Source organism: Theropithecus gelada, chromosome 5, assembly GCF_003255815.1.
Source record: "Theropithecus gelada isolate Dixy chromosome 5, Tgel_1.0, whole genome shotgun sequence".
NCBI classification, from domain to species: domain Eukaryota; kingdom Metazoa; phylum Chordata; class Mammalia; order Primates; family Cercopithecidae; genus Theropithecus; species Theropithecus gelada.
This window is the reverse complement of record NC_037672.1, coordinates 135,333,211-135,405,299: the sequence shown is the minus strand read 5'-3', so window position 1 is coordinate 135,405,299 and position 72,089 is coordinate 135,333,211. Positions and strand designations below refer to the sequence as shown.

General features: G+C 38.4%; 1 long non-coding RNA gene across 1 annotated transcript; it reads right to left on the bottom strand.

Moving 5' to 3' along the window:
- Positions 1–33,730: 33,730 nt before the first annotated feature.
- On the bottom strand, positions 33,731–69,393 carry LOC112625244. The gene is made up of 4 exons (XR_003119548.1): positions 69,349–69,393; positions 63,678–63,773; positions 41,142–41,307; positions 33,731–34,259 (listed from the first exon to the last, which is right to left on the bottom strand). It is a non-coding gene; the product is annotated as an uncharacterized LOC112625244 (long non-coding RNA).
- Between the last annotated feature and the right edge of the window lie 2,696 nt (positions 69,394–72,089).

Here is a 72,089-nt window from a genome sequence, read left to right as displayed (position 1 = left end):
GCTTCAATCCCCCATCACAGAAAGTTCAGCAAACAACTATTCACAGATTAGAACATCCTTTTGAAAACCCCAACACTTAGAAACAAGCTTTTGACACCTATGTGGTCCATAGAATTGAATGAAATCTGAATTAGAAGGATAAGAAGAATGGTCTCACTCTGACTGTGCTGCCCTTTTTCCTCCCCAAGTTAGCTCGATGCCAGAGGGAGAGGATTTCCCTGAGCTCACAGTTTTTACAGGGGGAAAAAAGAACTAGAGGTAGTCATCCAGCTTTCCCAGCATTCTGAGTTGTTTCCTACAAGTCCACTCTAGTCTCACAGGGAACACTAGGGAAAATGGCATGGACAGAATGCCTAGGGTCAGGTAGAAATAAAGAAAGGAGGCAGAAGTCATAGTAACCAGCACATGGATATTGGTAATGTCTCTATGCTGTTGTCAGCTATGGAGCCAGATCAGAGACATCAGTCAACCTTATAGTCCATCCACAAAGCTGAGCTGGTTGTCTTACGATGCATGGTGGGAAGTTCAAGCTAGTTTGAGTTTCTAGACTGTTATTCTCCTTGCCTGCCTCAGAGCCTACTCCAATGGTCCCACCCAATCAGGGAGATGCTTGCCTCCTCCCATTTTAGAGAAGCAAAGGGACTAGACTGTCTTGATCCAGAATATCAAGCAGCAGCTCCATCTAGCCATAAAAACCACCCAGAGACCCTGCCTGCATAGACAAAAAGACTTCAGCCTCAGTGGATTTCAGAGAAGTGAAGGAACTAGACTGGCTTGACCTTGGAAGTCAAGTATCAACTCCACTCTGCTTCAATTTCACTCAATGACCTTACCCAGGCAGGGAGACTCCCATTTTCATGTATTTTAATGAAACACAGAGACTAGTTCTACTTGACCTAGGAAGTTAGGCAGAGCTCCATTCAACCAAAAAAAAAAAAAAAAAAAAAAAAAAAAAACTACACAATCACCTTTCCCAAGCAGGGAGATTCTCACCTCAATGGTTTAAGAAAAGCAAAGGAGCTAAATGGGCTTGACCTGGGAGTGGTCAGCTACTCAGCTCATAGAAAAGCCCACCCCATGGCTCCACCCAGACAGGGAGGCAATCCTTAGTCACACATTTGTAAGGGGCATAGCCTCTGGTCCAACCTGTCCTGAGTAGAACTGACACCTAACCCTGAAGCCCATCCTGCAGACCCACTCAAATATAGATCCCGAATAACTGAATTGCCTCTCCAGGGAATATATCTTGTAACTTGCCTGACCAAAAGCCACTGTAGTACCCAGTCAGTAGCTTTGCCTCATCGCAGAGCCCTGGGAGTGGTCTCACCGGATAGCAGCAGTCCCATCCAACATTAGAGTGAAGGCAGCATCCCAGTCAGCTAAAGAACTCAAAACAAGCTCTACCTGCCTGGGATTGTTACAGCTGGCCCTTCCAGAATCAGAGACTAGACTAAATCATGAAAGTCTATGCCTGCCAAAGAACACCTGAAAGGGCCAGAAGGGGAAGCTGTCTCTTCAAATGCACAGACAACAGCACAAGAATGCAAGAGTTACCAAGAATCATGTAATCATGACACTTTCAAAAGAAACTGATAGAGCTTCAATAATAGCTGGGTACGGTGGCTCATGCCTGTAATCCCAGCACTTGGGAGGCTGAGGCAGGTGGATCATTTAAAGTTGGGAGATTGAGACCAGCATGGCCAGCATGGTGAAACCCTGTCTCTACTAAAAATACAAAAATTAGCCAGGTGTGGTGGTGGGAGCCTGTAGTCCTAGCTACTTGGGAGACTGAGGCAGGAGAATTGCTTGAATCTGAGAGGCAGAGGTTGCAGTGAGTCAAGATCGCACCACTGCACTCTTGCCTGGGTGACAGAGCAAGACTCTACCTCTTAATAAATAAATAAATAATGGACTGCAACAAAATGGAGATCTATGAAATGATTGGCAAAGAATTCAGAACAATACTTATAAAGAAGTTCAGTGAACTATAAGAATATATGAAGAGAAAATTTAATGAAATTTAGAAAACAAATAATGAAAACAGCAACAAGATTGACAAAGAAATAGAGACAATAAAAAAGAACCAGATAGAAATTCTAGAGATGAAGAATTCAATGACTGAACCAAAAAAATTAACAGAAAACTTCAATAGCAGATTCAAACAAGCAGAAGAAAAAAAATCAGTGAGCTGAAAGACAGAACATCTGAAATTATTCATTTAGAAGAGCAAACAGACAAAAGAATGAAAAATAATGGAGAAAGCCTACAGGAATTATGGGACAATCAAGAGACCAAACCTTTGCATAAGGAGAAGAAAGAGAACAAAGGCCAGAAACCATATTTAAATAAATAATGACTTTCCTAATATGGGGATGTGTGCCAACACCCAGGTACAGGAAGCAGAGAGCTCCAATTAAATTCACCTCAAATTGAGTACATTAAAACACATAATAATCAAACTATCAAAAATTAAACACATATAAAAATTGTGGGAGCAGTAAGATGTAAGAGATATATCAAATATAAAAGTGCCAATATGACTATCAGTGGATCAGTGGATTTCTCTGCAGAAATCCTGAAGGTCAGGAGAGAATGGAATGATATAGTCAAAGTGTTGAAGGAGTGGGGGAAACTGCTAACCAAAAATACTTTATCCAGTAAAACTATTTTGCCATATTGAGACAATAATAAAAATTTTCTTATACAAACACCCAAGCTTAGAGAGTTCATCATCACTATACTTGCCTTATAGGAATTGCTAAAGGGAGTTCTTTAAACCGAAGCAAAAGGCTGCTAATTAATAACATGAAGTATAATAAATCACAAAACTCTATAGTATATGTAGAGCAGAGCCATATTCAAAATACTATAGTTCTGTTATGATGGTGTGTAAAACTATTAATAAAAATTGTAGCTAAGATAGATTGCCAAGATATATACATTATAAAATGATGTAAATTTTGACATCAAAAACATAAAATATGTATGTGGAGGGTGGAGAGTGTAGCGTGCTTATAACTTTCTGTTGCCTTAACACCCATTTTTGAATGTGAGTTTAACTTTTTATTACCAGAAATAGGGCCCAGTCACCCTTGGCACAGTTTCCTATATTATTCTCACCTAAATGGTTTCAGCCAGTGATAAAAACTTACAGGCATCTCTCCCATGTAATAGGCTGGGCTCCCAGCTTTTCTGTCACTTATTTTAAATAGACCCCTCAGACATTTCCCTGTGAATTCTGAGTGTCTACCTCTCAGTCACTACATGACCTCCTGGAAATAATGACTGCTTGCTTTAAAACCACCAGTTACAGCTCCCCACAGGAAAACTGTTTGGATGATGGCCTGGACCCAATAAAGGCATTGACACATGGGTCCCTTTTATTTCTCTCTGCCAGAGTCCCCTGACCTCTATGTGGGTAAGGCTTCCTGACATGCCATATACCCTCCAGGGTCTGTGAGTACTAAAATCTCTTAAACTATTATATGGTAGTTGTGTCACTGAAGCCTCATCTGCAATCTGACCCCTGACTGTGAAGCCACCCAAAGGAGACTCATGCAGGTGAACCCCTGGGTGATGTTCTTCTGTCTGGATATCTGGTAGCTGCTGAAAACAATAGCTATCAGCTAAGCTCATAGAGAAACTCAGAGTTTTATCCAAAACAATTGATGTAGAAGGTATGATTATAGTCAAAGCTTGAATACAATTTCATTGTCTGCTCACTGGGAATGGGTGACTTATTTTCCATATCAGATGGTCCAGTTGGTATCTGATGGCACTACTACTTGCCAGTATCCAATCAGGCTATTTCGTACTGCTGCCTACATCTGCTCTCAGGTGTTGCCTTGGGGATTTGCTTGAAATTGTGGTGGCTGTAGACAGCTCTATGATCCATTAAGTTCTTCTGAAGCTGTCAGAGAGCAAGTCCCAGTATAAGCAGGGTGCGTTTCCCTTTGTGACATCATCAGCTTTTCTTGGGATCTCGAAGGACCCTATGCAGCAGGTCCCTATCTGAATGTGTGTTGCTCCCCGTGGCAGGTACACTGTTTCAGTGCCCTGGGATCTCTGTAGTGGTCAGTAATGTATTGACTATAAATGGTGAAGTCCTAGTATCTTGCTAGAGTGAGCTGGCTAGGGTGGTGGAGCTCTACCACCATTTCCCAGGTTATAGACAGGGGCCACGAGGTTCCAGGGAAGCAGCAATGACCCCTCAGTAATAGTTGGAAAGTGTAATATGACACTGGGCCTCACTGTGTTGGTGAAGAAGAGCTGGGGTAAAAGGATAAAATTGCCTAACCGTCACATGGGTCAGAGGTAACTTCACCTGAATCCTCAGGGTGCCTAGCAAGACTGAGTGCTGTGAAGGCAGGTGCCTCCTTTGTTACGCATTCCTTGCTGCTGTCAGTCCTTGTTCCCTAAGCCCCTCAGAGCTTGATTTGGACACCCAGGAAATGGAAGTGGCTGCCTGTGTGACTGGTACACATGGAGGATAACCCCAGTTTTTTCTGGTAAAAACCTGTAAGGTCAAAACACAGAAGACTATTTGATACCACGAGGAGTTTGTCTGGTAAATATTCAAAGCAAGACAAGAAAGAAAGAAAAAAATTTAAGCCACCTAGAGATACAAGCTGTTCTAAAGATCACCTCAGTGTACAGGGTTTTCCCAAGAGATAGGTTACTGCCTAGTGACCATGGCCCCTTTCCTGCTCTCTCTTTTTCTCTTGTCAACCACAGATACTCAGACCCTCAGTTCCAAGTAGTGAAAAACCAAAAAAAAAAAAAAAAAAAAAAAAAAAAAACCAAGAAGGAAAAACAGCAAAAAAGACACTACTGCTTTGGGTGGGCCACAAATCTATCACCACCACCACCACCACCACCAACAGCAACAATAAAAGAACTTTAAACTTTAAGTGCTGAGCAAACCCCAGGTCTAGCAAACAAAATGCTAACTCTAGATTGCTTATCAATTTATGGGCAAACCTTTAGTTAAAAGAGGAAAATAAAGGGTAATTAAATTAATTACCTTTATGTGTAGAATTTGAATACATATATGTGCAAACACACAATATTTCAATATAAATATATAATAAATAAATTACATATATATTTTTCATAATTTGATTTCATTGGAAAGTCAAACTTCATATACTAAGGAATTTTTGTTAGTAACAAAAATGATAAAGGGCACTGATTGGCTTTTGTGCCTCTACAAAAGAGATTTTAGCTAACTTTTAACATTTGCTAAAATGCACTAATTGATCAAAATGAATGGGTTTAATTAATACCAGGACTCAAATTATAGTTACCTTTGGGGGTCCCACTAAATTTAAATATTCTACTTCTATATTTTGTATAAAATACAAAAATGAGTATTCCTCAATTTAACTATGGCCATGCCTACATTTCCCATAATCATCCACCCCACTGCTATAACATATTCTATGTTGGACTTAGATTATATGATACAGTAAGTAATAAATTTAAATTAAAGTAAGTTTTTGGCACTTACAAATTGGATTGAAAAAATGGGACCCCATAAACCCCCCAGTTAATAGTTAATACGGCCCTACATAAGTTGAAATGAGTTCCTTAAGGATTAAAACTAATTATATAAAACCTAATTATTAAAGGGATAATTCTCCCTACTGCTTTTCCATTTAGTGGCCAATCTTTCCCTGTTCCCAAATCTGAAAAAAATATATGTATATGTACACATACAAAAGGTGCCATACTATAGACTACTACAACCTTAATACTGTGATCCTATTCATTAGGACCTCTATACTCAGTAACTAATATTATTAACATTGTTGATTCAACCCAATCAACCTCTGGTTCATAGTCTGCTCTTACAGATTTGGCTAACCTGTTCCATTCAGTTTCTATTTCTACATCCTTTCACAGCTGCAGTTTGCCTCCGCCTCTGAAGAAACACAATGTGCCTTTCTGGGTTACCCGTGGGATACCTCCCAACAGCTTTGTCATCACATACAATATTTGCAAACAAGATCTTAATGGCATCCACTTTCTCCAGGAACACAGGTATGACATTACATTAATATCTTCCTCCAAGGAGATTCATTGTGTACAACCATTAAGGTCAGTTAAGTTCAATATTTCTTAGTACTTCTGAGTTCTGGTGGCAACATATTCCTCATTTACAAATTTTACTTCTAGATTAAAATCAATAGGCACTCCTGTGAGTGCCCTCAAAAAACTCCTTCACTGTAGAGTCTTTGAAAACCTTTTGGCCTCGTGAAGTGGCTCATGTCTGTAACTCCAGCACTTTGGGAGGCCGAGGTGGGTGGATCATTTGAGACCAACCTGGCCAACATGGTGAAACCCCATCTCTGCTAAATATACAAAAATTAGCCAGGTGTGGTGGCACATACCTATAGTCCCAGCTACTTGGGAGGCTGAGGCAGGAGAATCGCTTGAACCTGGGAGACAGAGGCTGCAGTGAGCCAAGATCACGCCACTGCACCCTAGCCTGGGAGACAGAGCAAAAATCCGTCTCAAAAAAGAAAAAATGAAAACCTGTTGTAATGCTTCCAGGAGTCTCTGGACAACTGATAACTGCCATTGGTTGCCCCAGGGCTTCTTATGCAAGACATCACCCCTCTTAGCTTTATGCTATACACTATTAAAACAACAAATTCCTGGCTCCCAACAGGGATCTCTTGAAAATAGAGACTTTCACAAACCCTAAATCTGTGAATCTCCATACCCAACTGCTCATTATGCTTTAAGTAACAGGAATGACACCCTACAAACCTGGCATAGCTACCAAGGTCTCTCTAAGAGGAGCCAAACCTGGGCCTTCTGGTGTATGCTACCGGAAGGAAGGGTGGCTACCCTGGTCCTCAGTCCCTTCAAAGATGCCAGGGTGCTGGAGGAGATCATCCTTACCCTATACCCCTTCTCTACCTGGGAAGCCCATTGGGAATAACTGAGTAAATGATAATGAGAGTTGGCAAACTATGTGGACAGCACTGCTAACCATCATACATCATGATGGTTAGAGTTGGCAAACTATGTGGACAGCACTGCTAACCATCATACATCATGATGGTTAGAGTTGGCAAACTATGTGGACAGCACTGCTAACCATCATACATCATACTTAGTGGAATGTTGCTTGTTTCCATCCCTTAGCCACAATGTCCCTGTGTTAGGCCATTTTTTTACATCGCTATAAAGACTGGGTAATTTATAAAGAAAAGAGATTTTATTTTGGCCTATAGTTCTGCAGGCTGTACACGAAGCATGGTGTTAGCACCTGCTTCTGCTGAAGCTCAGGAAGCTTACACTCATGGCAGAAAGCAATAGGGAACAAGCATGTCACATGGAAAGAGAGAGAAGGGGGAGGTCCTAGACTTTTTTAAAGAACCAGATCTTGCATGAACTCACTGAGGGAGTTCATGAACTCACTGAGGGAGAACTCAGTTATCACCAAGGGGATGATGCTAAGCTACTCATGAGGGATCCACCCCCATGATCCAGCCACCTTCCACCAGATCACACCTCCAACATTGGAAACCACATTTCAACATGAGATTTTGAGGGGACATGCATTCAAACCATGTCATTATGTCCCTGGCCCCCCAAATCTCATGTCCTTCTCACACTGCAAAATACAACCATCCCTTTTCAATAGTCTCCCAAGGCCTTACTTATTCCAACATTAACTCAATCAAAAGTCCAAAATCTTATCTAAGACTCAAGGCCAAGCTCTTTCCACCTCTGAGCCGATGAAATAAAAAACAAGTTATTTACTTCCCAAATGCAATGGTGGTACAGGTGTTGGTTATACATATCTATTTTGAAGGGGAAAAATCAGCCAAAAAATAAAAAATGGGTGGCAGCAGGCTCCAAGTAAGTCCAAAACCCAGCAGGGCAGTCATTCAATCTTACAGTTTCAAAATAATCTCCTTGGACTCCATGTCCCACATCTGGGGCACACTGGTACAAAGGGTGGGCTCCCAAGTCCTTGGGCAACTCTGTATTGTAGGGTGCAGCCTCTATGGCTGCTCTCACAGGTTGGAATTAATGACCTATAGTTTTTCAAGGCTCAGGATGTAAGTTGCAAGTGGCTCTATTATTCTGGGGTCTACAGGATGGCAGCCCTCTTCCCACAGCTCCACCAAGCAGTGGCCCGGTGGGGACTCTACAGGGGCTCCAACCTCACATTTTCCTCTGGGAATTGCCATAGTAGGGGTTCTTTTTGGAGACTCTGCCCTGCAGCATGCTTCTGCGTGGGCACCCAGGCACTCCAAAACATCATCTGAAACCTAGAGGGAAGTTGCCACACCTCCTTCACACTTGCGTTCTGAGCACCTGCAGACTTAACACCATGTGGAAACAGCCAAGGCTTATGGCTTGCACCCTCTGGAGCTTTATTCTGAACTACACTTGGGATCTCTTGAGCCAAGGCTGGAGCTGGAGTGGCCAGGATGAGGTGAGCTGTGTCCTGGGGCTAAGCAGGGCAGCAGTACCCTGGGCCTAACCCCTGAAACCACTATCCTCCTAGGCATCTGAATCTGTGATGGGAGAGGCCATCCTGAAGACTTCTGAAATGCCTTTGAGGCCTTTTTACCATTATCTTGAATATTAGCACTTGGCTCCTTTTTAGTCATGGTAATCTCTCTAACCAGTGGTTGCTCCACAGCCTGCTTGTGTTCTTATGTTACCACAAGACCAGGCTGCAAAGTTTTCAAACTTTTACACTCTGTTTCCCTTTTAAAAATGTTTCATCTTTAGCCATTTCCTTATTACTATATCTGATTGTAGACTGTTAGAAACAGCTAAGCCACATCATAAACACTTTGCTGCTTAGACATTTCTTCCACCAGATATGCTAGGTTATCACTCTTAAGTTCAGCCTTCCACAGATCCCTAGGATGTGAACACAATGTAGCCAAGCCCTTTGCTAGGGCATAACATGGGTGGCCTTTACTCCAGTTCCCAATAAATTCCTCATTTCCATCTGAGACCTTGTCAGCCTGGTCTTCACTGTCCATATTTCTATTAGCATTTTGGTCACAATCATTTAACCAATCTCTATGAAGTTCCACATTTTCTTTTGTCTTTCTGTCTTCTTCTGAGCCCTCCAAACTCTTCCAACCTCTGCCTCTTACCCAGTTCCAAAGCCACTTAACACATCTTTTGTTGTCTTTATAGTAACATCCCACTCCTGGTACCAATTTTCTGTGTTAAGTTATTTTTACATTGCTGTAAAGGAATACCTGATACTGGGTAATTTATAAAGAAAAGAGGTTTTATTTTAGTTCACTGTTTTGGAGGCTGTACATTAAGCATGATGCTGGCATCTACTTCTGGTGAGGCATCAGAAAGCTTACAATAATGGCAGAGGTGATGGGGAGCCAAAATGTCACATGATGACAGCAGGAGCAAGAGAGACAAGGGGGAGATCCCAAACTCTATTAAACAACCAGATTTCATATGGACTAACTGAGGGGAGAACTCGGTCATTACCAAAGGGATTATGTTAAGCCATTCATGACGGATCTGTTCCCATGATCCAATCATCTTCCACCAGGCCCCACCTCCAACATTAGGAATCACATTTCGACGTGAGATTTTGAGGGGGCAAACATTCAAACCATATCAGTGCCTAATAAATGATGGAGACCAAGAAACAATGCACTTAGCCAAACTTCAGGCCATTGTGTTTGCACTAGATGCCCTGGTCAACAAATGGTTTCATCTTTACATTTGTTATAAGCTATTAGGCCATTGCTTAAAAATTGTCCCCTTTAAGGCAAAAACAAACAAACAAACAAACAAACAAAAATCTCTGGGAATTTCTTGATTTATAGACACCCAAAGAATAAATTAAAATTACAAATCTCCGTATGTTCTGAGGCCACAGTCTAAGGCTTTGCTAGGATATTTCTTACTCCCTTCAAAGTTGCAAACATTACTACTACTAAGAAAAGGCATAAATTTCACTTATTAAAATACATCTTGCTAGGTTCTTGAAAGACATTCAATAGAACTTTCACATCCTTGATAGCTCCCAAATAACTGCTTTAATTGAGACAAACAATGATGCCCTCAAAAAACTTCTTTTCTTTTCAAATTCCAAGACAACAAATAAACTAAGGTTCTCCAGTCTATCCCAGGCCTTAACTACCTTTATATACATTTTTGATCTTGCCCCCATCCCACTAACACTGGAAGCCAGATGGAGGACTCATATTCTCCTAGGATTCATTACAATAGATTGTCCCACAGACCAGGTATCTATTCGTATAACCAGGGACCCATTTAAACTTAAACTTTCACCCTGAACAAAACCTTGGCAGGGGTAGCTGCACATTATTCTATTGATTATTGGTCTTATTACTACTACTGGTTTGGGTACTTTCATTGGTTTACAACCAGACATCCAAATCCTTCAGGAAATGATTGTTTCAACCAATTATGCTAAATACTGTGTCCTACATTAACACAAATGGGTACCCACTTGAAAAGAATACCCAGTTCAACATTCCAGATGACATTGACCTGGCCCAAAATCTCTCCACTGAGATGACATTACCTCAGATGACATCGTCTTAACCCAAGGTCTTGATATTGTAGATGACTTCACCCTTTACACTAACCTCCACTAAGAGATGCTCACAGACTGCCTTTCCTAAGGCAGCAAATGGACCCAGCATATTTTTACATATCCTTCTAAATTCACTGTCTGCTTATCCCCTGATCCTGGTATACTTCTTCTCTGGTCAGATATATACCCTCACACTTCTATACCTAAAGGGAATTCTGGTACAGGTTACTAAAATTAATGGAGATTATTGCTTTCCCCAAGAGGCACCAATTCTATGTCATTAAACTCTTTAACTCCCTGGGGAGAGGACTTACCCATCCTCTGATGTCTTTTTCTACCACCTATCTCCAGCTTTCCACCCCAATCTCTTGCTCTGTGTCTCCACACAAAACCACTACAACTACTCTTTTCCTTCACAGTCAATAAATATCCACCACTCAACTCCAATTACCTTACTTTTGAGTTTGAATCTAAGACATCATGAGATAAATTGCACTGAATGTTAATAATTTTACATTGCATCAGTATTCCTTTTAAAATATAAATTTATTAATACTAGAAGCAGGGTTCAGGCCACCTTGACCCAGTTTTCAATACTGTATCCCACTTGAATGGCTCTAGCCAGTGACAAGATATAAAAACATAGAGGCATCTCTCCCATCTAGTAGGCCAGGCTCCCCGCTTTTCTCCCACTTCCTTTAAATGGATCATTTAGACATTTGCTAAGGAACTTAAAGTGATTACCTCTCATTCACAATGTGACCTCCTGAAATTAGTGCCTATTTATTTTAAACCTACTGATTAAAGCTCTCCACAGGAAATCTGGATAATTCTGTGGGTCCAATAAAGGGATTGACCCAAAGGTCCTTTCTCTCTCTCTCTCTTCTTGCAGTCCCTGACTTGTGTATGTTTGCATAGAGAGGGCATGCTAGGTACCCCCCAGGATATGTGAGTATGAAAAACCTTTAAGCTATTGCATTCTGATTGTGTCATTAAACTGCACCTGCAATCCAATCCCTAACAGTGAGACCACCTAGAGGAAACTCGTACAGGTGGATCCCCTGCTGGTGCTCTTCTGTATGGGCCCCTGGTGGCTGCTGAAAACAGTAGTTACCAACGAGTTATTAAAGAAATTCAAAGAGTTTAAATGAAAACATGGAGTAAAATGTACTGTTGCTGTATCAAAGTTAGTTAAGTCATCAAAGTTAAGTTGTTATCAGCTTGAAATAGAGTGTCATAAATATGAGATGTTCCATGTAAGCCTCATGGTAACTACATAGCAAAAATCTTCAATAGAAGCACAAAACAAAACTAGAAAATATTCAAAGCATACTACTATTGAAAAGCATCAAATCACAAAGAAAGAAAGAGAGGAAGAAAGAAACAAATTCTTAATGAAACAACCAGAAAACAAGAAAATGGCAGTAATAAGTTCTTACCTATCAATAATTATCTTAAATTTAAATAAGTTAAATTGTCCAATAAAAAGAAAGAGGGACAGAATGTATAAGAAACAGCACCCACTTATGTGCTGACTACAAGAGACTCACCTAAATTTTAAGGACACACATAGAGTAAAAGTGAAGGGATGGAAAAAGATATTCCATGTAAATAGAAACCACAAGACAGCAAGGGTACCAACCAAATAAAACAGACTTTATGTCAACAACCATCAAAAGAAGGGCATTACATAATGATAAATAAGCCAAATCCTTAAAAGAATATAAGAATTGTAAAAATACATTCACTCAACATTAGCACACATAAATATATAAAACAAATAGTAAAATATCTGAAGAAAGAGACAGATTACAATACAGTAACAGAAGGAGACTTCAATACCTCACTTTCAACAATGAAAAGACCATCTGAACAGAAAAATGATAACTAAATATTAGACTTGAGCAGCACTTTAAATTAAATGGATGTAATAGACCTATATGAAACAGTCCATGCAGCAACAACAGAATAGATATTATTCTCAAGAACAAATAAAACATTTTCCAGAATAGAACACATATGAGGGCACAAAAATAGCCTCAACAAATTCAAGAAGACTGAAATTATACCAAGTATCATTTTTTCCCACAATAGTCTAAAACTAAAAATCAGTAAGAGGAATTTTGGAAAAACTACAAATATATGGAAGTTAAACAAAATACTCCAAAACAATCAATGGGTCACCAAAGAAATTAAAAGAAAAATTTTAAATATCTTGAGATAAACAAAAATGGAAACAAAACAAACCAAATTTATGGGATACAGGAAAAGAAGGTATAAGAGGAAAGTTTATAGCAATAAATATCTAGACAAAAACAAAACAAACTAAAGCAAAACAGACATATCAACCAGCAGACTGGTTGAAGAGAGCCCAGAAATAAACAAATGCATGCATGCACAGTTGATTGATTTTCAACAAAGCTGCCAACAATACACAGTGGAAAAAGGATAGTCTCTTCAATATATGGTGGTGAAAAAACTAAATATCCACATGAAGAATAACACTGGGCCCTCATCTCACAGAATAAATAAACTAAAAATGGATTAAAAACTTAAACTGAAGACCAGAAACTGTAAAACTACTAGACAAAACACAGGGGGAAAACTATACATTTGTCTTAGCAATGATTTTTTTGGATTTGACACCAAAAGAACATGCAAAAGTGAAATAGACAAATTGAGTTATATTAAACTAAGAAGCTTCTGCATAGCAAAGGAAACAATTAACAATGTAGAGAAACAACATATGGATTGGAATAAAATATTTGCAAGCCAGACATCTGATGAAAGGTCAATATTCAAAATACGTAAGGAGATCAAACAACTCAATAGCAAGAAGACAAAAAGCCCAATTTAAAAATGGGCGGGGGACCTAAATAAGCACTTCTTAAAGGAAGACATACAAATAGCCAACAGATATATGGAAAAAATACTCAATATCACTAATAATTAAGGAAGTGCAAAGTAAAATCAGAATGAAATATGATCTCACATCTGTCAGAATGGCTATTATCAAAAAGATGAACGATAACAAGGGTTAGTAAGAATGTGGAGAAAAGGAAACCCTAGTACACTGTTGTTGGGAATGTAAACTGGTATGTAAAACTATATGGAAATTCCTTAAAAAACTAAAAATAGAATTATATGAGGCAAAAATCGTATTTCTAGGTATTTGCCCAAAGATTTGAAATAAGTTTGTTGAGGAGGTGTGTGCACTCACATGTTCGCTGCAGCAGCCAAGTCATAGAATCAATCTAACTGTCCATCAACAGATAAATGAATAAGGAAATGTGGTTTATATACACAATGGAATACTCTTCAGCCTTATGAAAGAAGGAAGTTTTGTTATATGCATGTATGCAATTGGAGAACATTATGCTAGTTGAAATATGACAGGCCCAGAAAGACAAATACTGCGTGTTCTCAACTGTATACGGTATCTTAAAAGAATTGAACACATAGAAGTAGAGAGTAGAAAGTGGTTATGGAGGTTGAGGGATGGGGGAATGGGGAAATGATGATCAATATGGGTTTGTTTTTATATCTATTGCACAGTGTGATGGATATATTAATAGTTGATAATGGAGCATTCTACATTTCAAAATTGCTGAGAGTAAATGTCAAATGTTGTCACTACCAAAAAATGTTAAGTATTTGAGGAAATGGATGAATTAACTTGTTTGGTTTAATTATTCCACATTGTATTCATGACTCATAACATCATATTGTACTCCACAATTTTCTACAATTATAAATTGTAAATTTACAATTCTACATAATGAGAAAAATGAATAAATGCCTTGTCTTAGTGTTAGGAACAAATTAGGAGATTTGTCTTTGTGTTAGGAGCAAATTAGACAGATTTTTCCTAAAACCTCCAGCTAGTTTTGAAATCACTGTATTTTCAAAAAAATGCACCTGTAATAGTCATTTCCTTTTTATTTAATAGTATTATACTATACTTCTATGTAACATTTTGACTTTAGGATACTGCAGTATAAATAAGATTAGATAACTTTAATTTTATGTGTTATTATTTATACTCTGCATTATTAAAAATACATAAAGGGGCTAACTTATAAGATGGAGGTACCAATTTTTTTAAGCAAGAAATTAAAGGAAAATAAGTATGAAAACTGAGATAAATCCAGTGGTAATATTTAAACATAAAATGTATTACATAATATCCAATATACTTGACTGAAAATTTAACCTCAATTTTCCTGTTAATACAGAAAACATTTAAGAAGGATTTTATTCCTTATACTGTAAGATTTTTCCTATGCATCTTACTATAAGCTTATAAGAAATATATATTTCCAACATGGTATATTTAACAAAAGAACAAAATAGTGAGAAAAGATTGTGAAATCAAGTATGAAAGCAAACTAAATTTTCTTTTTTTTTTTTTTTTTTGAGACGGAGTCTAGCTCTGTTGCCCAGGCTGGAGTGCAGTGGCCAGATCTCAGCTCACTGCAAGCTCCGCCTCCCAGGTTTACACCATTCTCCTGGCTCAGCCTCCCTAGTAGCTGGGACTACAGGCGCCCGCCACCTCGCCCGGCTAGTTTTTTGTATTTTTTTTAGTAGAGACGGGGTTTCACCGTGTTAACCAGGATGGTCTCGATCTCCTGACCTTGTGATCCGCCCGTCTCGGCCTCCCAGAGTGCTGGGATTACAGGCTTGAGCCACCGCGCCCGGCCAGCAAACTAAATTTTCATCAAAGCATAACCTAAATTATTTTTGGTGTCCAACTTTTAGGTGGTATGATATGTCTCCTGGTTGTATGAAGAACAAATGAAGAGAATATTAAACTGGACATTTGTATATTTTTGGGGTAATATTTATTCAGCATCCTTCATATGCCTTGAGATTATAGCAAATACTATTACAATAAATTTTTCAGACTGATTGACTAGGTTCATGAGGAATTATAAGTAAATATTCAATATAAGCTGAATATATCTAGTTATCTCTATAAAACATATTGGAATGCCAATGATACTGGCCAATTGGAAGAACAACCAAAGATATATTTGGATAATGATGCCCCTTTCTTTTTCCATAAGTCATGCAAATATTCTCTCTGTTCTCAGATGTTAGTTAAAATAATGTTAACAATATTTATTGAGTAACAGTTAAGTGTCACAGTATGTAGTTGCTACAGTTGATATTAAGAAAGAGTAAATCCATAACTTAAGGTGCATATAATATAGTAAAGGTATAAGACAAATAAACTTAAGAATGTAATATACAATCAGTAAGGAAAGCTGTCAAGAAGTATGGACAATGTCTGATAGAGTGCAGGTGAGGAAAGGATGGCTTCTTTTGAGGGACAGAAAAAAAGGTTTCATGGAAGAGGTGATATTTGAAATGGGTCTGGAAGAATTGATATGATTTGAACCAGAGCATAAAGGTGTTCCATGCAGAAAGAATGCTATCATTCTAAGAACCCAGGTGGCATTCAGTTCTCTTCACATCCTTAACTCTCTGTCCCCAGACCCCAAAGAAGCAGTCAAAATAGGAAAAGTCATTTCATTTCTGCTCTTATTTACAGAGCTTTAGCCTGCATCTCACACTCTCCAGTTTGAAGCATGTGTCCTGTCCTCTCTTGGTGTGCCTGGCTTCATTAAGGAATCCTCATTTTTGTAGCACTCATTAAATTGACAACTTACTTGGATGGCCTGCATGACTTTTCTCATCAGCAACTTAGAGAGTTGCTCTGACTCAAATCACTTCCTAGTGCCCCAGCAGATGCCTATTGATAAGATTACAAGGGATACCTCTTCTCTGTTCCTCTCCCTCCTTTCTCCCTGAACCAGGCATATAACATCCCACACTCCAGACTAGTTGACTCCAGGACCCTGATTTTCTGCCTGTCTGGGGTCAGGATAAGATAATAGGAAAGCACCATATAACACAGGAACTGTGAGTAATCTAGTTTACTAGGAACAGGAGATACACTCAGGAGATTGGTAAATTGTAGGCTGGAAAGATAATCTAGGCTCATATTGTAGAAGTTGTTGAGTGACAAGCTGAGAAAATTGTATTTGATTTGATAAGAAATGAGAATCCAATGGAGGATTTTGAGCAGAGCTTACTGTTTGCATTTAGCTGTCTCTCTCTCTAGGTACTGGGTATGTGTATGAGTGTGTGTGTTCTCTATGATATATTCTTATAGGACAAAGAATAGGGTCTGTTAGATTTTCTTTGTATAGTGCCACTCACAACTGTGTGCATATAAGAAAGGCTTTGTGGAGATGAGGATGATGAGGAAATTTGGGAAAGTTTATTAGACCACAGTGCTTTGCAAAATGTCACATTCATAAAGGCTCAAGCATTCTTGAGAGGGAAACATAAAGATTATCAAAGAGAAAGAAGGCAATGCCAGTGAAAACGGAATATGTATTTACCCTGTGGAAGTCTTTAGTTTTAACTGGCAGAGACTAGATGGAAACTGAAACAAATCTCAGAGTTTCATGCTCTGCTGACAGCAGAGATGTGGTTCAGTTAGCTTCTTGCTGAGTGTTTAAAGGATGCTGAAATTCTTCCAGTTTACAGTACATTTGGCAGCTCCCTGTTGGATAATCTTTTTTACGTGTATTCTGTTTAGAAGTGAATTCTACACCAGTTATTTTAAGTAGTATTTTTAAAATCTGTTGCAATGTTAATTATAGCAAGGACAGCAGCAACACAATAATAATAGGCTGATGGGAATGTTTTATTCAATGAACCAAGGAAATATCCACCAGGGCTGTATAGAAATGGCAGTGGACTGAAAATAATCAAATATGAATGGGTTTAGGTAGCCAATGGCACTGACAGCTTATGAAGCTGAACACCAGATTTTTTTTTCCTGCTGTAGTTTATGTGAGAGTCACTGAAGAAAAAAACCCTTGGCATGGTTATATTTTCTTGTGGAATGTAACTAATTTCACAGTGGAATAATTTTGACAAGAGTTCTTAGTTTCCTTCCATATGTTTTATTTCATTTTTTAAAAAAAGAGGTCTTTGCCCTGGCACATTTGAGTGCTATTGAGCACCATAGAAAAACTGTTAATTTTTTGTGCAAAAAAAAAAAAAAAGGTGAGTCACAGTAAATTGCTCTTACACAATTGCATGCTAGCATGAAGACCTCAAAACCAAACAAAGCAAGAGGCCATCTTGACTCCTCATCAAGCTCTGAAGCAAAGAGAAAATGATAGATGAACATTTAATATTAAGTTCCACACCTTCCCTCTGCCCCTGTAGACCAGGTGTATAACAACCTTTGTTTTAAAGACAGGTGGAAGAGTTACTGTGTTTTCATTCAAATACATAAACATTTGAAAAGCAATAGCAGGAGAATAAGTGGCTGAAGTTACAGAAAATAAAATAATTTTTACCCTTTTCCTGTAAAAAGATATCCTAAAACTTGTATGTACAATATGTAAGGAGGAAAATAGAGAATACCTAGCAGTAGTACTGATTGATGTTGGATTTTTTGAAGAAGTGGTCTTTCATTTCCTTGAATTTTCCATTGATTTACTTCAAAGTACCATTTCTAAATAGCTTTCTGGGACTAGGGATCTTGGCATGAAATCTTCAATATGTTCTAGGATGCTTTATTCTGGTACTTATTTATCTTATAGATTAAAAAGAAACTTAGAGCCTTAAATGGTTGGTTATGTGAGCTTGCCTCTTCCATCTCCACCCCATACACATGAACACACACACATAGGCGAGCACACACACACACACACACACACAATCTTTTCCTGCTGATACTTTTAAATTATACTCTGAATAAAAACCAATTGTCAGGCCTCTGAACCCAAGCCTGCACGTATACATCCAGATGGCCTGAAGCAACTGAAGAATCACAAAAGAAGTGAAAATAGCCAGTTCCTGCCTTAACTGATGACATTCCACTATTGTGATTTGTTCCTGCTCCACCCTCACTGATCAATTGACCTTGTGACATTCCTTCTCCTGGCCAGTCTCAGAAGCTCCCCATCAAGCACCTTGTGACCCCCCCACTGCCCACAAGCGAACAAACTTCTTTAACCGTAATTTTCTACTACCTACCCAAATCCTATGAAACTGCCCCACCCCAGCTCCTTTTGCTGACTCCTTTTTCGGACTCAGTCCACCTGCACCCAGGTGCTTAAAAAGCTTTATTGCTCACACAAAGCCTCTCTGGTGGTGTCTTCACCTGGATGCGCATTAACACCAATCTACTGAATAATTTCTGCTTGTTGTAAAGGTAGAAAATAATTTTTTTCTCTACTTTTTCTGAGTTCTTAACTAGTCCCTCCAGTAGTAAAAGATAGATTAAGAGGAGAAAAACAAATAGAAGTTTATTAATTTATTCCTTAGATATACATTCATTCTAGATATTCAGAGAAATTAGTCAATCTCAAAGATGTGGGCTTAGTTCAAGTTTAAATATCATCCTCTGCTGAAAAAAAGAAAAAAGAGAGTTGGAGGATGAGTAATGTGGAAGTAACCAGGAAAAGCATGGAAAACAAAGGTAAGGTTTGTTATGCAGATTGAAGTCAGTGCCTTGTCTATTAATAAGCATCTCTAACGATTTAAAGTCGTTCACTCCTGGTGCAAAGAGGAAGACACACTTATCAATGGAAATTTTCTTTATAAGTGTAAATTTCCCTTTACAAAAGGGTAACCTGTTCTCTATTTTTAGGGCTTCTCATGTATCTGTGGTACCTTCAAATAACCAGCTCAAAATAATCCTTATGCTAAAGAGTCACATTTCAGGGTGGCATATTCTGGTCTCCTACATAATTGTTCAACTAAATATCAGTAGAATAGGAAAAAGAAAAAGTAGGGCCACAACAAAGCAATGCTGTAAATGCTGTTAAATGTAGCTAATACCAATGTAATCATTAAAATTTAACATGAATTTAAGCCCAAAAGAAAAAATAAGCAAACAGTAATTCATTAAAAAAAATTGTGGTTGATGTTCAGTACCTAGTATTATGCTAATGTACAAGAGGCATGAAAAGTTGAGTAAGATACCTGCTCTTGAGACCCTCAAAGTCTGATAGCAAAGTCTGATAGAAAGAATTATGATATAGTATGGTGAGTTCTATAATAAATTAAACCTACCTTTGCAAAAATTATAACAGTGAGAAAATTATGACAGTGGAAGAGATCTGACCTAACCAACTTCATCTTGCTTTTAGCCTCTAAGCTGCCCTTGTTCATTCCTGGAAGCAGGTCAAACTAACTTTTGGAGGAATTTCATTTATACTTTAACTTTGAAACAAAGTTAACAGTTCCTCCTGATACAAAACTTCTCCTGGCCTGGGAACCAGACTGCCTTTGAAAAACTAACAAATTAGCCACAAGATTAGAAATGACAGCTCAGGAGTCATGCAGCCAGAGACCACAAGATCACCAACCTCCCCAATTGCTCCTATAGACAACATTACTATTGTAAAACCTAAGCTTGGCGTTTGTGGTATTTCTCAGGAAGTACGTTCCAATGGATCAACTGGCGCCACCTAGACTGGTGAACCGGCTCATCTGGTCTTGTCGTCCTCACCCAAGAACCTACTCAGTGCAAGAAACAGCTTCAACCTTCGCAAATTAGCTTTAAAAAACCCTAGCCTCCAAATTTTCGGGAGGTTGCCTTGAGTAATAATAAAACCCTTGTGTCTTGTTTAGCTGGCTCTATGTGTATTAAACTCTGTCTTGTATTTCCCCTGTCTGGATAAATCAGCTCTATCTGGGCAGCAGGCAAGAAGAACTAGTTGGGTGGTTACAAAATGAATAGTTCACAGGCAGTGATTGGGCTCACATCACATCATCCCAAAATATGATTGTAGGAGACCAGAATATACAACCCTAAAATATGACTCTGTGACATATTGATTATTTTGAGAAACTGCAGACATAGAAGTAGCTCTGAAAAGTTGATCTTTCGTAAGAAAAGTTGACATCTATAATGAAAATCTCTATTTGTAAGAGTGTCTCCCTCTCTGCACCCTGAAGAGAGGGATGAGTAATTGGAGAAGATATTGACTTAAATCTGCATAACAAATCTTATCTTTGTTTAAGGTGTTTTCCTGGTCATATCATAAGCAGGCCTTTCCCCACATCCTTCTTTCTTTGTTTCAGAGAACAATGGTATGTAAGCCTGAAGTTTAAATGCTTTTCTTTGAGACCTACTCTGGAAAATTACTCATTTCCTAGGTGTCTCATATAAAAATATACATGTTAATAAATGTGTTTGTTTTTCTCCTATTAATGTATCTTTTGTTAAAGGGAGTCCCGCTTGAGAAATATGAATGGTAGGGAAAATTATTTTTTTTCCCCTACAGCAACTAGAAAATAAGGAGGGTTATTAGTAGCAGAGTCAAAACGAAGAAAGCATACACTGGAAAAAATTGTAACTCATGTAACCACAAAACAGATCTAATTTTCTTAATATGTAGAAAGTTTCCATAAATGAATAAGACTAATTACCTACTAGAAAAATGTGAAAATTATATAAACAGATAATTCATTAAAAAGAAATACACATAACCTTTAAAATATGAAAAGGTGTTGAACTTGAATCATAATGAAAGAAATAAAACATAAAATTACACTGAAATAACATCTCTTACCTATAAAATTAATAAAGATATGTAAGTTTGATACACTGTCTTATTAAGAATGTGGGAGAAATATGCACTTCACATATTGCTTGGGAAAGTATAAATTGGTACAACACATATGGAGGATAACTGAATATATTTATCATAATTTTATACTCTGATGGAAAAATTCCAATTTATTCTGTGAGTATACTAGCATGTTTTTGCAAAATGACATATGTGTTACAGGAAAGGAGTCCCAGTCCAGACCCCAAGAGCAGGTTCTTGGATCTCATGCAAGAAAGAATTCAGGGTGAGTCCACAGTGCAAAGCAAAAGCCAGTTTATTAAGGAAGTAAAGTGGACCGGGCACGGTGACTCACGGCTGTAATCCCAACACTTTGGGAGGCCAAGGCAACAGATCACTTGAAGTCAGAAGTTCGAAACTAGCCTGGCCAGTATGGAAAACCCATCTCTACTAAAAATACAAAAATTAGCCGGGCATGGTGGTGTGCACCTGTAATCCCAGCTACACGGGAAGCTGAGGCAGGAGAATTGCTTGAACAAGTAGGCGAAGGTTACAGTGAGTTGAGATTGTGCCACTGCAATCCAGCCTGGGCAACAGAGCCAGACTCTGTCTCAAAAAAAAAAAAAAAAATTAAGTTAAATAAATGAAAGTAAAGTGGTGAAAGGACAGCTACTCCATAGACAGAATAGGATGATCCTGAAAGTAAGAGGAGGAACGTGTCCACCTTAGGTACAATACTTATACACACACACATATATATTTTTTATATATATATATAATATATATATATGATAAAAATAGATCTTGGGAAGATGTGCTCTGCTACAAGAGTTTGTGATAAAGGATTAGATTTATTAATTACTATATTTTGTAACAACTGATATTATTATCTTTAAAGCAAAATTAGGAGTGCTTTTGTTCTCCAAATAGCGGGATATCTGGCCACTCCCAAGTCTGGGTCTGTTTCATAAACATTATTAATTTGTTCCCTTAACCATAAACCTCTAGAGGTTTAGGATGCCTCATTTTCTGGAAATGCAGCCCAGCAAGTATCAGAATCATTTTCCTAGCCCTCACTCAAAATGGAGTCTCTGTGGTTCAAACGCCTCTGACATATGTACAAGACTATTAATTCCATCATTGCTCATAATAACAAAAGTTAAAAATCATTTAGAGTTTCATAAATAGGAGAGTGATTAAATATACTATGCTATAACCCTGACATAAAATACTATGCAGCTACATGGGAAAGATGCTATACTCTCTGTACTAATATGACAACACCTCTCTCTAAAACATAATCGTTTAGTGGAAAAAAGCAATGTGCAGAATGCACTGCATAGCACCCTGCCATTTGTGTAAAACCAGAGCAAACTTGTCTTTGCTAATTTATGCATAAATATTTTTGGAAAACACAAAAGTCAGCCAATGAGAAGTGAAAGGGAACAGAATGAAACAATAGTGCAAAGGAGACTTTTCACTACCTGCCTCTATATATGTTTGGATTTTGGACTATGTGAATGCAATAGCTTTTGCAATTGCCTGATGGGATTTTTTTCTGTCAACTGCACACACAAAATCAATTCACTGAGACCACAGCATTGCACTAAAGAAAGAGTTTCACTGATGCAAGGGCTGCTATGCTGAAGATGGAGTTATTACTCAAACCAATCTCCCCAAAGGCTTGAAGGTTAGGGTGTTTCAAGTATAGTTTGGTGGGCATGGGGCTAGGGAATGGGTGCTACTGATTGATTGGGGATGAAATCATAGGGGTGTGGAAAATGGTTTTCTTGTGCTGAGTCAGCTTCTGGGTGGGAGCCACACCACTGGTTGAGTCAAGAATCACAGATCTGGGTGAAATCAGCCAGTCATCAGAAATGCAAAAATATGAGAAAACATCTCAAAAGACCAATCTTAGCTTCTACAACAGTGGTGTTATCTACAGGAGTAATTGGTGAAATTACAAATTTTGTGACCTCCTGAACAACAGCTGGTTATATTTTAGCAGAATTAGGCTCCCTTCATAATCCTAGCCTTAACGCCTTTCATTAGTTTTACAAAGGCTGTTTAGTTTTGGGGAAAGACCATTATCATCCTTGCTTTAAGGTTAAACTATAAAATAAATTATTCCTAAAATTAGCTTGGCCTATGCCCAGGAATGACCAAGTACAGCTTGGAGATTAGAAGCAAGATGGAGTCCACTATGTCAGATTTCTCTCACTGTCACAATTTTTCAAAGGTGGCTTTGCTATTTGAAAAAATGAAATTTTTTTTTAAAAAAAGAAAAAGAGGAGGGAATAAATAATTCCAATCTTGGAGGTCAGGAAAGCTTTTAGAAAGGAAGTGGTAGTTGAGCTGAATTTTGGAAGATGAGCAGTTCAAGCAAAGAGGAAAGAGAAATGAATGGCATGAGCAAATACTCAGAAATATGAAAATATGTGGAGGGTCAGCAAAACCATAAAATGACACTTGGAAGGAAGCTTTAAAGAGTGAAAAAGGGAGCAGTGATATATAAAACAAAGGAAGTGGAAAGCTCCAGGAAGGAGGGCATGATCATTAGCATCAAAAGCTGCCAGGAGGTCACCTAAGGCTGCAGCACTCCTGCCGTTTATCTGCAGCTTATCTGCAGTTGGTCTCCACTTTTCTGCTCTTGACTTTTTGCCATTTGACACTGTGGTTAAAGGTGTTGGTTTTATTTCTAGTTTTGTTAACCAGTGATTTGCAGATTCTTTGCTATCCATGTGTTTCTTTGTTAGACACTTGGATAATAAAAAGGTAACAGATGTAACAGATGACTTTAAAAATTTTTAAATCTATTTTGTGAGAAAAATTGCATCAGCTAAAGAGTTTGTGGACAATTAGAATACAGTATACCTAAAAATGCAACATAGTGCAAATAAATTTATGACTTTCATAGCACTTAGTTTTTTAAGATATATTACAGGGCTTATTGAGTGGTAATCAAATGAGGTAACACATGTAATAATAAACCATCATGGAGTACGGTATGAATAGAAGAAATGCTGATGAAGACAATAATGACAATGTAAACATGATAATTTTGTATTGAAGGGAACATTTCACCCTAGTTCTGTTTTCCTTTGTGCTTAAGCCTGTTCCTCCCCATGCTTTTTCTTCAGAACATTCCATAACTGTGTGGTTAAATGGATAAAACTGGCCAGAATTCCAAAAAAAAAAAAAAGCTTCATGAATGTATGTTGAGAAAATAAGCAAGACATTCAGGAAATAAGAGGAGACTGGATGATGTTAACAGAAGGAATAGTGTGAGCAGAACTCTAGTCTCCTGAAAGGGAGTGGCTTGTTCTAGCTCTAGGGAAAGGAAAGAGTCTGCAGTTCTGACCTGATCATAAACTAGGGGTGTGATAGTGGCCTGATCATTTCGCCTTTCTCAATTTCAGTTTGATTATCTATAAAATGACAAGATCAGTGGTTTCAAATTTTTCTTTTAGAAGTGCAATTTTATTTTTCTTAGGTAAACTGTGCTTGAAAGACCATAGATAGAACAGTGGTAGGAGCTGCTCTGGCTGGAGCAGATATGGGTAACCAGCTGCCCTCTTTCCTCACTGCCTTTTGAGATGGCCTCTGAATGAAGCACCATAATCCAGTAAATGAGGGAATTGGACCATCTTATGGCCCATTCAAGTTCTACGATTTTTTTTTTTTTTTTTTTTTGAGACAGTCTCACTCTGTCACCAGGCTGGAGTGCAGTGGCACAATCTTGGCTCACTGCCACCTCCGCCTCCCGGGTTCAAGTGATTCTCCTGCCTCAGCCTCCTGAGTAGCTGGGACTACAGGTGCATGTCACCATACCCAGATAGTTCTTTTTTTTTTTTTGTATTTTTCGTAGACACGAGGTTTCACCATGTTGGCAAGGCTGGTCTCAAACTGCTGACCTTGTGATCTGCCTACCCCAGCCTCCCAAAGTACTGGGATTATAGGCATGAGCCACCGTGCCCGGCCTGTAGTTTTTAAAATTGTCCATGGCTTTAGTATTCTGAGAGCACTGAAAGGTGATTAGTCAAAGGATGAGATTATTCTAAAAAACATTTCTTAATGTTTTCTTTGATAATCTCAGTAGTATTTCATCTTTGGATTATAAAAAAGCTATTTCCTTGGGCATCATGGTGGGCTAGGAACCCCAATAACCTTACTGAGATACCTATATACCAGTCTCAGAATCTTATAACTGAAAGATACATGAGTTGGCAGTTATATATTATATAAACCTCAAAGGCAAAGACAATGCAAGCTGTTTAAAAGTCTCAGGTTAATATCAAAGTATGCTTATTGGCATTATATTATTCCCCTATAATATATGCACAGGAAAATAAATTATTTTATAACAGAGGAGCAACGTATCAAAAAGCTAATTTTCCTCACAGCATAGACAGTTCTCCATATTTCATTATGTCACATGCACAGTGAAAGGTTATTGTGTTGGTGTGTTAGGGTTCTCCAGAGAAAGAGTCAATAGAAGATATATATATTATTTCCTATTATATATATAAGTATATATACATAAATATTTAGGTTGGTGCAAAAGTAATTGTTTTGGACATTATTTTCAATGGCAGTAAGGGTTTTGGACATTACTTTCAATGGAAAAACCTCAATTACATTTGCACCAACCTTATACACACACACATATATGAGATTTATATATATATAATTATATACATATGAGATTTATTACATTAAATTGGCTTACTTGATTATGGAGTCTGAGAAGTCCCATGAAGTCCCACGATCTGCCATCTGCAAGCTGGAGACCCAGGTTGTAATTTGAAGGCCTTAGAACTGGAGAGTTGATAGTGTACATTCCAGTCTGAGTCTGGAAGAGCACTGAGAGCAGAAGATTGATGTCTCAGTCCCAGCAGTCAGGCAGAGATTGAATCAACCTTCCTCAGCCTTGTTTCATTTAAGCCCTCAATGGATCGGAGAAGTCCCACCCACACTGACAAGGGTCATCTGCTTTACTCAGTTCACTGATTCAAACGCTAATCTCTCTCTCTCTCTCTCTCTCTCTCTCCCTCCCTCCCCCCAACCCACATTGACGAGGGTCATCTGCTTTACTCAGTCCACCTGTTCAAATGCTAATCTCTCTCTCTCTCTCCCCCCCTTCCCTTCCTCTCTCTCTCTGTCTCTCTCTCTCTCCCACCCACATTGACGAGGGTCATCTGCTTTACTCAGTCCACCTATTCAAATGCTAATCTCTGTCTCTCTCTCTCTCCCTCCTTCCCTCCTTCCCTCCCTCTCTCTCTCTCTCTCTCCCACCCACATTGATGAGGGTCATCTGCTTTACTCAGTCCACAGATTCAAATGCTAATCTCTCTCTCCCTCCCTCCCTCCCTCCCGCCTGCTCGCTCTCTCTCTCTCTCTCTCTCCCCCCCACCCTTCTTTCTGATACAGGGTCTCACTTTATTGTCCAGGCTGGAGTATGTTCTTGGCTCCCTGCAACCTCCACCTCCCAGGCTCACGCAATTCTCATGTCTCAGCCTCCCTAGTAGCTGGGACTACAGGAGTGCGCCACCATCTCTGGCTAAGTTTTGTGATTTTTAGTAGAGATGGTGTTTCACCATGTTGCCCAGGCTGGTCTCAGACTCCTGAGCTCAGGCAATCTGCCCACCTCGGCCTCCCAAAGTGCTAGGATTACAGGCATGAGCCACCACACCCAGCCTTCAGATGCTAATCTCTCACAGAAACACCCTCACAAACACATCCAGAAATGATGTTTAATCAGATATCTGGGCATCCCATAAGCTCGGTAAAGTTGACATGCAAAATTAATCCCTAGTTGTGAAATTCAAAGCTTGAATGTAGTTATGATTTGTGCTAAACTTTCAGGCTATACTTAATCAATTTGCATTGGTTTATTATAGAGAGATGGTACCACCCTAATAGTTTGTTGATTCATATTTCTAAACCTTACAAGGTGTTTAACTTAATGTTGGTAAGCCAGCTTCTTTCTTTCCAAAAAAAAAAAAAAAAAAAATACATTGACGATGCCTAACTGCAATTAACCAATATTCTTAAAGCATTTGCCAAAATTGATTGTTTATGAGAACTCATGGTGCTCAGCATTCACTTTCTTCAATAAAATCTATTGAAAAAGTCTAACTGTTGGTGAGTGAGGACTGTGGTGGCTTTAGCTGCTTTCTGATTGCTTGGGCAGATGTGTGTCAGCATGCTTTCTCTTTTTCTGGGGAGTGAAGGAAGTCCCCTTATGTGTGTGCCCAGGACTGGCTCCTATTCCTGGAATAAATACCATCATGTTGTGCAGTCTTGCAGTTTCTAGTAAGTGCTGTGCATGATTGGCATGTCCTTCAGAAAGCAGCGAGCCTGGATAGGAGACAGAAGGGAAAGCGAGAATGATATCAATAGCCTCCAAGGGGATTTATTTTAAAGCCTGCCATGTTGTCAACATTGTTTCAATACGACAGCTGAGGTTTTCGCCAAGTATTGAACATCTGACCCCATTTGGCTTGTCACTTTACGCTGTGCCTTTTTCTAAATGGAAGGGCTGACCCTCCGAGAAACCGTAGTCTGTGTTTGGTTCATCACCAAGTTCAAGATGATTATCTGAAGTTTGTTTGAACCTCAAGGGAGAATAAAATTGAACTGAAAATCTCACCTCAGCAAATTTCCCCAGTGATTTTTGGCCCTTCGGCTTTTGCTTAGAAATGACATGAAAGCAGCTTTTGTCCCCTGGTCATTTGGGACTGGATGGTAGATTCCAGAGATATCATATGCCATTCTGGTGATAATCCAGCAGGGAAAGAAAAGTATTTAATCATTTTTGAAATGAGAAATAGGACATGGAGTTTAATTTCAGCTTAAACATTGTCTAACTTGTGTTTCTTTTGCTGATAGATACTGTCATATACAACAGTTTATGCATTTCAACTTCTAGAGACTGAGAATTTTCCTACTAAAAATTCAACAGCTAGGATAAGTGAAATCTAAGCTTTCAGAAATAGTCAACAAGAATGCAAACTTTGAAGTTAGACTTGGGTTTAAATTTTGACCCTACCACTTCTTAGATAAGAAGCCAAGAGCAAATTATTAACCTTTCTGAACTTTGCTCTACTTATCTTTAAAACAAGGTCAACAGTGCCCCCTTTATAGGCCCAAAATAAAGATTATATAACCTCTAAGTATAGTGTCTGGATCTTAGTAAATTCTTTATAAATGGTGACAATTTTTATGTAATAAACAGAACACAGTAGATATGTAATATATGCAATAAGCCTGTACATTTGTTTTATTCATATTTGCCACTAGTCCTTCCAAGGAAATAGATCTTACTAAAAACAATAATTACAGTAATGCAATGATACCTCTGGAGGGATATTATTTTACTAAATATTGCCATTTAACTTTATAAATGTTTAAAAGAAAGGAATTGTGTCTTTATACTTCACTGCATATTGTAGGTACTTGCTATGTTTTACTTTGAAAAACTGCCATGCCACGCTATCAACCAATATTTTAACAATTTTTAAATAACAGAACTTTTATGTATAATATTAATAAATGAAAGGCATTTTTATCTTGGAGATTATAATTTAACAAGTTTTGATCTTCAAATTTTTGTCTTCCTAAATGAAGGAACATTATCATTCTTTGAATTGTAAACAATTATGCTACGAATGAGGAATAGTCCCAAGCTGGCTGTGGAATTTGCAGTAGTATTGAGATGGCTTAATGTGACATTTGAGGACCAAAATGTGTTAACTAGTTTTGTGGCATTTCAGCTGGACTATGTGGGTAACTTTCCTTTCTAAACATTCATCTAGTGAGATATATATGTGTGTGTATATAGATATACATATAAACATTTATCTGGTGATATATATGTATACACACACACACACACATTTGTTGTTGTTGTTGTATGTTTGTGTTTTAGACAAGTTCTTGTTCTGTCACCCAGACTGGAGTGCAGTGGCATGATCATGGCTCACTGCAGCCTTGACTTCCTGGGCTCAAGTGATCCTCCCAACTCAGCCTCCTGAGAAGCTGGAACTGAGTAGCAGGCATGTGCCACCATGTCTGACTGATTTTTAAATTTCCTGTAGAGAGGGGATGTCACTATGTTACTCAGGCTGGCCTTGAACTCCTGGGTTCAAGTGATCCTCCCTCTTCACCCTCCCAAAGTGCTGGGATTACAGGTATATGCCACCGCACTTGGCCAAGATGCACAATTTTAAGTATTTAAAATTTTCTGTATTTAAATTGATAGTTCGAGGCCAGGCAGGGCGGCTCACACCTGTAATCCTAACACTTTGGGAGGTAGAGGCAGAAGGATCACCTGAGCCCAGGAGTTTAAGGCTGCAGCGACTTAGGATCCTAGGACTGTGCCTTTGTACTTGAGGCTGGATGACAGAGTGAGACCCTGTCTCAAAACAACAACAACAACAATACATTTATAGCTCTAACCATAATTTCTTTTTTAAATTCTTTAGTTTAATTATATGATTCTGTCAGTGAAATGGGGAGGCAGTAAATATTGAGTTAAAAATATTAATTTTAGGATTGGGCACCGTAGCTCACGCCTGTAAGCCCAGCTCTTTGGGAGGCCAAGGCGGGCGGATCACCTGATGTCAGGAATTCGAGACCAGCCTGGCCAATGTGGAGAAACCCTGTCTCTACTAAAAATACAAAAATTAGCCAGGTGTGGTCGTGTGTGCCTCTCATTCCAGCTATTCAGGAGGTTGAGACATGAGTATCGCTAGCACCAGGGAGGCAGAGGTTGTAGTGAGCTGAAATCATGCCCTGAAATCCAGCCTGGGCAACAGAGTAAGATTCTGCCTTAAAAAAAAAAAAAATAAAAAAAAAAAAATAAATTTTGATATATTAGGGGAGGTAGCAGAATTTGAGCTATCATACAGGGTACGGCAAAGCTAAACTGTCTGATTTATTGTATGGCAGGAAATGCAAACAAAGTCAATTCCGAAAGTGGTGTTTTCAAAATACTTAGAACAACGCTATCAATGGAATAATAGCTTCTTGGGGAGACTCCTTTGAACAAAAATATCCATTAGAATGGCAGGTAGTTTTAATACATAAACAATTTTATTCCTTTGTAGTCACATACCATGCTGTTTTATTTAAGAACTTGGTGCTTTCTTGAATACTAGCCCTATGCTACTCGCTTTCACTATGTCACTCCAATAGAAAACTGAAAATTATAAAATAAAGCATTAGAAACTCTTTCAAATTTTTTATCAAAAGAAAACTATTTGTTATTAGCAGACAGTGATTATGTCTTCCTAGTCAGCCTTAAACATGAGTCAACTTGGATAGGAAAATAACACAGTAGATGCCTTGATTGCTTTTAGCTCTCTGAAAACAGGCACTTAATTTCCTTCGCAGAAAATTTTTTTTTTTCTTTAAAGTTGACTAGTTAAGTGTAGGAGTAATCAAAGCAGCCAACTCTGGAGCAAGAGGCAGTGACTTACGATTTGGTCCATTTACTTAGTGCACGAATTTGTTTTCTAAACTGTATCAAGGGGTAATAATGGGACTGATCATCATAAGTAGGCCTGTAAGAAGGATGGCATGAAAATATTTGAAACAGATGACTGCACGTGTGTTTAGAGAGACTAGAAGAAAGGCTAGTGTCTTTCAGGTTCTGTGTATATTTCCGTGGGCTTAACTTCAACCTCTCATATTACATTTTTGATTTTTTAAAAATTGTGTGTTCTTAGGAATTCTGAAACTAGACAGTCAACATTTCTGGCTGAACTCAGTTACATGGTAGACATTCTCTGAGCTCATGCATAAGATATTTTCTTGTCTTTTTAAAATATCTTACGTCTTAATCCATTTTCTCCTCTGACCTCTGTGAATATTTCAATGAGCTTAATGACTTAAGGAATATAAACTGGACTTAGTGTTTTGCTGAATGTCTAATCATTCTAATGGCACCTAACTTAATCCAAATTTCCCCAAAGAGAAATGACTAAGTTTAGTAGGAAAATTATTTCACTGGTCTTATTCATCACACATAAGACAGTAATATCCTTTCTGTTTTTAATAATAGCATTACTTTGTTGATAATTACTTCTGTTAATTCCACTGAAGAAATTTCAAAAAATGAATTATACTCTACTTATCTCTTCATAACTGTGTTCTATTAGTTTCTGAACACTTCTCCATTTAATCAGGGCTGTTTTGAACACCTCTTCTATTCTTATTCTGCTAAGAATGCCTGGGTACTTGAAAGGTTAAAAAATAAAGAAATAAAACAAATTTAATCGTAACTAAAACCTCACTGAATATTTTATTATTTCTACTCTTTATTATGGGTATGATCTCAAAGGGGCCTTGTTTTATCTCTCATAAAAAGATGGAGTTGATAAAGTTGTAATTCAAATTCTGCTAAAGTTAATCTTAAAACAATTAATGTGGCCGGGCACGGTGGCTCACGCCTGTAATCCTAGCACTTTGGGAGGCCGAGGCGGGCGAATCACAAGGTCAGGAGATCAAGACCATTCTGGCTAACATGGTGAAACCCCATCTCTACTAAAAAAATACAAAAAGTTAGCCGGGCGTGGCAGCGTGCGCCTGTAGTCCCAGCTACTCGGGAGGCTGAGGCAGGAGAATGGCGTGAACCCAGGAGGCGGAACTTGCAGTGAGCCGAGATCGCGCCACTGCACTGTAGCCTGGGCGACAGAACAAGACTCCGTCTCAAAAAAAAAACAGAAAGAGAGAAAACAAAAAAAAAAAAAAAAGATATATATATATATATATATATAGAGAGAGAGAGAGAGAGTATATTGCACAATTAGCTGTAGTCTAAATCTCTGCCATGCTTTATAGTTTACTCTCATAGTGTAATGAGCACAAGCAATATAGATCATGCCTTCTATGGGTTATTATAAAATAAATGAAATGGCCAGAGAGTATGCAATACTACTGGGATGCATTTTTTTTTTTTTTGAGACAGAGTCTTGCTCTTGTCACCCAGGCGGGAGTGCAATGGTGCAATCTCAGCTTGCTGCAACCTCTGCCTCCTGGGTTCAAGTGATTCTCCCTGCTTCAGCCTCCCAAGTAGCTGGGATTACCGGTGCCCGCTACACACTGGGCTAATTTTGTATTTTTAGTAGACACAGGGTTTTGCCATGTTGGCCAGGCTGGTCTCGAACTCCTCACCTCAGGTGATCTGTCCACCTTGGCCTCTCAAAGTGCTGGGATTACAGGCATAAGCCACAGTGCTGGACTGCATTTTTATAAAATTGCTTTTCCTAAATACATCCTGTTAATAGCATGAGGATGCTTCATACCTATTTTTCTTTCTCTGTGCTTCAGTATTTTTTTCTTTCATTTTACTATTATTAATGTGTACCAAGGAGTAGCTCTTTCAAATAAAATAGAGTGGTTTTTTTCTTTTTTCTCAGCTAGAACTCTTGGTATCTCCTGTTCTCCCCTTGATCCTCTCTCCTTGTACGTCTGCTGTTTCTCAACCACCTCATACAAGGATAAAGAGGTGGTGGCCTCCTTGAGCTTTTAAGAGTCTTTGAATGACTCTTAAATTGCTCAGAAGCTTTTCTCTCCTATCTAGAGTTTTTCAAAACTGTGACTCAATTTTTTTCTTGTTTGTACAATCAGCCCTTTGTCTTTGGGGGTTCCACATCTGTAGAGTCAACAAATCAGATTGAAAATATTTGGGAAAAAAAACTTTCATCTGTACCAAACATGTTCCGGCTTTTTCTTCTCATTCCTTAAGCAAAACAGTATAACGACCATTTACACAGCATTTATATTGTGTTAGGTATTATACGTAATCTAGATATAATTTAAAGTGTATGGTAATATGTGAGTAGGTTATATGCAAATACCACACCATTTTATATCAGAGACTTGAGCATCTGTGGATTTGGGGATCTGCAGGAGGTCCTGGAATCAATGCCCCAAAGCCCATGGGTATTGAGGGACAACTGTACTTGGAACTGATATGTGTTGCTTGGAAATTAAAATTCCCAGTCTAAAGCTTTAAAAGTGGCTAGCCTAATACAAATTTCAAGGTCACTTTTTTTTTCTTTTCTTTTTTTTTTTTAAAGAAAACATACCATTACCTAACATGGAAAAAGAACTAGTTTACAAAGAAAACATAGACAAATTTGGTCACAGATATTGAGGCAAGGAAATAAAAAGGAAACATGAAAAGCTGAGTTAAAAGGATGTTTTCCAATTTAGAAAAAGAGATTCATCTTCTAAAATCCTTTTGAAAATAGTGCAGAAGCCATAAAGTATATAATTATTTCTCTACTCTAAAAATGGCATATGATTGAACAACAGAATATTCTGGGAGAAAAAAAAAACCCATATCACTTCAGTTATATTTGCGCTTTGTTCTCATAAGCCATTTCCATTTGCTGAAGCCAGAGGACTATTAACCTAGTCTCTGAAATTTTGAAGTGTCCTGAATCCTGTTTTCTGTGAACAACTAAAACTCGATCATATACATAAAGTGAAATTTCAATAACTGAACATATGATCGTAAGATGTTACGAGGGGATGATAGTCAACAGAATTAATGAGAGTGTTTAATTTCATGCAGCAATTTTCACAAAAGGTAGAGCGCAACAGTAAACTCCATGAGTTGCATTGTAATCAAGCTCCTCTTGTAATGAATGCAGGCCCTTAATTTATTGAAACTAATTTTGAAATCATGGTACCATACATGCTGTCTACTGTAGAAATAATTTATAAACATTAATTGCAGGAAAGAGAGGATCCATTTGCTTCAAAGAGCCCATCAGCAAGCTGTCCTTCCTGTTTTATCAGTAAGCAAAGCTGAGAGCAAATAACAGATGGGACTGTCCCTTGGTGGTGGCGCAGAGCACGCATGAAATATAGCACAATCTTCCTCCAGTGTGTTATGCTTTTAACAGTGGAAGATCAGAGCAGGAGAGGTGTGGGCCGGGATGAATGACTCTCTCTGATGAAACATTCTTTTCTTCTAGCAAGATTCCTGTAGCAGATTGAGCTCTGGCAGTTGATCTCAGTGGCTTGATAGAGTGTCATTATAAAAATGCACCTGGAAGATTCTGTGGAAAAGAGACAAACCTCAGAAGACCAAGGTGAATCCAAGGCCTGATCTGGACTCTTAATGGGGGATTAAATTCTAGTTCCTTTAATAAGCATCAAAGACACCACAAAACCACAGATAAAGCTGTCATAGACAGCTATATTTGGTACTCATTTATCATTTGTCACAATCACTTCATCCTCTTGCAATATTTTATTCTACTTACTACAGCTACAAGAAGGTGAGTAGTTGCACATTTGATGTGTGTTGGGGGATGTGAGGCTAAAATCTTCTGCCTCTGTTGTTCGTATAACCACACTGAAGGCTGTTACTAGGGCTGTGGAAGCTGGATTTAGTATATGTTATTCCTAATGGAAAAATCTATCAGCTTCACTTCAGTGGCTATTATTAAATAGCTTTTTAGTCAGTCAGATAGGAAGTGATCCCCAATTCCACTAGTAGATTCATGCCCCATTCATTATCACTGTTCATGGTAGCTTTTCTAAATGTTTTTCCCTTATCCTGGGTTTCTAACTCTGCCTCATTCCTTCAGCTTTGGGCGCTGCTCTTATGTCCTGTTGAAGTGAAAAGATCAAGGCTGCCTGATCTCCTTTAACAAACAACTGTTACATGCCCCTCTTTGATTTATGATATCATTGTCATCATTAGTTCTTTTCCTGTCTCCTATTTTAGGGAAAGTATTATCCTCTTCTTTTAGAATGTTAATCCACACACGTGCTCTTAATTTTACCCATTTCCATTCATTCCTCAATTATCCCCATAATTACCGAATTCAGTCTTTTTCTCTTAAGTGCATTCTCTGATTGACTTGAATTTACCTCTTATAAAGAAAAGAAACAAAGCATTACTTCCAAATCTGCATTGCCCTTCAAGATACTATCTCCTCTACTTCTATGAAACTTCTTAAAAGATTAGTCTGTCATCATTAGTTCCTGTAATTGTTCTTCTTTATCTAATTTACTCCTCTCTTTATTGTAGTCTCACTTTCTGCTCCCCAGTCCCTTGAAACTGTTCTATGAAAGCATCTAATTCCTAATCTATCAAACACAATTGTGATCATTTCAGACTACTGGGCATATGAACACTCTTTCCACATTGAGTTTTCAAGTCTTGGCAGAAGGCAGGGCTTCATGTCCAAGGATGAAGAGGTCATATGCTTTGTCTTTCTATACCCAGGCAGAGAGGACACAGGCACATAGCCTTGGTTTGACAGTCAGGTGGTCCCATCTGGAGGATAGAAGAAAAACGATCCACAGAGCCACAGTAGCAGCAGCAGCAGAGACTGGAACAGAGGTGATAGTGCGAGCTAGAGACTTTGTGGTGTCCCAGTCTAGCCTTTTCCTATGCAGCGTTTCTTGTTGAGAAAACTCCCTCGGTTCCCACTGACTTTCTGAGCCTTCTTGGCTAAGTTTCATATAACTCTGTGAGCTAACTAATATCTTTGCCATAAATTATTTGCTTCCCTTAATTGAAACATATTTGGTTTATCTTCCTTTGAGCTAAAGACCTCAGTAGTACAGAAAATCATACTTTGGATTCAGTTTAATGTAATAGAGTTTTAGGGAAAGTGGAGTGAAAAGTCAGTAAGTGGAATTGATTTTCAGACTGGGGCCAAAAGGAGCGAAATTCCATTTGTCCTTACAGACATGACCCTAGTAACCCATCCTATGCCACGGTGAAAGAGCTAAATGAACAGTGCCTCTGGTCCCTGTAATGAAAGGCTCTCTTAGAATGAAATGCCTATTCAAGGCCAGGTTTTGGGGAAACCAAGTTGCCACTGTCATTGGAAAGATAAAAGACTGTAGAGATGCTGGGGATGTTTGGAGGGCACCGAATAGCTTAAAAAAAAAAAAAAGATAAATGATAAGTTAATCTTCTTAAATTATTGATTATGGCAAAGACTGAGTTCCTGGAACTCTCACAATCCTAACACAGTCTCAATTCTCTCCAATTCTTTCAACTTTCGTGTAGGTGAAAATCAAACTCCAAGTTTGATATTATGATCGCTAAATTGTACTATCAGTTGATTTTAGAGTCTTGCCAGTCCTTGTATGAGAAAGTGAGAGAGAACGATGCTCAGAAAACTATAGGACTGGAGGATCCTAAGCATCAGAATTAGACAATGTGGGGTGATTCCAAAGCCTTGAACTCATAGCCTTTCCCCGCTCTGTATTGTGTGCTGGAAGCAGCTCTTGCCGGCTCCTGAGATCAACTGCATTTATCTCATCTCTACTCTGTGGCCATGATATGTTCACAATTTGAAGTCAGTTACAAGCATTTGAAATGCCACAAATCAGGGCTGTCCCTAACCCCCTTCCCGGAGAATGGATGTTAAACATTTGCCAGTGCAGCACTCATAAGGGCATCACAGAAGTGCATCCTCCCTTCTTCGATGGAGGTGGCTTTTCTTGCTTGGAGACTGTATTCCCTTTCTTTTTCAGAGGCTGACTTTGCAAGACAGAATCTGTTTACCACTTAGAACCGTGACCATCACCCCCATCCCCATTTATCTCCAGACTTGAACTAGTGGTTAAATCCCAACATGTCTCAGAGGAGTCAAATGCATTGTAAAATCTGGGCGAGAAGATTTCTTTCTTTTATCTGATGACAGCAAAACTTGGGACTATGTGTACTAGTGATTGACCTTGCACAGGTAACGTGTAATTTTTCAAAAGAATCAATGTATCACTCTGAGCTTCTATATTGGAAGAGTTACCCAGAGTGGCTACGGTGGGTCTGATTCCTGGCTCATTTGCTTGGTTATAATCTGGGTTTCATGGAGGCTTGGGATAGTGAAGTTGAGATCCTAGAAATCTCTTAAATAATGCAGGGAAGGGTAGCAAGTACTCTGGGGTGGAATTATACATAAATCACCTTCATCCTAATTTGTTACCCAAGATGTCTAGAAGATAATTTCTTTACCAATATCTTGAGGAATGTGTTGGTGAAGGGAGTTTTGAGGAGAGTTTTTTCTACTGTTCTTCCTAAGCTGAGGATGTTGATGGCAGAGGCTTCAGTTGACATGGTTTCCCTGATTGAAATGAGAAGGAAACTATTCTAGGGCAGCAGAGGCCAAGTAGCAGCCTTCAAAGGAAGGACGCAAAATCATTGTGGTTATCATAAAAGGCAGCAGGGCAAGTTCATCAGCAGAGTGTTGTGTATTACAGAAATCTTTGGTAGTGGTTCACCGGTCACTGGGTCCCTTGACTGAAATAGCTGATAGTACATTAGCCCTTCCTGATTTGTGTTATGGAAAACACCCCACACCTGGGAAGTATAGGTCTGACCTGGGTCATCATTATGGGGAGTTGCTCATTCTCTCCCAATTCTCAGACCTGAGTTAACTCCGTAATCAAGAATTCTTTGAAGATGGACTCAGCAATAATATCACTTGTTTGTGCAATACATCTTCCCAGACTTCAGCAAAGGATCTTTGGCTATTGCAGATATTGCAGATAAATAGCTTTTAATCTGGTTTGCCTATTCTTTGTTTGAGGGTTTATTCAGAATGGCTGGAAAATGCTGTCCTTTTGGAGAAGAAAATTCCAAAGAGCTACTGCTCTTTTACATCAATGATCAAGCAAACAGCATGAATAGTGATATTACATTCTAAGGGTAATGTGCTTTTAGGGGTCAACATTCACATAAACATTTTCAGGTACCAAATGTTACTGTTTTAACTTTGTGACAAAAATAAACTGCTTGCATTTTAGGTCATGCTGATAAAATACTTCCTAGAATCTGGCTACACAGACATTTCATGCCAGGTATTATTTATGTGTGAATAGAACGCAATGGAATGTGAACAGAATGCAAAGGAGCTATAAAATTCCGTATAGTAAAAATACATACAGTAAACATGCCCTGGAAAACGGAAATAACCAGAGCTTTGGGATATTGTTAAACACCAACTCGGAGCTATCCTAATTCCCAGAGACTGAGAATAACTCTGTCTCTGCTGATCAGAATGATGAATTGTACTTCAGGTTATAAATTGAGTTTTGATCTCAGTTGGCCTCTAGGTAGTACAGTCTTGTGGTTATTTTTCTGAGCATACGACTGGAATACGTCTCTTAAGCAACTAGCAGAATCCCCAACTGGGTATCTGCACCATGGAGTAGGGCTATTATGATAGAAAATGGCAAGCTTCTGGAATTACCCTTAACTGTTAAAGCACTAAAATCCAAAGCAGTATTGCATTCATAGATGAATTATGGAAATTAAAAATATCATTAAAAGCCTGAATGATGTTGGGTTGATGATTCTTTTCGTGTCTCTATTTTGTCCTGTGCTTAGAAGATGTAGAGATACTGAGCAATTATATATTGCACTCCTGGATGGTCATTTAACAAGTATTTATTCAGTAGCAACCAAGATTCATGCTTTGTGCTAGGTGTCAGGGGTACAATGATGAGCAAATCTTGGCATGGTCTTTGCTTTTATAGCACTGATGATTTAGTGGTACAAGCTAGACAGTCACTGCTTAAGATAATTCTATAAGCTTGTGTTACAGGGGAACCTTCTGTTGTCCAGGGATGTGTGTGTATCTGTATGTCTATGTGTGTAGGGAGTTTTGGAGGAGAAAATGGGAAAGGTAGGAAAAGTCTTACTTCAGCAAGTGATATTTCAGATGAGTTCTAAGGCAGAGGTAGGTGTTAAACAGCACATACAAAGGAGTCTGTGCAGTGATTCCATAGCAGGAGAGAAGAGGGTGCTTGAGAAGCAAATAGAAGACAGTACACTTGGAGTGAGGAATGTGGGTTTCAGAGTGGCCAAGAGGAGCCTGAAAAGTAGACAGGGACCTGAACTTGCAGGATTTTCTCTGATCTGAACATCAGTGAGAAATCAAGTGTGTGGCTTTAAGCAGGGAAGATATAATATCACGATTAGACACGTAAAAGAATTCTCTGGGTGCAGTATGGGTATGAACAGAGAGTGGCAAGGTATGTTATTGAACTGTTGCAGTGAGAGTTTGTTGTATGGATGTAGAAATAGGTAGAGTTATGAGACATTTAAGAAGTAATATTAATAGGACTCATGATTGACTGTTGGTGATGGATTGAATACGGGGTGTGAGACAGTAGAAAATGTAAAACAGTGTTCTTATATTTCTGGTTTGCATAGCAGGATATACATAAATATGTATATATATTCATTATGTATATACTGAATGAGAATAAGATTGGGGCCAATGATCTTAGACCTATAATATTTGAGGGGCCTGACACACATTCATATGAAGATGTTGAGTGAGAAATTAGACATGAGGATAAAGCATACTAACTGATTTGGCAATGAAATAAATATGGAAGTCTTTGGTCCACAGATGGGAAATGAGGTCAGTTACGTGGAGAAAATACAGAGGAAGGAGAGAAGAGCCTGAGGCTGTGCACCGACAGACATTAGCACGTGGGGTAAAAGTGACGTTTGAGAAAAAAAATAAAATCCTAAGCCCCTAAACCAATTGGATAGACCCCTTCTTGGCCAAGGGGACCTCAGAGAAACCTTAAAAATGGAGTTCATAGCTATGACAGGACGGGAGGTCAGATGTGCCTCGTATACCTGCTCCCTTGCTAAACGCCACTAGGCTCTCTTCTCTAGATGTTAAACAGAAACCAGCCCTTTTGAAAGATTCCTTCTGCCACCGATGGGAACCAACTGCCTGATGCTGCCCCTCCCTTTCAGTTTTTATTTTTAAATTTATTTTTTATTTTTATTTTTTGAGACGGAGTTTCACTCTTGTTGACCAGGCTGGAGAACAATGGCACGATCTCGGCTCACTGCAACCTCCACCTCCCAGGTTCAAGTGATTCTCCTGCCTCAGCTTCCAGAGTAGCTGGTATTACAGGTGCCTGCTGCCACACCTGGCTAATTTTTTATTTTTAGTAGAGATGGGGTTTTGCCATGTTGGTCAGGCTGGTCTCGAACTCCTGACCTCAGGTGATCCACCTGCCTCGGCCTCCCAAAGTACTGGGATTACAGGCGTAAGCCACTGTACCCAGCCCCTTTCACAGTTTTGACACAGCAACTGACCAGCATTCCTTCCTGATAAGAGACCATTGACCATGAAGTGCTCCTGGCCCGTCTTTGGAGGCTGCCGCATAGAGGTTCTTTGTGTCCTCTGGTTCACATTTTGATGTATAAGGTCTAATTGTAATACATTTAAATGTTAAGTCTTCACCCTAGAGTGAACATAGGATGCATGTTATACATGCTGTGCCTGCCCTTTGTGAATATTTATATCTCCTTCCATGACCTGCTGAATACGTATACTTAGTCACCCTTTAGCCATAAATCCATCTTATTTTTCCTATCCTTTCCTCTACATGCTTGTTTCCAGCTTCTGGCCAGAGGCTGCACTTCTCAGTCTGTCAGAATGGTCACCAGCAAGCTCCAACCCTTCATGAGAAGAACGCTTTAAGCTCTCCTTTCAGATTTATGAAGTTCCATCGATCTTCAGTTGACACCCTAAAGTGCAGTCAGTAAAATGTGATGCACTCAGCAAGGACTTACTAAAGGTTTATGGGACTAAAAACAAAACTGATAAGAGGAAAGAGCAGCCATCAGGCTTTCTGACTTCTTGCCAGCTTAGTCTTGGGTTTGTTTAAACCGTTTAGCTCCATTGCAACGTTTGGCTGAATTTCTCTGATTCTGATAATCTTGGGTATTAGGTATTTGATGAGGTAATTCAAAGAGTGTGTAAAGTGTTTCTTATTGATAAAATGAATTTTGGATACTCTCTACTTCACGCTTACACTAATTTTTCTTTGTGTGCTTTTTAATACTTAGCAAACTCCATTTTATCTTAAATTCTTTATCTAGGAATCTGCCCACCACTCAAGCCTGGGAAAGCTGGCAGAGGATGCGTGTGAACATTCACCTGAGTGTTCACAATGCTCGTGAGGTGCCTCCCTGATAGTAAGTGCTGCTCTTTCTTATTAACATTCTTTTTTCCTTTAAAATTTGCTTCAATCCATGAGGTAAAAAATAATGATGAAATAGATAGATAGACAGACAGATAGATGAATAGTGCATGTTGTTTTTCCCTGCAGTCAAATAGACAAAAATTTCAACACAAACTTTTATTCCTGGTATTTGGCTTAAAAGTAAACGTCAGGTACGTCAAGAAGCTAATGGTGTTTTTTGCATATCTCACTAGTCACTGATTTTTCTAAGTATAAAAATGCATTTCCAAAATCTTACCACTGGGAGGCAGCATCGTGCAAAGCTAGCCTTTAGCTCTTCCTTCCTGTGTCCAGTATAGAGTGCTCCTAATATCTGTCACAGATTCGTGCTGTGCCATTAATGGAAACAGAGCGTTTGTCTGTCTGTCGGTCGGTCTGTCTGTCTGTCTGTCTTCCCTTCGCCAAATTCTTTCTTCTTCCTTTTTTTCCCCAGAGTTCTTTGTGAGTTAAAACTTCTGTTTTTGAAACTTCCAGGAGCTTAATTAATAAACATGAAAACCAAGGCGAAGCTGGCACAATGCCCTATTTTGCTCAACCACTTGGGCATGTTAGGGCAATTGTAGTTATTTACATTTGGCATCCAACTGACTCAAAGAGCAACATTGCTTTTTTTTTTTTTTTTTTTTCCCTATGAGTACCGAAGCTATTAAATTAAACAGGTTAATGTGGCTACAGCATTTCGCCCCCTACCATCCCCACAGCTATAGTAAATCTGCCACCTGTTTATTTCCATAAAAATTCAATTACAGCACCACCAGTTATTCTTCTTATGTGAGCAATTAACTTTAGTCAGTTTCAGGCCACAGAGAAAGGCCAGGCCGGCCTGCTCCTTTCTTTCTTCTTTGCTCCCTTTACCCGCAGGTCGTTCTTTTGCTAAGTGACTGTGCTCCTTCACACCAGTGAAAAAATGAAAAAGGAAAGAATAGACTAGACTGCTGGGCACTGTCACGCCAATGAAAAAGCAAGAAGTGAAAAACCGCAAACAATCTTCTGCGTCCCTCTGCCCAAGCCTTAGAGGCCCAGGGAAGTTAGCAGCAAGCCGGCAGCCAGGGCCGCAGGGGCACACCGGTGTTGTTCAATAGCGCACCAAAATGAAGAAGAAATTACTTACAATGTGTTCATTTTCTTTCTTCTTTGTACTTGTAAAAAATGTGATCAAGAAGGGAAAGGCTGGTAAAATGCCACAGCGTTCTGGCTAAAGCAACAACGCAATTATGAAGAGAGAAAACCGCATCCATCCACACGTTCCAGCAAGAGCTATCACCAAAGGCATTGTGAAGCGGTTGAGCAGTTACATCTGCTCTCCTTTAACAGGAATGAGTCTTTAGTACCCGGTTGCAAATGTTGACTTTTACCTTTTCTTTAAATGTCTGCTTCTCTTTGTCATATTTCTCCTTCTCTCCAAATTCTACCAATAAAAGTGAAAATTACTGAATCCTACATCTAGTGATTTTCTGCATGACCTAATTGTTGAACAGGGATTGAGGTACTTGCTTTCCATCGATTCCTATAATGGCATTGACACTGATTTGTATTTCTAGTCAATGTATAAACATAGTTTTAGGAGCAGGTTAGACTCTGAAATAATCTTTAAGTAAATCATACCCTGGGTTCAGGTTAAAACAAATATTTCTTCATAAGTAGATTGGTACCAACTCCTATCGAAGTGTAGTTATTATCAATAAGTTCAGAGAATAAGAAAAACATCAAAAGAGAAATAATTAGGGTATAAATAGATGATGCAACCCAAAGGCACCTTGAACCCCTAGCTAGGACAAATGTATGGAGGGCTCAGATTACTCATCCAAATTGTCACGCGTCTGAATTGATTCCTGAGCAACATTTGCTCAGGCAGTGTTGTTGGGCAGGCATGGATGTCAGATGTCAGCCATTCCTAAAATACTCCCAGGGGATTGAGTATATAAACATCTCCCTCCTTTCTTCCTGCATCTGAAGGTGCCCTACACCCGACAGCATTAGTGCGCTGCTAGGATAAAAGAATGTAATAAAATGGACTTTGAAGGCACATGTCACGGGAAAAAATACAGTCTAATTAAATTTAATCTTCTTTTAAATGGTTACTCAAAAGAGAGACTCTGTTAAAAGTTCAAAAGGCCTATATAAATCCCCCACAGGCAAGTCCATACCTAGAGCTCACATATGGCAGTTGGAAGAGTAAAGGAAAATTTAGAAAGTTTTTTTCATCTTGATAGTGCTGATGGGACTTTAATGAAGAGAGACCAGTACCACCTGGCCCTGAGATCACAGTCTCTGTTGTCAAATGGGTCCAAGTTCACAGTCTTGAAAATTGTCCTTTTCCTATATTCAAATGTTCTCATGAGCCCTTTCCTTTTCAGTTCAAAGTAGATGTTAAAATGAGTTTTAAGTGTTTATTCTTTAGCCTAGATTTTGGGCAGATGCCTAATTTCCACAGCTTCCTTACCTCCTGAAGAGTTTCGAAGAGTTTCAGGCTTTTTGCTTCTGCCAAAATGAAGCAAACCTACAGCTTGGTACTTTGAAGTTTGAGTTAAAGCAAAACTAAATGGACCATGTTTATCTGATCAATTAAGGCATTGCCTACATCCTCAGTACTGATGTTTCTCATTTAAGCAGCGTTCTATACAATCCTCAGTAAATTAACAACAGAAATAGAGTTTGGGGAGAGGGGGGTCATTATACAAAGAAACGCAGAAAGAGTGTGGAAGAATTTGACTAGGCTCCAACACAAACTACATAAACTGGTCTCCAGTGTAAATTGAAGAATGTCTTTGTAGAAGTGGGACTGTAGAAAAATATTTTTTAAAGTTCCAAAAATAGAAATTTGATTTAAAACTCCTATTAGGTAAAGTGATCTACTAGATTTAACAGTCTTTAACATGATTGATGTTTTTAATTAAAAATACCTCATATTTCTCTCCGGGATTAGCACGTGTACAATTCAGTTTAACTACAGTTCAACAGGGAGAATTCTATAAACAGTACCATGCTAAGCAGAGTATTCAATTAAAAAAAGTAAAATGAGCATAAATTAAAACTCTTCTAGGAGTTTACAACTTTTTTTCTTGAAACTAAACTGATCAACACCAATTAATTAGTATGAGAGTGAATGATAGGTAATTGAACCCTCTGGCTGTTCCCAGTCAACATTCTGTTCTACTATTCCCAGTAATCGCTGGAGATACGCTTGTTTGGCTTCCTTTCCAGCTAGCTCAGGACCTGTGTACATGGCCCTTTCTATAGAAAGACAGGAAACTCTCTTTCCTCAGAACTCCTACTAGATTCCTTAGTCCTTGTTTTGAGCGAATCACATCGTCCAACTGGCACCAACAGATTGAAACTTTGTAAAGAAAATGATTGTGCTTTTTCATATCTGGCAGATTCTATGGAGATTGCCTTCCAAATTCAAAGATTTATCTCTGAAATTGTGCCTTGGCAAGAAAACTAATGTACAATCTTCACACGTAGGGTATTTTTCACTTCAATTTCAATACTATAGAGGCAATGTAGAAATTTTTTTAAAAAACAGCTTTCTCCAAGTTCCAAGTTTTATGTCCATAGTCTCTTCAAGTTCCAAGTTTTATGTCCATAGTCTCTTCAACTATAAATGGGGAAAAATAGCAAAGATAAAGCTATTAATCTGTCTGACCTATACTCAAAAGTTGCTTTTTCTTTTTAATTTGGTTCTCTATATGTATTTTGTGATTTACTTCTATAATTATTTTTATGATTTTTCTGATTTATTTTATGTATCTGTTTCTTCCACAAAGACATATGATGTCTGTCCAGTCATTTAAATTGCAATAACTTTTAAACTTGATTTATTAAATATATGGTGGAGATAATTGTAGAGACTTTCATGGAAACCTGTAGAAGAAAAAAGTTTTCTTGGGAAAAACTGTTTTAACATGGTACATGTATTGATAAAGATCTGTCTTGACTTAATGGAAAACTTATTTCCCAATGTATTTACAAGTAAAATTTTGTAATGGCAGCCGATGGGGAAAACTTGGGGAAATAAATCACTTTTCCTTAGAAAAAGATTCATTTATATTTTAACCACTGAGATAGTGTTACTGATGATATTGTAGTTAGATCATTATTTACCATTTCAGATTTACACTAAATATCTTGATTTCTCTGACATGGATGAAGGTGTTCTTGGGCTTACTTATATCTTTACGTGGACTAATGAGATGACAATTTTGAAAAGGGTAAGAAAGTGTAAGGAATATTTTTATTCTATTATGTTCAAGTTGTTTTCGGTTTCTGTCTTTTTTTTAAGAATGTTTCAAAACTGCTTTGGCTGTATTGAAGGTGGAAATGAGGATTTTTCTCTTAACAACAGATAATTAGTACAATGTGATCTATTTCATGTTTGGAATGATATGGGTCTTGTACTTAAAGTTCTTGGGTTGACAAGAGCTGTGTGGAAAGGAGAAAATAAAAAGGGACAAAATCAGTGAAGCTAGAGAGATAGAATCATGAAAGGGACTACTCAGCATATCACCCTGTTTAACCTTTTGTGCATTGCTTATTGCTTCTACATACTTAAACTAGGATAAGTTTAGGCAATACGTATTGGGTTTGAACTTTCAAACCACAATGAGGCTATTTTTAACCTGACAGTTAATTTTTCATCTCAATAATGACATGACAGAAAAATTATCAAAATTTTGTAGATATTAAGCCTATCATTGGTTGGAACATTTCAACTGCTTCGTGTAGAGCAGTTGATTTAAAAATTTGTAATTAATTAAATAACCAAAGCACTTGGACCTTTGGTTATCTGTTTACTGGAGATTTATAAAGATATATAAATCCCTCATCAGCCTCTTTTCTCTCCTCAGTAAGAGTGTATTTTATCCCAGGTTCATACAAATATCTCTGAATCTGAACTCAAATTTTCAAGCATTTCATCTAAATGTTGTGAGTGTTCTTTCTGACAAATTACAAGTATGGGTATCTCCAGTTATGCTGCATGTTAATTGTGTTAGTTTTAGGCTACCAGACCTGCTCCAATATCGACTCTCATTACTCTATTTATCAACTTATGACAAGAACACTTTATGACCCTCTTTGACTTAGAGTGGACTCTTCGTGTGTCTGAATGTTTTGTTGGTTATTTCCCAAGAATGCAATATGACCTCCTGGTTACACATGAACAAGAACCACTAAAAAAGTTAGGTCAGTGGAAATTTGCTCAGGACAAATTGAATAACATTCTTGAGATTTTTGACTTCACTTTGTTTTAAATTATATTTAAGGCATCCATCTTCTGACCTCTTTTTTTTGTTTTTGTTTTTGTTTTTTTTTTTTTTTTTGTCTTTTTTGAGATGGAGTCTTGCTCTGTCACCAGGCTGGAGTGCACAGCGCTATCTTGGGTCACTGCAACATTTGCCTCCCGGGTTCAAGCGATTCTCCTGCCTCAGCCTTCTGAGTAGCTGAGGCTACAGGCTTGCGCCACTATGCCCAGCTAATTTTTGTATTTTTAGTAGAGACGAGGTTTCACCATATTGGCCAGGATGGTCTCGATCTCTTGACCTCAGCCTCGGCCTCCCAAAGTGCTGGGATTACAGGTGTGAGCCACCACTTTTGGTCTTGCTCACATTTTTGAGAGGAGACTGACAAACATCCCCTTGTATAAAATTTGATGTAACTGGCTACATTTCCACAGTGTTTTTTTTTCTGTTACTGAGTGTTTTTTGGCATTGATCAACCTTGAGGCAAGATTCAGTTTAACTTTACACTCCCAACTACTACCAGCCTTTTCTTTTCACTCTGTAAGTTGCTAGTGAGAGGTAGAGATTTAACTACAACGGAGGCTTTATTAAGTTCCCAAATTTTATTCATAAAATTGTGCTTAGGCCTTTTTCTCCGGATTATTTCCTCTATTTCTCAAAATATCCCTCATCCTTTTGAGAAGGCAGCTTTTGTGTGAGAAGAAAAAATAGTTACTTTTCCAACTGCAAATAAATTTTATGTATCATATTATGCTAATTTGTAGTTTCATTTGACTTGGATGGACAATTCCTAACGCTCTTCAGCTACTGTCAGCAGTAATGCCTTAAGGTGAGTCAATCAAGAATTAACATTATTGTATTTGATAATGTTCTCTAAAATAGGTCGATTCATTTGGTTACTTCAGGACATATTATGTAGATAATTAATCCTAGCAGATACTCCAGTAAGCCTCTTGTTTTATATAATTTCATTAATGAGAATTTTCCATGGTTATTTTAAGCAATAGTAAACCTTTCTTGAAAATTTTCAAGCTAAGCAAACTAGACCAAAGCTTCTCAAACTCTCTGTGATGAAGGACTGTGTCTTCTTCTTGTTATTATTTGCTTAAGTTTCACATAGTCACAGACCAACACTTTCGTAAAATGCATTTATCATGTCCTTGGACGGCATGACAATATCAAATTGTCATATCAATTTCTTGGTGCTTATTCTCAATTTCTGTACCTATCTCGCTGTGGATTGGCAGCAGTTTGCAGACCACCACCAGTCCACGGGCCACATTTTGAATGACTTTGATGGAGGTTATTGTCTCTGGTAGAATTTCAGAGAATTGATTAATAGATTGTTCTTATAGCAATGTTAAAATTTATTTAAGAAAGATTCGTTTCTCACTGAAGGAGATCTTTTAGTCCTGCTTTGTTGAAGTGAGATATTTCTCTGTTCAGGATGGAATTTTGGTTAGACTTGTGGGTTTTTACAAAAGGATGGCCACATTATCATTTAGTAATTTAATCTGCCATTTCTTATCCCATAGATAATCCAGTACCTTGCTAGAGAATATAAACTTGGAATCCTACTTCTGTCAAAAGTTTACATGGAAGACATTATTATATCTTTTACATGTCTTCTAGATAGTCCAGATTTTGTTTTAGACTTCATTTGCTGATTTGTTTTTGGCTTGGACTGAATCGGATTATCAAATATCTGATTATGTAAATCATAGTGCCTTGGCTTCTGACAGAATCATTTAATTGAGAAAATTATAAATTGTTCCCATGTATTTAGAGATGCTATAAAAATATTAATATCAAGCCCAAATACTACATTTCCTTCAGGAAAACTAGGTCCTGGTTACTTAGATGTGAGCAAACCAGGCATTTTACTTGATTTCAAAAAACATAGAGTCTAGTGGGGGAGATAGGTATATAGTCACATAATAAAAAAATGTAAATGTATAATTATGTTAAGTGCTCATCTTAGTCCATTTGGGCTCTTATTAAGACAGCCAAGTAAAAGGAGCTCCTCAGAGAATCTCCAACTGACCTGAGCACGGGGAGGAGAGTGGGGCCTCGGGAAGTTCATGCCATTTGCAGCGGGGAAGGAGCCTGGCCCCACCTGTTCATGGGTGGTTACTGGGAATTCAATCTGTGGGATGAAGGCCTGTAACAGAAACCTCTGTCTCACCTTGCTGTGTTGTTTTTCCTTTTTCCTTTTTGCCCAGTAAATCCCCCTCCTCACCCTTCAAAGTGTCTGTAAGCTTAATCTTTCCTGGTCGGGAGACAGGAACCCGGATTTTCCTACAGCATTTTGACAAAGATATAAATTGAGGGATTTATAAGCCACAGATACTTATTCCTCATAGTTCTGGAGGCTGGGAAGTCTAAGATCAAAGGTCCAGTGTGGTTGGGTTCAGGTAAGGGCACTTTTCTGCCTCATATAGAAGAGGAAAACAAGCTCTCTGGGGTCTCTTTTGTAAAAGTACTAATCTCATTCGTGGGAGATCTGCCCTTGTGACCTAATCACCACCTGAAGGCCCGACATCTTAATACTATCACATTGGGTTTCAGTGTTACCACGTAATGATAGCATCTCACTGTTCAGTTTAAGGAAGCAATACAGAGATATGCAAATCATCCCTAAGACATGAGCACTCCATGTGAGGGTGTTGTGGGGGCCTAAGAAGAAAGACAATCATTTGCGACAACGTTCTGAGAAGGGAGATGGTTGCTGCCCTCGTGGATTTAACAGACTTGGTTACGCAGCTGGTTTTTTTTTTTTTTTTCCATTCCTGAATTGTGGTGTTACTCAAGAGAATAGTCTGAAGCCTGTGTTGGACAGGACAGGCAATAACTTCAAAGTGAATAATGAGGTCCAAGATGGACAGTCCCTCGTTGAGGGTCAGAGCCAGCACCCTTATAGACTGACTACAAGGCCAGTTCCTAGAGCTAGAGTTCCATATGGACAAGGACAAGCTTTAGCTAGCTCAGAACAATTTCATTACAAAGCAAGTTTTATTTTCAACCGTCACTGCAAACCACAAAGGTCAGGCTAAATATCGACAGATCTATATTGTGGGAAAATTTGAACTTTCGGCTTATTATCAGTATTCAACCTTGATAGGCAGCACCAGATTAACTGCTAAAGATTCTACACATCTTTATTTCGTTAACCTTTTACATTGTATCCTGTTTCTTAGCCTGTTTCTTAGCTTGGGGACTGGTAGAGTCAGGTCCTGCTGGAGCAACAACATAAAAGGTGGGCAGGAAAATGTTTATGTTGACACCAGGGTAGTGAAAGCTATCCAATCTATGGGGAATTTAATGCCGAGGAAAGGCAAGATCAGGGTGGAGCATCTGGCCGGGGTAGCTGCGTTTCACTGGACCCCTATCAGCCCAGTTTGGGACATGCAAGGGGAACAGCACAGAGATAAAGGCTTTCTCAAGGTTTATGAAAGAACAAACGGCAGCATAGCTAATCTCGAGTGCAAATAAAAATCATACATTTAAGGAAACTTTAATTCCTGCCTGGTTAAAACCAAGACATATGCTATAATGGTTGTTGATACAAATTTTAAGGGGAATAAAAGTGGGTTTGTAAATATTCTCCAGTCAATGACCACAAATCTGTTAGAGAATTTCCCAGAAAAAGCAAAGGACTTCTTTCAGGTTTAATTCCTATGGATTCTGAAATTTATCCTTATAGATTTGTGTTCTTATCGCTTTTACCAAGAAGAGCAGACCCTCTCCTCCCATGTTTGGCTGTAAGCCACAATGATTCTGGTTTTCCCTCCTAAAATACAACCTTTTAACTAGAAGCAATGATTACATAAGCCACAATGATTCTGGTTTTCCCTCCTAAAATACAACCTTTTAACTAGAAGCAATGATTACAAGACTTATAAAACAGATGTGTTAGAAAATTGTATTTGGTCACAAATTTATAGAGTATATTTGTCACTGGTAATTGAATTTTCTCAGTAACCTTGTGATAATTAACTTATGGGCTATGACCTCATGGTTTTGTCTTTCTTCACCCCACCAATATAAAAAGTGTAAATTTTCTTGCTAGTCAGAAAAATACTCAGACCTTCGGTCTGTTTTTCTTTTTTTCTGCTGACTACGTAAGAAAATAAATATGATGGTCTGTGGCACAGATTGTGACTGTCTAACAATATGCAATCTTCTTTTCTCTTTAGTAATAGAGTGTAAGCTTTATTTAATCAAGCAATTTGCCTAGCTAGGTAGGAATTATTTGTGTTTTCAAAACATTATTAAGGATCGGGACTGTTGTATACTAACATGTCTCTTGACATACAAGAGACTTGCACTGGATTCATTCAACTTTGGAAGTGTTTAAAGAGTTAACATTTATTTCAGTGGATTGTGTATATTTATAGGACTCATAATGCCAGATAAAAGGCACTGATTTGCCCTGAGTTCTGAAGGAAATCTGTGAAACTGAACTAAACTTAAAATATATGTGTGTGTGTGTGTGTGTGTGTATATATATATATATATAGAGAGAGAGAGAGAGAGAGAGACAGAGAGACAGAGAATATTGGACTTTAATATTTTTACTACTTTATAAGGAGACAGTATTTTTATTTGGTATTTTAATTTCTGTGTGGTAAAATGATAATGGAAGAATGTTAATTATGTCCAAATTTGAGAAAATGTTCCATCCTAGTATTTGGAATATGATGGCCTCTTGTGTGCCTGAGGCATCTGTGATTTTTGGCCTGCTGGATATCCATTCACTAATAAAAGTACTCCTGTTTTGCTTTATCAAGCAATCCTTCTCCAATTTTCATGTGACAGGGAGGAGTTGACTCTACCTCCTAAATCCAGGGCTGAGAGGATACCCAGCCTATAGAGTCACAGGGATTATTGTTTCTGGGATAGGCATGTGATATAAGCCTCCAGGTCTTCCCTCTGATGGGATTAGTTTGGTAGAAGGAAGTACAAATCACAACAATGTTGATTCTCTTTTTAATGGCATGGAAAAGCCTGCCTGAGAATTAAGCCAACACAAAGGGTAGCAGATCGAAGAGATGGAACACAACCAACTCCTGATATCATACTTTGAAGCACATGTCTGAAGCTGCTGCCACATCTGGATTTTTTAATTATGTGAAACAATAAATTCCTTTCTTTGCATAAACCTAGTTTGGGATGGTGTTCTGTTACTTATAACAGAAAGAGTCTGACTAACATGTGGTGCTCACTCTATACCCCTCTCTTGTGAATCATGTTGGATCATGTAGCTGGGCATAAATGGAGAGTTCAAGTAGAATAGGGAGAGAACGTAATCTAGTATTAAATGTGTTTTAATGGTTGATGTCTGTTCTGACCTATTTCAGAGACTTAGTGGGCAAAAACTTAATTTTCTACTTCACTGGGCTTAGGAGACTACAAAAAGAGATTTTCTCCTAAGAGAGACGCCAGTTCCCTGGTTGAACCTTGAATTACCTATCATTGGATATAGATTAAAATAGAATAAGAAATGAGCTGGTACAAGGGAGAGAAGAAAATGTTAGGCTGCCTTTAAGCCATGCTTCCTTCTGTCTATACCATTCTTAGCCCTTCCAAGGAAGCGAGAGGTACTAGTTTTGATTAGTCAGTGTGCAGAGCAGCTAACAAGGCCACACTGACTTGTGGGTGGAGTTACTGTTCAATAAAACTGTGCACATCTATGCTGGCTTCTTATCTCTCTTTTACTTCTTGGATCCATGTAGCTGGATGGGTCAAGTGAGTGAAGGGTCTTCTTGGGACATGGCACTTTCTTCTGCTCTGCTTCTCTTTCTTTGCCCCTCTTCTCCTCATTCTTTCTCAGGCATGCATGAATGTGCTGTTCTCAAGACTTTAGATTCATGGAATTAGGTGTCTCTTTTTGGAGCATTTAGACTGTGTACTTTAGCTCAGACTTTACAAGAGTTCTGAACGTAAGTTTCGGGAACTTGCACAGCCTTGAATACTGAGGTACTTCATATCACATTTTGCTGTTGTTATTTATGTGAATAGGAAATAGTGTGTTTATACAATAAAAATGAGGTAAATAAACATTTTTTTTCTTTTTACATTATCTTCCAGGAAGCTATAATCCAAATGTATGGTTTAACTTTTATATATGTGAATAATTCTTTAGCTTCATAATCTGTGTTCACAAGACTGCACTCAAGGGATCACTGGGCCATGTTTTCATCTGGAGGCTTGTCTGGGGAAAAATCCATTACTGTGCTCATTTAGGTTATTGGTAGAATTTATTTTAACGTGGCGGTATGATTAAGGGTCCTGGCTTTTTATCAACTGTCAGTTGGAGGCTGCTGTCAACTCCTGGAGGCTGTCTGTAATTCTCTGCTACATGGTCCTGTCCCTTGGTAGCTCCAATATTGCTGTTGCTGCTTCAAGGGCAGCAGATCAGTCTTTCATACCAATCTGCTAAAAAATAATTTTATATGACATAATGTGTGATCATGAAAGTGATATCTCGCTAACTATATAATAAAACGTAACTAAGGGATACATATTATTCTATTATCTTTGCTATAGTCAAGTAGCTAGAAGCAAGTCACAGGTTCTTCCCACGCTCAAGGGGAGGAGATTATGCAGAGTGTAGCAATAAATGATGGAGATCATGGGGTTCATCTTAGAATTCTGACTACCATAATCAATGTTTGGCAAAGTGTGTCTCATTGAAGATTACCTTCATAGGTGTGTTAGTAAATCTGCCTTTATCAAGAATCTTTTTTTTTTTTTTTTTTTTTTTGAGACGGACTTTTGCTCTTGTTTCCCAGGCTGGAGTGCAATGGTGTGATCTTGGCTCACTGCAATCTCTGCCTCCTGGGTTCAAGCAATTCTCCTGCCTCACCCTCAGGGATTACAGGCATCCACCACCATGACGGGCTAATTTTTTTTGTATTTTAGTAGAGAGAGAGTTTCACCATGTTGGACAGGCTGGTCTCGAACTTCTGACCTCAGGTGTTCCACCCAGATTGGCCTCCCAAAGTGCTGGGATTATAAGCATGAGCCACCACGCCCAGCCAAGAATCTTTTTCAAGCAACAGAATGCAAGTGACAAGAGACCAATTCAAACCATCTTAAATGAACAAGTTATTTTACTTACTCATAGAACTGACTGTTTCAATGGATCATTTTGGGCTCTAGGCAATAATACAGTTGGGGTTGAGAAAGATTCTGCTTTAATGCAGTAATTAAAAGAGAGCATGCCAGGAATGGGAAGTTATGAACATTGGACAGAAGTTGAAAAAGATCCGACAGAGAATTTAGCCACACACAAGGATGTGCTAGGGTTGGGACCAAAGGCAATTCAGTCTCTGTGACTGACATTAAATCTGAAAAAAACACACCATATGCAAAATGAGAAAGGAGGAAAACATAGGCTTCCATCTTGCACTCTGTCCTATTTGCTTATATGAACACAGCATTGCCTCTGAGATATTTCTGCACTAATAAATAGTGTTACTTTTTCTGCTATAATAGTGGTACTGATCTCATCCTTGTCTAAAATGCACCAGAAAATCTTCCATTTACTTTTTTAAGTTTTAGTTCAGCAACTCTATGAGGTATTCTCTAACCCCTACCTGTCGTTCAAGTGGAGTTGGGTCCCACACCTCATATTCCTATAATTTGGCAGGCACTGTTATCAAACTCAGACATCCCCTACTTCAACCTCTTTCTTTTTAATACCTCTATGCAGTCATGACCACAAGACAGGGTTCTCACCAATGAGACATAAACCAACTTTTGATGTAGGGAAAACGTTGGTCGTCTTGAAATAGAAATCTTCCATTTTCTCATCCATTCTCCCACCGTTGAACACAGACATAATGGCTAGGTATGCTCTAGTAGCCTTGTGACCATAATAGAAATTACAAGTTAATCATAAATATCTGGTCTCTGTTATCATTAATATGATGAACAAATCCAGCAACTGACTTCCACTGTACTTACTATATGTAAAACAAAACAAAACAAAATGAAAACTAACACTAACCATTATAGAGGAATTTTCATTATGTGAGGCCTAATAAGATTCTAAATGAAATACAGTCTTATGTATTTCTAGATGATAGCACTGACTGTGGCAGAGGCAGTTATTTGTTTAATTTTCTGCTTGACCTATGGCAGCATGAATGATCTCCTTTATATTGCAAAGCTTGGCTGGGTGCTCACGCCTGTAATCTCAGCACTTTGGGAGGCCGAGGTGAGGAGTTCAAGACTAGCCTGACCAATATGGTGAAACCTTGTCTCTGCTAAAAATACAAAAACTATCCAGGCATGGTGGCAGGTGCCTGTAGTCCCAGATACTCGGGAGGCTGAGACAGGAGAATTACTTGCACCTGTGGGGCGGAGGTTGCAGTGAGCCGAGATTGTACCACTGCACTCCAGCCTGGGAGACAGAGCAAGACACCATCTCAAAACAAACAAACAACAACAACAACAACAAAAACAAAACCAAACAAAACTTGTCTTATTAGTATCTTATTCATCTTAGCATCCATATTCTTAGAAGAGTACCTAGAATATAGAAAGCATTTAGTAAATATTTATTGAATCGGCTAATACATAAATACAAGACTTTGTCTTTCCAAGTTTTAATAGCTTACTTGGAAAGAGCAATGTGTCTTTGCTAATCAGAATGAAAGATTTCTTGTGGTATGATTTGTCTAGTTCCTCAGTTATTGGCTTATCTTATTCAGCATGTTATCAACAGCTTAAAAATACAAAAAAGACAGATGAATAAAATCTATGGGTGCCGCAAAAACTGCTGCTGTAGCTAAATTACTTGATGATAAAATCTGTATTTAAAATGAAATACTAAAAAATGTGGGACGATTTCTCATTCTAAATGTGATAAAATCAATAGGAATAAATAAATCTAGCACTTAGATCTAAAATATGAAACTCAAATCTATGATATTGGATCAGAAGCTGAAACTAACAAATCCAAGTCTATTTGTTGAACACTGGACACTTACAGGTTAAAATCAGATGAGTAAGCATCCACAGAATGAAGAATATTTGAGTTAGGGAAGATGATTCTTGTAGATGTGGAAAGGATTAGGAGACAGAGTATAACATGTGACCTATTTGAAGCTCTTTCTTATAGGAGACAGGTTAGATTTATTTGATGTAGTTTCAAAGGAACTGAGAGAATTTTGGAGCAAAGTGTGGAAGCTTCAGGTTGAGAAATTGGAGCTCAACATGAGAAAGTTGTTAGCAATATAAAATTTTCAAGCTAGATTTGTCTGACTCGTGCGGCCCAAAGTTGTGAATAGTCACATAACTACCTGGAAAGGATAATGGCAGACAGTTTCCTGCTTTGGTTAGGAGCTTGACCAGCTTTCCTGTTAAGATGTTCTAAATTGATAGATTTAAGTTAAACTAATTTGATAGAGTCTTTCTTCTGTTCTGCAGGATGGTATTTCTGGGTATCTTATGAAATAAAGTGATAAGGTAGTGGTAGTTATGGGATGAGTATGTAATAACAATACTATTTGTTTAGCTTTGTTTTTATAACAAAGTGGTTCCCTATGCTGTTTTGTCTATCCCAGATGAAAGTGTGTCTGACATTACCTATTGGTATTGGATGAGGGAGGCTCTATTATACTTTGCTGTTTCAAGTATTAGGTAGGCAGCTAATTATACACAAACATAAGCTTGCTCACGTCTGAGAATACTAAACCAGAGGTTGCATCATGCCCATTTGCATTAATATAGCATGCTCTAAGTGTGGCTAATACCGTTCCTAGACTTTCTTGAATTTTAATGCTTTTAAAAGTATAATCACGGTCAACAAAAGGGTTTACCACAAACTTTCCAGACTATGTTGTGTTTGTGTTTCATTTTCTTTTTTCTTTCTTTCTTTTTTTTGAGACAGAGTCTCGACCTGTCACCCAGGCTAGAGTGCAGTGGTGCAGTCTCGGCTCACTGCAAGCTCCGACTCCCGGGTTCACACCGTTCTCCTGCCTCAGCCTCCTGAGTAGCTGGGACTACAGGCGCCCGCCACCACGCCCGGCTAAAGTTTTTGTATTTTTTAGTAGAGACAGGGTTTCACCGTGTTAGCCAGGATGGTCTCGATCTCCTGACCTTGTGATCCACCCGCCTCGGCCTCCCAAAGTGCTGGGATTACAGGCGTGAGCCACTGCGCCCAGCCTCATTTTCTACTTAACGGATTGGCTTTTGCAACCCCTGAAAGCTGTTTTGATTTCCAGGGATAAATTTGAACTATGCAGAATGGAGATGAGTTACTGACTTGATAACTCATATATTAATATTCCTGACTAAACCTTTAAAGAGAGTCCCATATGAATGACACCTAAGCTTCCAGGGGTTTACCACAGAATAATTTCTCTTTCCCAACTTTATCTCTTCTCTCTTTATCTAAATGTTCTTATTTATTTATTTATTTATTTTTTTCAGGAGTTTTCAGTCTTCTCTAGTCCCATCTCCCTCTTTCCAAAATAATTTTCCCAGTTTTGCAAATTATTAAGTCACACATTTGCTCCTGTGTCTCGTATATTATAGAATAGTAATTTTAGTATGTTTTCTTCACTACTATGTCTCCAAAGCCTAGAATATTTCCCAACACATATATAAGAATTAATAAAAATTGGTTAAATAAATAGATGAATTAATGAATTCATGCTCCAGAATAAGCCATGGATTAAAAATTCTTCCAGTTCTGCCAGATTTTGGCATCTATCTGGGGAGAGGAGTGATCGTATCTGGGGAGAGGGAAGGGACATCCAGGTGATCCAACTGGAGAAGACCTGTTCTTCCCCACAGGGGCATTACAAAAATCTAATATTCTACACTGTGGGTTTGTTTTCTCTGTAAGATAATCCTATTGCTCTGTTACTTTTATTCTCATTATCAAGAAATGTTGACTCTTTACTTGATGCAGATTATATTACAAATCCTCTTCAATACATTTGAAAACAAAGGGATCCACATCTGATTCTGTTGCTGATGTTTTCCTGAAGTGCTACTATAGAGGTTAAGCTTATCAAATGCATTTTAAAACTATATATATTCAGGCTTCCACCTTCTTTTTCATTTATCAGCTAAGCCCAGTCCCTTAAACATAGTGGTCAATAAACATAATCAAATCATTCAACAAATCCGATCCCTATCCTAGCCACAGAAAATACATTAGTCAACAATTTAGATAAAGAGCCCTGCCCCCATGGAAATTACATTTAAGCCAAAAAATTAAAAGAAAGAAAATCAGTAAGCTAGTCACAAAAAAATAAGAACAAATATACTATATTAGAAGGTGATACATTCATTAACAAATATACAGCAGGAAAAAGGGTTTTGGAGGGATGGGTTGAAATTCCACTACTCCAGCTTTATTGAAGTATACTTGACAAATAAAAATGGTATATTTAAGAAGTACAATGTGATGTTTTGATATATGCATACATTGTAAAGTGATTAAGTAGGCAATGAATTAAAACATTTTAATTGATGCCACCATGCTCTGATCTCATACAAGCTGGAATTACTTTGAAAATAGAAAGATACATTAGTAACATACACATATTATTTACATGTATAAAATGCAACTAAGTTTATTTTTATGTGAAATTTTATTTGTAAAATTTTACTTGGCAGTCCTTTAGTTTGGAAGTGAATGAATTGCTATAAATGGAAAGGTAATGATAGAACGCTATATAACCAACTGAGAAAAATATAATCAGGGAAAAGGTTGTTATATGTCTTATTCAATAATAGTTAGTTGGAAAAGGATAGAAAAATCATGCCAACAAATTTGGAGGAGTTAATTTTCATTGCAAATACTGTTCAAGATGAACCAATAATAGCAATGAATTAAAGGTGGTAAAACTACAAAAGTCAATATGAAAAAGAGTCATAATATATGGCGTCCAAATTATAGAGACTTAGAAAATAGCAATGAAGAAATAGAAGAGATATCAAGCTAGATGTCACTAATGCAAAATTGGACTTTTTAGATTATACATTAAAAATAAGTTATAGGAGCCGGGAGCTTCCCAGATGTATCCTCATTCACTCAACATAACCAGATAAAAATGAACTTTTCCACCACATTGTATTAGCATAGCCATAAATTGAGTACAACAGATAGCTAGAACAAGCAGAATAGTAGAGTAAGTTATAGTAATCTTTGATCAAGAAGATGTGAATTTGGTCTCATATATGACACAATTCATATTCTGTATTTGCTGCTGCAAGTGAAATGGCTGAACCAATTGTCCAGTAAGATCACTTCTAAGTGTAGAATTATATGATCCTGGCTTGTCTAAAGATTCTGCTGGATTATCTTAATTACTGGAAATGACTAGTTGGTCTTGGAGATACAAACTTATTTTTTAGACTCTTGTAATCCCTATCATAAACCTGAGATTACACAGCTGCTTATTAGCACAAATGTACCTTTTAATGGGTCATTTATGGAAATATAACTTTTTTCTTTCTTTTCTGATACCAATCTGTTCTGCCCTCTTTTGGAAATTTAATGGTAGAGGACTAAATGGGAATAAAGATATTTGGTGAGATCTGATGCCAAAAGGTGTTAGTGTAATTTTTCTTTTCTTTAAATGGAATGGGTAGCAGAGAAATAAATACCCTTTGTCACAATGCCTTAAATAATAGGAATATGACAATAAATCAATGGGATACAAAAACTAAAGTCACTGATATTAGTTTTGGATCATTACATTATCTTTTTTTAAATTATTACATAATATTTGGACATATTTATGGGGTTCATGTGATATTTAGTTGCAAGCATAGAATGTATAATAATCAAGTCAGAGTATTTAGGATAGTATCATTTGTCATTTTCTATGTGTTGGGAACATTTCAAGTTCACTCTTTTAGCTATTTTGAAATAATATAATACAACCTGGCGCGGTGGCTCATGCCTGTAATCCCAGCACTTTGGGAGGCCAACACGGGCGGATCACAAGGTCAGGAGATCGAGACCATCCTGGCTAACACGGTGAAACCCCGTCTCTACTAAAGTACAAAAAAAAAAAAAAAAAAAAAAAAATTAGCCGGGCGTGGTGTCGGGCGCTTGTAGTCCCAGCTACTCAGGAGGCTGAGGCAGGAGAATGGCGTGAACCCGGGAGGCGGAGCTTGCAGTGAGCCAAGATTGTGCCACTGCACTCCAGCTTGGGCGACAGAGCGAGACTCTGTCTCAAAAAAAAAAAAGAAAGAAAGAAAGAAAAAAACAATACATTATTAACTATAGTCACCCTACTCTGCTATCAAACACTAGAACTTACTTCTTTCTGTGTGTTTGTACCCATTAACCAACTTCTCTTCCTCCTCCTTCCTCCAACCCACACACCCTTCCCAGCCTCTAGTAGCTATCATTCTACTCCCTAACTCCATGAGATCAAATACTTTAACTTCCATATATGAATAAGAGCATGCAATATTGGTCTTGCTGTGCCTGGTCTATTTCACTTAACCTAATGACCTCCAGTTCCATCCATGTTGCTGCAAATTACATGATTTTATTTATGTTTTTATGGCCAAGTAGCATTCTAATATGTGCATATACCACATTTTCTTTATCCATTTGTCTATTGATAGACACTTAGGTTGTTTCCATCTGTTTCCATATCTTTGCTATTGTGAATAATGCTGCAATAAACATGGGAGTACAGGTATTGCTTTTGTGTAATGATTTACTTACATTGGATAAGTACCCAGTAGTGGTATTGGTGAATCATACAGTAATTCTGTTTTTAGTTTTTTGAGAAATCTCTATGCTGTTTTTAAGAGTGGCTGTACTAATTTACACTCCCTCCAACACTGTATAAGCGTTCCCCTTGCTCTGCATCCTTGCCAACATTTGTTATTTTTTTGCCTTTGTGGTTCTGATTTGCATTTTCCTGATGATTACTAATGTTGAGGATGCTTTTATACACCTGTCAGCATTTTGTAGGCCTTCTCTTGAGAAATAGCTATTCATGTCCTTTGCCCACTTTTTAATGAGATTATTTGTTTCTTTACTGTTGAGTTGTTTGAGTTCCTTGTATATTGTGGATGTTAGTACCTTGTCTGATAAAGAGCTTGCACATATTTTCTCCCATTCAACATGTTGTCTCTACATTCTGTTGATTGCTTCCTTTGCTGTGGAGAAGCTTCGTAGATTAATATGGTCCTATTTATTTTTGGTTTTGTTGACTGTGCTTTTTGAGGTCTTAACCATAAAATCTATGCTTCGACTAATGTCCTGAGGTATCTCTTCTATGTTTTCTTTTTTGTTTGTTTGCTTTTTGAGATGGAGTTTTGCTCTTGTTGCCCAGCCTGGAGTGCAATGGCACAATCTCGGCTCACTGCAACCTCCACCTCCTGGGTTCAAGCGATTCTCCTGCCTCAGCCTCCCAAGTAGGTGGGATTACAGGCATATGCCACCATGTCCAGCTAATTTTGTATTTTTAGCAGAGATGGGGTTTCTCTATGTTGGTTAGGCTAGCCTCAAACACCCAACCCCAAGTTATCCACCTGCCTCAGTCTCCCAAAGTGCTGGGATTGCAAGCATGAGCCACTGCGCCTGGCCTCTATGTTTTCTTCTAGTGGTTTTACAGTTTCAGATCTTACATTTAAATTTTAAATCCATCTTGTTTTGATTTTGTATATGGTGAGAGACAGGAGTCCAGTTTTATTCTTCTGCATGTGGAATTTATTTTTTGTTTTCAATTTTTTTTTTTTGAGACAGAGTCTGGCTCTGTCTCCAGCCTGGAGTGCAGTGGCATGATCTTGGCTTACTGCAACCTCCACCTCCCAGGTTCCAGTGATTCTCCTGCTTCAGCCTCCGCAGTAGCTGGGACTACAGGTGTGCACTACCATGCTTAGCTAATTTTTGTATTTTAGTAGAGATGGGGTTCCACCATGTTGGTCAGGATGGTCTTGATCTCTTTACCTTGTGATCCACCTACCTTGACCTCCCAAAGTGCTGCGATTACAGGTGTAAGCCACTGTGCCCAGCTGTGGGGTTTTAATTTTCTCAGCACCCTTTGTTAAAAAGGATGTCCTTTCCCCAATGTATGTTCTTGTTTCCTTTGTCAAAAATCAGTTGTCTAAATATGTGGGTGAATTTCTGGATTCTCTATTCTGTTCCATTGGTTTATGTGTTTGTTTTTATACCAATATCATGCATTTTTATTACTATACTATATTTTGAAATCAGGTAGTGTGATTCCCTCAGCTTTGCTCTTTTTGCTCAGTATTGATTTGGCTATTTGTGCTCTGTTTTCTTCCATACAAATTTTAGGGCTATTTCTTCTACTTCTGTGTAAAATAATATTAATATTTTAATAAATATTGGATTGAATTCATATAGTTGTTTGAGTAGTAGGGTAATTTTAATTATATTAATTCTTCTGATCCATGGACATGGAATGCCTTTCCATTTGTTGGTGTCCTCCTCAATTTCTTTCATCCGTGTTTTGTGGTTTTCCTTGTATAGGTTTTTTACTGCTTTGGTTCAATATTTATTTCTAGATTTTTAAACAGGTATTGTAAATAGGATTGTCTTCTTAATTTCTTTTTAGTTTTTTAAATAGCTGTTGTAAATGGGATTGTCTTCTTAATTTCTTTCTCTGCTAGTTCATTATTGGTGTATAGAAACACTACTGATTTTTTGCATGTTGATTTTGTCTCTTGCAACTTCACTGAATTTGTTTATCAGTTCTAATAGTTCTTTAGGTGGATTCTTCAGGTTTTTCTACATATAAGATCATATTGTCTGCAAAGAGGGACAATTTGACTTCCTCTTTTCTAATTTGGATGTCTTTTATTTCTTTCTCTTGCCTGATTTCTCTGGCTAGAATTTCCAATACTATGTTGAATATGAGTGATGAAAGTGGACCTCCCTGTCTTGTTCCAATTCTTAGTGGAAAGGCTTTCAGCTTTTCCAAATTCAGTATAATTTTAGCTATGGGATAGTCGTATATGCCTTTACTAAGTTGAGTATGTTTGTTCTATGCCTACTTTTTTGAGAATTTTTTTCCATTAAGGGATGCTGAATTTCATAAAATAATTTATCTGCATCTATTGATAGGCATGTGGTTTTTGTCCTTCATTCTGTTGATGTGATGTACAGCACTTATTTATTTGCATATGTTGAACCATCTTTGCATTGCTGACATAAATCCCACTTGGTCGTGGTACATTATCTTGGATTGCTGTTGTATTTGGTTGAGGATATTTGTATCTATGTTCATCAGGGATACTGGCCTTTAGTTTTCTTTTTTGTTGCATGCTTGTCTGTTGGTGTTAGACTAATGCTTACCTCATAATATGAGTTAGAGAGAAATCCTTCCTCTTCAATTTTATGGAATAGTTTAGGAGAATTGGTGAAAGTTCTTCTTTGAAAATTTGTTAGAATTGGCAGCAAAGCCATGTAGTCTTGGACTTTTCTTTGTTGAGAGGCTTTTCATTACTGATTCAATCTTATTACTTGTTATTGTCTGTTCATGTTTTCTATTTCTTTTTAATTCAATCTCTTGGTTGATTGTATATGTCCAGATATTTATCCATTTTCAGTTTGTTAGTGTACAATTGTCAGCAATAATCTCTGATAATCTTTTGCATTTCTGTGCTATCAGTTGTTATGACTTTTTTCACTACTGATATTATTTAACTGAATCATCTTCTTCTTTTTTTTGGTTAGACTATCTAGTGGTTCATTGATTTTGCTTATCTTTTCAAAAAACCAAATTTTTGTTTCATTGATATTTAAAATTTTTTAAATGTCTACATCCTTTAGTTTTGCTCTAATTTTTAGTAGTTCTTCTACTATTTTTGGTTTGGGCTTACCCTGCTTTTGTAGTTCTCTGAGGTGCATTCATAGATTGCTTATCTGAAAATGTTCTACTTTATGTTGTAGGCATATTTTGATATATGTGGACCACTGGGAGTCAATCACTTACCCTGTCCTCATATTAGGCAGCCTCTCTGAGATTCTAGCCAGTTCCAGCCGAGCAGGCTGACTCACTTCTCTCTCGTTCCTTGTGTTACGTGTTTCCTGTCACTTCGGCGTTGAATTCCAGTGTTTTCTCTTAGGGAATCTATTTGAAGTGTGACTATCTACTTACTCTTTTGCTTCCTCTTTATACAGGAGGCAAGTATCAGATGCCTCTAGTCATTCATCTTGAAGCCCCTTCTTCCATCATTAAATTATCTTACCTCTAAAACTGAAATTCAAGAGATCCAATTCCAAGAAGATAGTGTGATGACCTCTGAGGATGCACTCCCCAGTGAAACATGAAAAGCTGATGAAAACTATTGAAAAGAGGAAAAGAAACAAGCAACCACCTAAAGTCTCGGAATAGTTCTATAAGTATATAGCAAAGGAAGAAACATTTATTCAATAAAACATACTACAACAGAATAGTGTGCGAATGTGTGGCATTTGAATCACAATCCATTTCCTCTCTCTTGCCCACTCCAGTTCAGTTTAACAGAATTTTCATTTAGGATGCATGAGGCCAATACATAAAGCTTCTTCTTCCTCAGCTCTCAATAAAAGCTTACCTTATTACACGATGAGAGAAAGCTTCCAGCACTTCTCATTTCCTCCAACTACAAGATGAAGTTAAATTCCTGGTGAGTATGGTTGGGAGTTCAGGGACTACCATAGGTCTACATGTGCTATGGTGGTTTGCTACCCAGCTGATTTTTTGTATTTTTAGTAGAGATGGAGTTTCACCATGTTGGCCAGGCTGGTCTTGAACTCCTGACCTCAAGTGATCTGCCCACCTTGGCCTCACAAACTGCTGGGATTACAGGTGTGAGCCACTGTGCCTGGCCTAAAAGTTACATTTAACAAGGAGCAACCAATGTATTAAAAGACAGAGATGAGCTACAAAGAGAAATACTGGAAATGAAGAAGTAGTCATTGAAATTAAAAAGTCTACTGGATGAGATTTCTAGACTGGACACAGTCATAGAGATAATTAGTGATGTTGGATACTTGCTTTGAATAATTCACTCAGAATATGTCACAGCAAGATAAAGAGAAGAAAAATGTAAATATGTAAAAAGTAAGCATGGAGGTTAAATGAAAAGATACAAGTATTTGTCTAAGTTAAGGGTCAGCAGACTATAGCCTACAGGCTAAATCCAGCCCACAGCCTATTTTTTGTAAATAAAATTTTACTGGAACAAAGTCATGTCCATTCATTTACACATCATCGATGTGTGCTATTTGCTACAGTGGCAGACTTGAGTAGTTGTAACAGAAATTATATGGCCTGCAGTGCCTAAAATATCTATTTGGCCCTTTGCAGGAAAAATTTGTTGACCGCTGGTCTAGGTAATGTTTCCAGAAGATAAAATGGAGAAAATGATGAAAAGCATTACTGGAAAAGATATTTAAAAGTTCTTTCACTTTTGAAAAACAAAAGAGCTAAGGATCAAACAGAATAAGTAAATCCAAATCTATGTACTTTATACTAAAATTACAGAACATAGAGGATCTTACAAAGTCACCAGAGAGAAATATAGGTTAATTGAAAAGGTATTCTAATTAAACTAATAGAATTCTTTCTATTATTAACAGTAAATGTTAGACAATAATTTAGATATATTTTTCAATGTATTGAGAGAAACTAACTGGTTAAGTAGAAATTCATTCCAAGCTATTGTTCAAAAAAAAAAAAAAATTAAAGAATTCTCTTGGCTGGGTGCAGTGGCTCATGCCTGTAATCCCAGCACTTTGGGAGGTCGAATCAGGTGAATCACGAGGTCAGGAGTTCAAGACCAGCCTGGCTAAGATGGTGAAATCCCATCTCTACTAAAATTACAAAAATTAGCCAAGTGTAGTGGCAAGCACCTGTAATCCCACTTACTCGGGAGGCTGACACAAATGAATCGCTTGAACTCGGGTGGCAGAGGTTGCAGAGATTGTGCCACCACACTCCAGTGTGGGCGACAGAGAGAGAGACTTTGTGTCCAAAAAAAAACAAAAAACAAAAAAAATTCTCTCAAGAAAAAAAATAAACCCAGAGAAGAAAATTGTGACACAAGAAAAATATGATAAGCAAAGTAATTTGTAAAATATGGTAACTATAAAAAAACATAAAGATTTTAATATAAAAAAGTAGAAAAGCTAATAAACAAATTTAGCCAAGTTACAGGTACAAGATCGACACATATATATCAGTTGTGATTCTATATACATCTATCCATAGATGATGTTTTCTTGTATATAGAAACTTGTCAAATATCTACAAAATAAGAGTCTCTTCAACAAATTGTCACGGAACAAATTTTGCATCTCCATAGGCAAAAGAATGAAGTTGGACCCCTACTGCACAGCATAGACAAAAATGAACTCAAAATGGATTGTGACCTAAAAATGACAACTAAAACCATAGAACTCATAGACAAAAGCATACCGGTAAATTTTAATGACAATGAATTTGCCAATGGATTCTTAGATATGATACCCAAAGCACAAGCAACAACAAAAACAACAGCAACAAAAACAGATGAATTGGACTTCATCATTATTTAAAACTTTTTTATGTTAAAGAATACTATCAAGAAAGAAAAAACAGTAACCAAAACAGTGCAGTACTGGTACAAAAACAGACACATACACCAATGGAACAGAATAGAGAGCCTAGAAATAACGCTGCACACCTGCAACCATCTGATCTTTCACAAAGCTGACAAAAACAAGCAATGGGGAAAGTCCTTCCTATTCAATAAATGGTGCTGGCGTAACTGGCTAGGCATATGTGGAAGATTGAAACTGGACCCCTTCCTCACATCATATACAAAAATCAACTCAAGATGGATTAAATACTTAAATGTAAAACTTAAAAGCATAAAAACCCTTGAAGGTCACCTAAGAAATATCATTCTGGACAGAGGAACTAGCAAGGATTTCATGATAAAGATGCCAAAAGTACTTGCAATAAAAATAAAAATTAAAAAAAGGGACCTGATTAAACTAAAGAACTTCTGCATAGCAAAACAAACTATCAACAGAGTAAAAGTACAGTCCACAGAATGAGAAACAATTTTGCAAACTATGCATCTGACTAAGGTCTAACTGTCCAAAATCTATAAGGAACTTAAACAGATTTACAAGCAAAAAACAAACAACCACATTAAAAAATGTACAAAAACATGAACAGATATTTTTCAAAAGAAGACATGCATGCGGTTAATAAGTTTGTGAAAAAATGCTCAACATCACTAACCATTAGAGAAATGCAAATCAAAACCACAATGATATACTATCTCACATCAGTCAAAATGGCTATTACTAAAAAGCAAAAAAAAAAAAAAGATAAAAATAAGAGATGCTGCTGCGTTTGTGGAGAAAAGGGAAGGCGTATACACTGTGGTGATCTAAATTTGTTCAGCCATTGTGGAAAGCAATTTGGTGATCTCTCAAAGAACTTAAAACAGAGTTACCATTTAACCCAGAAATTTTATTACTGGGTATATACCCAAAGGAATATAAATTCTTCTACCATAAATTCACATGCATGGGTTGGGGGCAGTGGCTCATGTTTGTAATCTCAGCACTTTGGGGGCCGAGGTGGGCAGATTGCCTGAGCTTAGGAGTTCAAGACCAGCCTGGGCAATACGGTAAAACCCTGTCTCTACTAAAATACAAAAAAAAAAAAATAATAATAATAATAATTAGCTGGGCATGGCAGCCTGTCGTCGCAGTTACTCTCCGGAGGCTGAGGCAGGATAATTGCTTGAACCTGGGAGGTGGAGGTTGGGGTGATTGGGCCATTGCATTCCAGCCTGGGTGACAGAGCAAGACTTCGTCTCAAAATAACAACAACAACAAAATTCACGTTCATGCACATGCTCATCACAACACTATCCACAATAACAAAGACATGGACGTGGACTCAACCTAAATTCTCATCAATAGTGGACTGGACAAGAAAATGTGGTACATATACCCCATGGAATACTATGCAAAAAGAAGGAGATCATTTCCTTTGCAGCAACATGGATGGAGCTGGAGGTCATTATTCAAAGCAAACTAACACAGGAGCACAAAACCAAATACCACTATTCTCATTTATAAGTGGGTGCTCAACATTGAGTACATATGGATACAAAGAAGGGAACAACAGACACTGGGGCCTACTTGAGGGTTTAGGGTGGGAAAAGGGTGAAGATCAAAAACTACTTATTCAGTATAATGCTTATTAACTGGGTGATGAAATAATTTGTACACCAAATCCCTGTGACATCCTGTTTACTCATACAACAAACCTGTACATGTACCCCTAAAACTAAAATAAAAGTTAAAAAAAGGAAAAAGACAACCTACAAAATAGAAGAAAGTGTTTGCAAATCATATATCTGATGTGTCTAAATTCCAAAATACAGACATCATATGTCTGACATGTGTTTGAATTCCAGAATACTACAACTCTACAACAAAAAGGCAAACAATCCAATTAAAAACAGGCAGGGTTGAATAGACATTTCTCCAAAGAAGATACATAAATGTCCAATAAGCCCATGAAAGATGCCCAACATCATTAGTTATTAGAAAAATGCAAATCAAAACTGAAATGTGAACCATTTTACACCTCCATGAATGCCAGTATTTGTTGCAGCACTTCACAATAGCCCAAAGGCACAAGCAACCCAAATGGCCATCGACAGATGAATGGATAAATCAAATGTGGCGTATAAGTGGAATGAAATGTAATTAACCATAAAGAGCAATGAAGTTCTACAGACTACAACATAGATAAACTTTGATAACATTTTTCTAAGCGAAATAAGCCAGACACAAAAGGACAAATATTCTATGATTCCATGTATGAAATATCTAAAATGGTCAAATTCACACAGAGAGGAAGTAGATAAGAAGTGACCAGGGGCTGGGGATAGATATAATGGGGAATTATTTCTTAATGGGTAGAGTTTCTGCTTGGAGTGATAAATAAGTTTTGAAAGTAGATAGAAATAATGATTGCACAGCATTGTGAATACAATAACGTCATTGAATTGTGTATCTAAAAATTGCTAAAATGGCAAACTTTATTTCATGTATATTTACCATAGTAAAAAGATAGATTAAAAATGTGGAACTAAAGTTCAAGACAGCAGTAATGACAAAGGAGAAGGAGAGAGTACATTGAAGACAATGTTTTGCTTCTTATTCAGGGAGGATAGAGATATTACACAAATTTTGGCATTGCCAGAAAATATTTATATGAGAAAGTCTGTTCAAATTTTATGGTTAATTACTAAAAGAACAGAAATATATTTTCTAGTTTCAAAATGAGTAGAAGACAAAGAACAGAAAACAACATTAAAAAAAAACATTTGTGGCTGTAATCCTGGCGCTTTGGGAGGCCGAGGCAGGTGGATCACGAGGTTAACAGATCGAGACCATCCTGGCCAACATGGTGAAACTCCATCTCTACTAAAAATACAAAAATTAGCTGACTGTGGTGGCACATGCCTGTAGTCCCAGCTGCTCAGGAGGCTGAGGCAGGAGACTCGCTTGAACCCGGGAGGTGGAAGTCGCAGTGAGCCGAGATCACACCACTGCACTCCAGCATGGCAGCAGAGCGAAACTCCGTGTCAACAACATCAACAACAACAACAAATCTGGAGATTACCAAAGACTAATGACAGGAAAAGGAGAGGGCTGGACACCTGAAAACTATTTTGCCTAGAAATGTCTTTACCAGCTAGCTTCTATTAGACTCTCAGAATGACAGGCATTGGCAAGCGATTGGAAGGTGAAGGAAGGAAAAAGCTAAAATCCTGCTGCATTAATCTGTTTTTATGCTGCTGATAAAGACATACCTGAGACTGGGTAATTTATAAAGAAAAAGAGGTTTAATGGACTCACAGTTCCCTATGGCTGGAGAGACCTCACGATCATGGCAGAAGAGCAAGGGACATTTTACATGGTAGCAGGCAAGAAAGAATGAGAGCCCAGCGAAAGGGGCAACCCCTTATAAAATCATCAGATCTCGTGATAGGTATTCATTATCAGGAGAACAGTATGGGGGAAACTGCCCCCATGATTCCATTATCTCCTACAGGGTCCCTCCCACAACACGTGGAAATTATTGGAGCTACAATTCAATATGAGATTTGAGTGGGGACACGGCCAAATCGTATCACTCACACCCTTTTAAAGTTTTCGGTGGCCGGGGTTGGGGGTGCTAATACTGTGACTCCCTTTAGCAGCAGTCACAAAAAGTGATGTAGAGCCGTGGGTTCCTGCAGCAAGTTTCCAGCAGCAGCGCAGGTTTTGTGGGTTTTAGCAAAGCAGCAGTAGCAGCTGTCCTGGCAGCGCAGTGTCCTGTCTCTATCTGTCCCAGCTGTCTGAGCTCTCTATCTTCTGTAACATCTGCAGGTAGCTCTGGGCTCCAAGGTTCCCATGCTGTCAGGAAAATGGGCGAGAGATTTCTGCAAGGCAGCTTCAACAGTGGTTCCAAGTAGCAGTAGCAGCAGTGGGACTCCAGCAGCTCCAGGTGGGCGGGGAACATGGCTGTAGGTTACACTATATCCCTCCTGCTCCTCTAGCCTAGGATGGTGGTGGCTTCCTGCAGATACCAATCAAGGAAGTTTACTTTTCTCTTCTGGCCACTCCAGGCCTTCTGACACTTTTGTAACTATACCCTGTATTAAATTTCCTCCAATTGAAATACCAACTGGAGGGCGGAGCAAGATGGCCGAATAGGAACAGCTCCAGTCTCCAACTCCCAGCGCGAGCAACACAGAAGACGGGTGATTTCTGCATTTTCAACTGAGGTACTGGGTTCATCTCACTGGGGAGTGCCGGACGATTGGTGCTGGTCAGCCGCTGCAGCCCGACCAGCGAGAGCTGAAGCAGGGCGAGGCATTGCCTCACCTGGGAAGCGCAAGGGGGAAGGGAATCCCTTTTCCTAGCCAGGAGAACTGAGACACACAACACCTGGAAAATCGGGTAACTCCCACCCCAATATTGCGCTTTAAGCAACAGGCACACCAGGAGATCATATCCCACACCTGGCCGGGAGGATCCCACACCCACGGAGCCTCCCTCATTGCTAGCACAGCAGTCTGTGATCTACCAGCAAGGCAGCAGCGAGGCTGGCGGAGAGGCACCCGCCATTGCTGAGGCTTAAGTAGGTAAACAAAGCTGCTGGGAAGCTCCAACTGGGTGGAGCTCACAGCAGCTCAAGGAAACCTGCCTGTCTCTGTAGACTCCACCTCTGGGGACAGGGCACAGATAACAACAAAAGCGGCAGAAACCTCTGCAGACGCAAACGACTCTGTCTGACGGCTTTGAAGAGAGCAGTGGATCTCCCAACACGGAGGTTGAGATCTGAGAAGGGACAGACTGCCTGCTCAAGTGGGTCCCTGACCCCTGAGTAGCCTAACTGGGAGACATCCCCCACTAGGGGCAGTCTGACACCCCACACCTCACAGGGTGGAGTACACCCCTGAGAGGAAGCTTCCAAAGCAAGAATCAGACAGGTACACTCGCTGTTCAGAAATATTCTATCTTCTGCAGCCTCTGCTGCTGATACCCAGGCAAACAGGGTCTGGAGTGGACCTCAAGCAATCTCCAACAGACCTACAGCTGAGGGTCCTGACTGTTAGAAGGAAAACTATTAAACAGGAAGGACACCTACACCAAAACCCCATCAGTACATCACCATCATCAAAGACCAGAGGCAGATAAAACCACAAAGATGGGGAAAAAGCAGGGCAGAAAAGCTGGAAATTCAAAAAATAAGAGCACATCTCCCCCGGCAAAGGAGCGCAGCTCATCGCCAGCAACGGATCAAAGCTGGACGGAGAATGACTTCGACGAGATGAGAGAAGAAGGCTTCAGTCCATCAAATTTCTCAGAACTAAAGGAGGAATTACGTACCCAGCGCAAAGAAACTAAAAATCTTGAAAAAAAAGTGGAAGAATTGATGGCTAGAGTAATTAATGCAGAGAAGGTCCTAAACGAAATGAAAGAGATGAAAACCATGACACGAGAAATACGTGACAAATGCACAAGCTTCAGTAACCGACTCGATCAACTGGAAGAAAGAGTATCAGCGATTGAGGATCAAATGAATGAAATGAAGCGAGAAGAGAAACCAAAAGAAAAAAGAAGAAAAAGAAATGAACAAAGCCTGCAAGAAGTATGGGATTATGTAAAAAGACCAAATCTACGTCTGATTGGGGTGCCTGAAAGTGAGGGGGAAAATGGAACCAAGTTGGAAAACACTCTTCAGGATATCATCCAGGAGAACTTCCCCAACCTAGTAGGGCAGGCCAACATTCAAATCCAGGAAATACAGAGAACGCCACAAAGATACTCCTCGAGAAGAGCAACTCCAAGACACATAATTGCCAGATTCACCAAAGTTGAAATGAAGGAAAAAATCTTAAGGGCAGCCAGAGAGAAAGGTCGGGTTACCCACAAAGGGAAGCGCATCAGACTCACAGCAGATCTCTCGGCAGAAACTCTCCAAGCCAGAAGAGAGTGGGGGCCAATATTCAACATTCTTAAAGAAAAGAATTTTAAACCCAGAATTTCATATCCAGCCAAACTAAGTTTCATAAGTGAAGGAGAAATAAAATCCTTTACAGATAAGCAAA